Source organism: Amphiura filiformis, chromosome 6, assembly GCF_039555335.1.
Source record: "Amphiura filiformis chromosome 6, Afil_fr2py, whole genome shotgun sequence".
NCBI classification, from domain to species: Eukaryota; Metazoa; Echinodermata; class Ophiuroidea; order Amphilepidida; family Amphiuridae; genus Amphiura; species Amphiura filiformis.
Window position 1 is genome coordinate 13,214,901 of NC_092633.1, and position 57,790 is coordinate 13,272,690.

General features: G+C 36.0%; 1 protein-coding gene across 1 annotated transcript; it reads left to right on the top strand.

The window, feature by feature from the left end:
* The first annotated feature begins 4,698 nt into the window (after positions 1–4,698).
* On the top strand, positions 4,699–19,942 carry LOC140154996 (uncharacterized). The gene is made up of 3 exons (XM_072177665.1): positions 4,699–4,863; positions 16,198–16,335; positions 16,779–19,942. The coding sequence occupies exons 1-3, from the start codon at positions 4,812–4,814 to the stop codon at positions 16,961–16,963; spliced, it is 375 nt and encodes a 124-aa protein (XP_072033766.1). The 5' UTR covers positions 4,699–4,811; the 3' UTR covers positions 16,964–19,942.
* Positions 19,943–57,790: the final 37,848 nt, after the last annotated feature.

Below are 57,790 nucleotides of genomic sequence, written 5' to 3' on the forward strand. Positions count from 1 at the left end.
GGAGCAAAAAAAAATTTCAAGTTTAATTTTACAGGTGTTACACCCCCCTAATACCCACACAGTTTAGAGCTGTCGCCCTGTTGACAGTCAAAAAAGGTATAGGGCCTACTTTTATTAATTTTCAATAATTTTTCGCCCTTTTACCTTCATAATTATTCTTGCCGCCCCTTAAGGCCCGCCCTTTTTTCTTTTTTTACTCTTTTTGCCGCCCCTTTATCTTCCGCCGCCCCTTCTTTTTTGCCGCCCCCTACTTTTACCCCGGGGGGGCTGGCGCCCCCAAAGCCCCCCCAAATACTCGCATGAGCTTGTTGATCTAGCCATGTTAATTTGGCCCGGGTTTACAAATCAGACTGTTGCTGTTGTGTAGCGTGTTTATTGGTGGCACGGCAACTTGTGTTTACTGTTACCTGTTGTTATGACACGTGAGACAGCCTGCTTGCCAGACCAAAAGCTTGTTTTTGGTTAACATGTGAGATGGCTATTACTTTTTGGAGATAAAGTATAATTTGGGAACCCGTAGTATGTTATATAGATAAGACAAGTGCCATGAATAAATCAGTAATAATTGTAATAAATAAGTAAAAACAAGGTATCACTGCAGTGTGGTCCATCACAGACTCCTCCAGTGCGTGGCCGGATTCCAACTCTGGCAAACCCACCTATAAAACCACTTGCTACTAAATACCTAGCCGCTTGGTCCCGTCACAAGTGGTGGCAGCGGTGGGATTTGTGTTGAGATTAGGAGGAGCGGTGAGTTTAGATGGAGCCAGGAACTGCGGTAGTATGAACGGAGATTAACAAGTCGAGGAAGTTGAGCAAGTAGTAAACCCGAAGTCTTGGAAGACCGTGAATGAGTTGAGAGAGCAAGGTGAAGTAACAATAGAGGATCAGTGAGAGTATTGAGAAATGTCGGGAAGTGATATAGAAATAGATGGAGGTAGCCCTGGATGGAAAGAGAAGTGGGAAGGGGCTCAGCCCAGTGATAGTAATGTGTTGGAGTTATAAAGTCAACAGAGGGCAAGGTTGAATCAGAGCAACGGGAGGAGGCTAATGAAAGTGATTTTGAGAGTGAGTCCGGAAGTGGTTCAGGCGCTGTTAGTGACTCAGATATCTGGCATGAACCTGCTGAAAGATGGCGAAAGGCTGCACTTTCTAAGAATATGATTCGGAAACGAAGGGATAGTACTTTTGAGGAGGAGAAACAGACTCAGAAGAAGAGAGAAGTAGAGCGGTTGCAAAGGAGAGGTAAAAGAAGGACTCGAAAGGTGTCAGAGGAAGAAGAACCTGTGAGGAGTAAAGGGTCAGACCAAAGGTATGGGGAAATGCTTCAACGCCACCAAGCGAATATAGCAGAGTGTGAAGGGCTGGAAGAGGTCATGCGGGAGGAGGAGAAGGAACTCGCGGATTGGCGATGGGGGTTGAAAGTGAAGCGAAGAAGTATTGAGGATGAAAAAAGGGCTTTTGAGGAAGCAGCTCGGGATGACCAAAACCTGGAGATTGCACGCAGGGAAAGGGAAATGGAGGAAAATGCACGGGCAGAACGTAAAATGCAGAAATTTGAGGCTGAAGCTCAAAAGAGGAGACAGGAAATGCAATTTGGAGAGGAGAGAGGAAATGCAAAAGGAGGACCAGGAAATGAAAAGGGAGGAACAGGGGATGTATAGGAGGAAAGAGAAAAGAAAACAGGAGTTACAGATGATGGATCAAGAAGTGCGGTTGATGGAACAAGAAGTGCAAGAGAGAGAGAGAGGAAACCGAGCTCAGGAGAGTCTTAGAGAGCAAAAGAGCATGAGAGAGTGGAACGTGAAATGGCGAGAAAACGCGAACAAACTGCACAAGCACAACGTGATTTTTAATAACATTATGTTAGAAAAAATGTTTTCATTATGCAGTTACTGTCCGTTTTTCCTATTCAGTGCACACACAGCGCTCCAATTGATGATTGACCTTTAGCTCACTCACTGTACTTTAGGTATAAGCAATAGACTAGTTAGTGGGCTGGAGGGAAAACCCTTCACCCAATAATAGCCATAGAGGCTCACATGTGAATTATAATGTTCATCCTTAAGGGGTACTACACCCTCGATAAATTTGTGTCTATTTTTGCATTTTTCTCAAAAACTAATAACACAGTGGTAACAAAAGTTATGTATATTATAGGGGCAAGGAATCCAATTACTACACTGAAATTACAGTGACTCAAGACAAGCGGTTTGTTATTTATGATCAGAAATAAGGTACCGCTAGGATGTACCTCGTTTCCTATCATATATACTGAACTGCTTGTCTTGAGTCACTGAAATTTCAGTGTAGTAATTGGATTCCTTGCCCTAATAATATACATAACTTTTGTTACCAGTGTGTAATTAATTTTTGAGAAAAATGCAAAAATAGTCACAAATTTACCACATGGGTGTAGTACCCCCTTAACATACTACAATTTGAAGTAAAAAATGTCACGGGAAAGCTGTTGTCGAGCTGTTTTTCCGAAGAGAGTCTTCCAAAATTTCATAACAGTCGGACGTGTAATTTTAATGGCAAATTGTGCTCAACAGCTGACTCGAGATAGCTCCAACTTCGAGCGAGCACCATCGTGTGATCGGTTTGATCAATTTTCGCCATAGAAGCTGTAAAAAACTTCAATTCTTTCCCTTTATGGTCATCTAAAAATGATTAAAATGCGATTTTGGGAAGATTGTTGTCGAGCCCTCCCAAATATGGAGTTCTGACTGCCCGATAGGGAGCTAAAAAATGGAAAAACTTTTTCCAAACCGTGTTAAGTCTAAAACGACATGTTTCTCATTTACTTGTGTGATACGATCACAATAAATGTGCACAAGTTTGACATGAGTTGTACCATCAACATGGCTGGATAACAATATGCAGACTTTTGTTCTCATTTCGGAAACAAAGGCCACGCTCAGTATTGTAAATGTGCGTTTGCTTTGTAATGGTGCATCCAACTGAAATTATAATACATTACATTACATTACATTACATTACATTACATTACATTACATTACATACAAGGCATTTATAGGGCGCCATTTCATAAAGATCACGGCGCCAAGATGGAACACAAAATATTTGAAAGGCAAAATAAAACAGCAAAACTGAAACAAAGCCACCAGATTATTGTGGGAACAGGAAGGTTTTAAGACCTTTTTTGAATCTTGGCAGAGAAACAGCAGTACGGAGTTCAGATGGAAGTGAGTTCCAGAGTGCAGGTGCGGTGAGAGAAAACTCTTGTCGAAAGCTGATTGCAGGCCTTTAGGGTTGAATTTTGGTACAGAGAGACGTGTAGTGTCTGTTGCAGAACGCAAGCCGAGACGAGTTTGGTTGTACAATGAAATTGATTCAATGAGATAATTTGGTCCATATCCATGCAGACATTTGAACACATAGAGCATGATCTTATATAAAATTCTCTGCTTCACAGGGAGCCAATGAAGTTCTTGCAAATACTGGCTGGCATGGTCATACTTAGAAGCAGAGAAAATTAATTTTGCACTCCAGTTCTGCAAGCGTTGTAATTTCATGATGTAAGTTGCATTAGTTCCTGCTAATAGTACATTCCCATAGTCTAGACGTGACAGCACAAGAGATCGAACAACATGGGGTGCATGTTTCATTATCAAGAAAACGACGGATCCGAGTAATATTGCGTATAAAGTGATATGTGATGTTCTTTGACAGTGAAGTTATCTGCGGCAACATACTCATAACATCATCAAAGATAACGCCCAGGTTTCTGACACTAGTGGAGGGGTCAATGTGAAGGCATATATCAGGCATCTGGCGTTTGAAGTGAGGTGATGATATAACCAAGAATTCCGTTTTGTCGTTGTTTAATTTCAAGAAATTAAATGTCATCCATGTTCTGATTTCTTTGATACAAGATGTTATTGATGACAAAGCGGTTTCAATTGATGATGGGTTAGATGGCTCAAAACTACAGAAAATCTGTATATCGTCCGCGTACATGTGGTATGAAAGCGAGTGGTTTTTGATGATCCTGCCTATTGGAATTGTTACACTGTGAAACCTCGGGGGCCCAAAATTGAGCCCTGAGGTAGTCCATAGTCCATGGTCTTTGCCATTGAGTAGACACCATCAATCACAACAGTTGTTGTTCTACCAGTAAAATAGGACCTCAACCAGTCCAGAGCAATCCCAGTCACCTGAAATAATACCTATTTCACCACAGCACATTGCGATATCGCACAGGAAATCAGAAACATATGTTTATGGATTTAACCAGGGATATGAGACACATCCCTGATTTAACATACTTGAGCTGTTTTGAATGAGGGTTATCTTGGTGTAATGGGGTTTAAGTCCTGCAAAGGTCGTGGTGAATTCTGCTGTAGACATGACTGCATAATGTCTGGATGTTATTATTAAAGACGTTTTCTGTAAAACTTTTTGTGTTTGCTGGCGCACTTTTTTCACAATGTCTGGGTTTTTTGAGTGGGTGGAAAGGGTGGGTGTTACAAATTTGTAAAGTTTCCCCCACTTGAAACCCAATTAATGTCCTCCCCAAGTTCGAGTTTTTAGCGCTAGCAGGGAAAAGCATGGTAAGTGCGGCTAGTGCCACCTACGTCAGTCGTACTTCGAACCCTGACATTTGGGCGCTCTGTGCATGCGAATTGGACCAGAATTAGACCATGTAGACGGTGCCGTGCATATTACAAGACTGAGTCACCTACATGCAAGAGTTTGATCTACTTCACTGCATCTATCATTGCCGGTATCGGTATAATATCATCATCATCGCTCGTCACTGGATGTATTAGACTGATGGGAACAAGATGAAGACATTCTACATATCATGCCTTTTCCTGTGTGCTCTTGTCTCTTTTGGTAAGATGATTTTATATGTTAGCAAAATGTTACCAGGAAACGAATATAAGCTATAATATATAATTAATATACCCACCTTTTGTTTTGTGCACTGAGCTAGCTGAGCTGATTGCATGATCATCATCATCATTTCATCATGCTTTAATATACGGAAATCTTGCAAAGCTTCAGTCCGTCCCGAATAGAAAAGGGAATTTTGCGATGAAAATATGCTAAAGGAAATTGAAATTACTATGAATCGAGTAGGCTACTTTTTGGTGACAGAATAAGTTTATGCATGGTAAACTACACAACGCGGGAAGCTATAGTGAAATATGGTCCAAAGGTGAAATAATCGGATCTATGTCTATGATTTTAACTCAGTATAGGATGGAAATTTCGGAATACGGGGCAAATGATAGCACATAGAGTGTAGCCTAAATGATCGAAAAGGATAAAAGTAACGGTACCCGGGATTTTTTAGTAATTCTCGACGGTGAAACTTTTTTCACGATATCTTGAAAGTAATGGTCACGCATTTAATATGATGTATTGTATACTATAACCATATAGAACATATTATTACTTTTAAGTGGCCTCCCTGGGGATGGAAATCAGGTAGACTTACAAGAATCGTCTGAAATTACATTATCATTGTAAGGGTACCTAGGGTACAACGTACTTGACTTTTACCGCGCCATATAATACGGTGACTGTAAAAGTGTTTAAAATCTATATATAACCCCCCAGCAAACACAAAAACGTTTTAAAAACGTTTTAAATAAGTTATATTTTGGCTTTTGGTTTCGGTAAAAAACGTTTTAATAACATTAAAATGTCGGGTTATATAAAGGTCATGAAAACGTTTTAAAACGTTTGATATGAAAACACACTACAACAATATTTTTAAAATGTTTTCAAAATGTTATTGTAAACTATTTTTGCAAACAATTTTTCCAAATGTTCTTAAAATTTATTTTTCAAAACGTTTTAATAACATTTAAATGTCGGGTTATATAAAGGTCATGAAAACGTTTTTAAAACGTTATTGCAAATATTTTGGGCAAACATTTTTGCAAAATATTTTGTCTACCCCAAAATAACATTTTGTTTAGAATGTTTTGTATCAAGTTTTCAAAAATGTTTTTGGAACGTTATAAAAACGTTTTATACCCTTTATATAACCCGACATTTAAACGTTTTCTATAAAACATTTTGTGTTTGCTGAGCAGTTGATTATCAAGAAATGTTTTTTAATGTTATGAAAACGTTTTATACCCTTAATATACCCTTTATATAACCCGACATTGAAACGTTTTCTAACAACCTTTTATAACCTTTTGCAAATGATGTTGAAAACGTTTTGTGTTTGCTGGGCCAGCCTATATTATTAACAAACCAAAAGTCCGATTACGCCCTAACCACTCCCCGATCCAAACGTAAGTGTGAAATGTTGTAAATTCCAACCCAAAATATCAACGTTGATTGACCAATAGAAAAACAGACGTGGAAAATTATCATAGCCTGTACTGATACAAGTAGTCCTACTCATGCAGGGCATATTGGATGGCCTCGGTGAAAGTTATTTGCCCATTATTTGCAAGACCAGACTATCCTTCCCTCAGGGTGTTTTTCTGGATGATTTTCAATGGGAGGCTTTTATACTAGACTGTGCCACAGTCGATTTTTGCTGAACCATGAAATGGTATCAGCCTACATGGATATTAGTGTATGTTACTTAATACTAACTTATACTTACTGAGCAACCTTTTGGTCTGAATTGGACATATCTCAAAATGTCACGAAGGTATGACCACCTGAGCGGTGTCAAATGAAAGAGGAAAAAAGTAAAGAATATAATAAAAAATGTTTCCCCACCCGGGGTGACACTCATCATAAGACCCGGGTCAATATTCATATGGTCCTTTTCATATCTCGAAATAACAAACAGAGGAAGAACGGTGACTTAAAAGATCAGATGTGAAAATCAATCAATTTGTACACAAATTAATACAAATCACAGTTTTATGCTTATAGTAGGCCCTATGGATAATGCACAAGTGGACTACGGAGTCTATAGTTTTATCATGTTATACTATAGTTTTTACCAACCTAAATCATTGTCGAAAAGGAATATAGCGACTCCATCGAACTTTTGTTATGTTTCTCGTCGATCAGAGATCAGGAAAGTGTAAAGTGAGTGTCACTTCACTGATCAGATCGAGAAAAGTTTTTATATTAATTTGCATCGGGCAAGTGAGAAAAATAGTGTAAATAGAATAAATTAAAATGCAAGCAACTCCTGTTTTTTCAGAACCATGAACAAAGGATTTTTGATTCATATTTTCGGACTGTTTCAATTTTATCATGTTATGTGCATGTGGTTTTACGTGTCGTTAGGTATTTATATCGATTTTATGAGTAATAGTAGATTTTTGTTCGCCGTGGATTGCTGTATTACTAGTATATTAATTAAATTGCGTGATATCCCGCAGACAGGGTGATCATGCAATACCAGGTGCAATACCGTATTATGCTTGAATATTCAAATTCTTACAAACAAACAAAATTGAGCATATTTAATTAAAAAGTGTAAAGTGGTCCCACAAGTTCGCCCTACTATAGGGCCGTTTAAAGGCCCTTTCAGTGATTTCACAGGAACATTTAAAAAATGGAAATTTGTCAGAGTTGCTTAGAAATAAAGAATAAGTCTACAGAATTTCATTAAACCACTTTTCCCTGAATACATCGACAAATTAGTCAAAAACAGAAGTTTTAGAGAGGTTTTCTACTTCAACTCAGATCGACTCGAGAAAATCGAGATTTTCGTACAGTGCGCCACCAATCGACTGGAAAAACTTCCTAGTCCAGTGTTTCTAACACGGGGGAAGTAGAGTCTAAATTGATTTAAAACAGACGCTTAAAGTTTGTAGTAGAAAACAAAATAAGCAATTAAAGGTCACCGAGGCAAACTAACGGTCAATTCAAATATGAAAAACAGTTAAAATTGTGTATTTTGTTTAAAATAGTAGCTACTGATGTAATAAGTAGTAGAAACAATACGCAACGCGTGTTGGTACGTGGAGAGTGACTTTTTGTACTGTCAGTATCAAAAGTCCAGAATCATGCAAATGCTTTATTTTGTCTAAAATACACGGCTTTCGACCGAACCACTAGCAGGCTATGTTAGCACATCTATGCCAATTACAAAGGTACCAAAATCTGAATTTTGATGATTTTTACGATCGTCCGGATGAGCAAATCACTGAATGGGCCGCTAAAACCCACTAACCGCTCCGCCCGAATAGCAGTCACAGAGTAGCAGTTCTCTGGATATAGCCAGGTTTTATGATATAGCATGGTTTTGGATTCACCACAGTCAAAAGGCCCTATACTAGTATAGGGCTACTTCAAATAAAGGATTCTTTACTTGCTATAATTTAATAAATTTTCAGAAATTTAATTTTTATTGAAATAATATAATTCGCACGAAGAACTTTCAACATTGATCTCAACTTTCCTGCATGAGTGTATATTGGCAAACATGGAATGGGACAACTAGAAGTGTTACATCATGGGCTAGCATCCTCTTTTTATTACATTTGTCAGTAGATATTCATGAAAAAAGCTTATTCCCAACATTTCAGTTGATTCCGATTTTGCGTTTGCGAGTTATTCATGATTATAGGCTAATCATGCTCATAGGCCGCTGTTGTAATTTCGTTCTGGTATACCAGAACAAAATTCAAATTTGACGATATTTTTGCTAAACGAATTAATCTGCAAGACATTTTTGGTACATAAACATTGCGTAGCCAGAGGTTTCCAATGGTATAAAAATCTCAACTTTTTTTTAGAAAAGTTGGGGATGAGGCTGTGGATCACGAAATGCCCTTTTAAGGATCCAATGAGAAATTCACACAAGTTGGTATAGACAAATAAAATGGGCACACCATTTCTGTAAGCACATTATTGTATTTCCTTTTTTTATATGAGGCCTATATTTTGAAAATTGTGGTACAGCCCCAATCTGTCATTTTATTGGAATACCCTGTTTAACCTCTTCACAATCATTGAAATTATTTGCTGGGTATGTGACCGCACCCATCAATAACTATGTAACCATAGAAATGCATGTGTTTGCATGCAGGTGTACCAGATGCCCCCAGACCAGAGGTGAAATGTCAAATCGCCCCCTCCCCTATTTTGAGCAGAGAGGTCAGTAACCGAGATGAACGACCTGTAAATGAAAGTCCGACTTCATGATGTTCATCACAAATGTTTTAAATTTTTTTACTCATAGACTCTTTTTCGAATAGAGTGCTCAATCCCAATAAAGGGAGAGCATATAAAAATTCAAAGAGCAGACCTTCCAGAATAGACACGTCGTCGACTGACAATTGCCTTTTTAGGCATGAAATTTATTTATTTATTTATTTATTTATTTATTTATTTATTTATTTATTTATTTATTTATTTATTTATTTATTTATTTATTTATTTATTTATTTATTTATTTATTTATTTATTTATTTATTTATTTATTTATTTATTTATTTTATTTATAAAGAAAATTTGCAAAACCATGAGAAGGGTGAAAGGCTAAACTGGTCTTAAATCGTGTGTGTAAATCGTTCCCGCCTATAAAGCATAATATCATTAAGGAATCGGATAGCAACGTTTGCACAGTATTTTTTGTTCTGGTAAATTTCAAAAATATCAATTTGTCGTGACTGGTAAATTTCAAAAATATCATTTGCCATAAAATGTATATTATATCGCGAATTTAAAAAAAAATCACAATTAGGCTATATGATATCAGAAGGACATTCTTCGTATTCAAAATGCAATTCGATATGTCTGATGTGCTCTCAGATCCCACAAAAATACGTGAAAACGCTGCTATCCGAGCCCTTATTCAGCTGTTAAAACATACCCAAGTATCTTGAGCACGGTAAAACTTATGCTTGATCAGTTTATAAACCCTGCACACGCGCATAATATGCATTGAGGGGTCGAATAGGGCGAATATGTGATTATATTCAGGTATTTAAGATGCTCTTTATTCACCCCAAAATTTTTCAGATCTATCAGACTTGTTTATGTTTATGACTAGCCTGCCAACATGTACATTTGAAATTGACATGAAATGCATAGAGCATCTTCATGTATCATGTATGTAGCCTATTTATATAGCGTCCATTTTTGGAGTTCAACTTCACTTCAGTATCAATCCCCAAATCATATTATAGCCACTGCTGACGAATGCCCAAAATAATAGCCGTTGGCTACAATAAATATGGATAAATAAAAATAGAAGTAATTTAATTTTACAGTGGATTTAAAGGTCTAGGAAAAAATAATACTTATTAATTTCCCACATTTATTTGCTTACTTCATATTCAAGTACAGGTTCAAGTATCTCCCTGCTCGAAAAGTACGACACATCGTCATTACCATAAATGCATGAATGGATGAGTCACGCATTAAACATGTTAAAGGGGGAAGGCATGAAAGCATGCTGTAATTTGAAATAAAGCGAATCTAAAAGGACAGAATTATGCCCCCTATTTTGTATAATTCTAATGATGATAACATATCAATTTGTAAGCGCTCTTTATAAGCAAAGTCATTGTTCATTGAATGACAAAACAGGCGAAACTAGTAACTTTTCGCACAGGATTGGCAATTTAAAGAGAATTGGTCATTGCTCATTGAAATGAAGCTAGTATATGGACAATATAAGTGTGCACCTTCATTGAATGACGTAAAATCTGAAAAATATTGTAAGGATCACTTTGGGGTATGAACGTTTGGACAGTATTTATTGTGGGACATTTAGAGCACATCATACATATCGAATTGCATTCTGAATACGAAGAATATCTTTCTGATATCAAATAATTTTGATTTTTTGAAATTTGCAATGTATACATGATGTAATACACATTTTAAGGCAAATGATTAAAAATTGATATTTTTGAAATTTTTTCCCAAAAAACACACACAAAATTAGGTCTTTTGGGAAAAAATCAATATCTTCAATATGAAAGGTCAAAATTTTCAATTGATCGTCGGCTTTTCCTCCCAGCTACATACACTTTAAGAATATTTCATTCGATTTATAAAATTTACTTTGAGGACTGTTATATATCAAAGATGTGAAAAATATCAAATTTTAATAATTTGTCATAAAATTTGTATTATAGCGTGTATTTCACAAAATGAAAATTATTTGATATCAGAAAGACATTCTTCGTATTCAGAATGCAATTCGACATGTCTGATGTGCTCTCATGTCCCACAAAAATACTGTCGAAACGCTCAAAACGCTCATTCCAGATAGCAAAGTCATTGTTCATTGAATTTACAATCGTATGACAAAACAGGCGAAATTAGTAACAAAATTTGCATTTTAGAGAATTGGTCATTGCTCATTGAAATGAAGCTAGTATATGGACAATATAAGTGTGCTCCTTCATTGAATGACATAAAATCTGAAAAATATTGTAAGGATCACTTGAGGTTTTGACTTTTAAAACCTACATTTTCATTTGACCAAATCGTGCCTGAATAGGTCGTTATCAACAGATTTACCACATTCGCCTTGCTATAAACTTTGATTGCGTTATCTGTTGACGTAATAAAAAAACGTTTTGGGGAAGTGTTAGCTTTCGTTCGATATAAAAAAAATTCTGATTGGATGAAGGGTATCACTTAAGGTTTTGACAAAAACCAATCGCAGATGCCTATTTTCCACTAGTCACCGGCTAGAAGCTCACACAGCTCTTATGATGCTATGCACTCAATCGTGTAGTGTAAACAAAGACTGTGTAAAGACAATTCGCTGCTTGCTTGGAAGCTCTTGGACGAAATTGTGTACTCAGGTGTATGATCATGAAGATCGAGGTGGAAACTGTGCATATGCGTTTATAGTAGAATCGTTTTGTAGCCAACCCTTTCCATAATAATAATATTTATATGTTTCAGAAATTTGACCAGCGAAGTGAAAAGGGAGCGATGAATTTAATTGGTTTTTTTTATCACGGTTTTCAGCTTCTGTTACCCAGTTTTATCAGTGGGTCAGCCTGTGAGTAGTTTATCAGGTTCAAAAAGATGTCCATTGACTGTCACATGACGCATACTTTCATATAGTAGTGCTCCTCCCCTCCGAGCTATTTACTGAACGACTCGACTATCTATAGCTTTTACTTTTTAGATGGATTTATGAGCTTTTATGTTATGTTGCTACCATCTTAAAACGATCAATTCCTGCATTAATTTTACGTAAATTGAAAACATCAAACCATCAAGCATCCACGCACAGTAATAATATTTCAGATGAATATGTCCAAGGAAACCAATCATTGGTATGTTTATGGCATGAAGATGGTTTACTAGTATGCCATTGGCATAAATTATTCAATATCGCATTTCTACGTGACATATTAAAATTGTTGGTCAGAGATTGAAAATTGGACATTCGTTAAATTACTATATTAGACCGGGTATTAGACCGAATTTCGTGTCTGCATCGATCACGTTGCATGGAGTAACTGGACACAATTTTTTGACATTAAAACATTTGAATGTCCAAAACTGTGTCAAATTACTCCAGGACACGTAATCGATGCAAAACTTTTTTTTTATAGATCGAAATTCCGTTAAATTCGGCGTAGATAACGAATGTCCAAAAATTTGATGTTTTTTAGTCAATTAGAAAAAAATGTTTTTATAGATCGAAATTGTGCACGTGCCCCCCGCCCCCGTGCCCTTATGACGCTACGCCACTGAGGGAAAGTTGAGATCAAGGTTGAAAGTTCTTCGTGCGAATTATATTATTGCAATAAAATTGCAAAGTCGTGCGAATGATTGCAATAAAATGAAATTCTGAAAATTTATTAAATTATAGCAAGTAAAGAAACCTTTACTTGAGTTGTAGGAGCAGCTTACACTTTTTAATTAAATATGCTCAATTTTGTTTGCAAGAATTTGAATATACAAGCATACTAAATACGGTATTGCACCTGATATTGCATGATCACCATGTCTGCAGGATATCATCATGTTAACAAATCACGCAATTAAATTAATATAATACAGCAATCCACGGCGAACAATCTATAAATTTACTACTCATTAAATTGATATAAATCGATAAATACCTAACGACACGTAAAACCACTTAACATGATACAATTTTCATCGCAAAATATGCTAATTAAGTATATCTAATTTTGCATAATTTACGCGTAACAAGCAAAATACCATTTTCTCGGAGGCTAGGGTCGCACGTTCCCAAACTTGGTGGGTGGGTTTATCTTGACCCCAGACAGAACAAGTTTGTATTGGTTAGTGGGTCAAGGTCACCCTAGGTCATCCAGGGGTCCTCTGAGCAAAAACTGCCGCATGGGCATGAAACTGGGTGGGTACAGTCAACATTTTGACCCAAATTTTGGAAGGTAATTTTTGGGTCATCCAGGGTCACCCAGGGGTCATCTGAGGTCAAATGACTAAAAACTGTCGTATGGGCATGAAACTTGCTGGGTACAGTCAACATTTAGAGCCAAAATTTTGGAAGGTCTTTTCAATTCAATTCAATTCAATTTTATTAAAAAATAACCTCGTGGTCCTAAGGCCAAATTACGTATTTTTTTTACATGGTATAAAAGGTACAAAATCAATACATGCTTTTAAAATCAAAATACAACAGGAATAGAAAAAACATTTAATAATAAAGTAAATATTTAAAACAAATATTGCACAAGAATCAAGCACTGATATTGCCACAACACACCAAACTTATTTAAAATTATTCATGCCGCAAAAAACTCAAATTAGAAATCCTCACTCACTCATTTATATAACTCAAGCACTTACTACTTACAGGCAAAGAGCAACATACAAAATTACTCTCACAATCATTGAAGCAACAATACATGGGCACTCCTAAAATACACACACCCCAACATACTCACATGCACAGAAACATTACACTCACTTCCCATCAGCCTCTCTGGAACATGAATATATATTGCACTTTAAAAACTGCTAAACACTTAGAAATACACATTAAATACAAGGAAAAAAATATATATCCTGAAAACAAACTTAAAAGGAAAAATTTTAAATAAAACCAAAATTATTACTCAAAAGCCAAGGAAACAGGAGCAATTTAAGTGAAAGCGGCCAAAAAAAAGCACCTTTTAGTTAGCATTCAAAAGATTCACAAAATAAGGCACAGGGCTTTGCTGAAAACGGTTTGTTTTTGAAGCCAATTGAGAAATATTTTTGCTATTTCTCAAGTTTCTACCATGGATGGCAAATCTGGTGGGCGGCAATAAATGATTTGTTCTTTCATTGTCACCAAGGCTTTTGGCAAATTTAAGGCAGTGATCATCCCTTCTTTCTTGCAAAGGTCTTTCATTTTGAGGTCATCTGGAGTCACCCAGGGGTCCTCTGAGGTCAAATTACTAAAAACTGTCGTATGGGCATGGAACTTATTGGGTACAGTCAACATTTATAGAGACAAATTTTTAGAAGGTAATTTCGGGGTCACCAAGGTCACACAGGGGTCAACTGAGGTCAAATTACAAAAACTGTCTTATGGGGATGAAACTTAGTGGGTAAAGTCATCATTTAAAGCCAAATTTTTGAAAGGTCATTTTGGGGTCATCCGAGGTCATCCAGGGGTCAGCTGAGGTCAAATTACTAAAAACTATCGTATGGGCATGAAACTTGGTGGGTACAGTCACCATCAGCCAGGTAATCGTGCCTAGCCGAGAACCGCAAATTCATTTGCTTCTACCAAAAGTAATCGCAAAAGCAGGCGGTCGCGAAAGCAGGCGAGACTCGTGGTTCGAGAACCGCCTTTTTGGATATGTTGTTCAGGAGTTCTTATGGTGCTATGCACTTAACCCGTGTGTGTAAACACTAGACTGTGTAGAGACAATGCACTCACTTGCTTGGACGAAATTGTGTGCTCAGGTGTATCGAGGTGGAAACTGCTATGCATATAGATGCGTTTATAAGAGCATCGTTTTGTAGCCAAACCCAGAGTCAAACCTTTCCATATGGATCTTTCTCTGGAGGTGCAAACGCCTGAACTACAGAACCGCAAGATCCATGGAAGTATATGCGATTACCGCAGTAATAGAGACGTTGCGATTTCCAAACGTAGACATCGGACGTATGTTGATCTATCCACTCTCCTGTATCGAAGCGAGGTCACGTATTTAGCTGTTTTTGAATATATTCCACGTGCGAAATCAACGTAGATACATCGTTGAAAATGCACAAAATTTGTCCATTTCACAATATGTTAAAGACAGTCAAAGATAATGAACATACGATGTGTTAAAAATGAACTAAATTTAAACGCAATATTCATACGCAGTCTCTTTGAGGTATAGGACTTTTTATTTTTTCGGAGGAGAGCAGGTATGGCAACTACTTGATAATATTTCTACATGTTCATACTACATACTCTGAAAATTTTAGAAAATTCCCACGAGTCCGTTTTTTTAAATCACATTTTGTTCCTAAAATGGGGTTATAGCGCCCTCAACGGCACTCTCTCCATAGGGCTACATGTAAAGACCAGTTATAGACAAATAGCCCTAAAATAAAACGGACTCGTGCGAATTTCCTCAAATTTTGCATATGATGTAGATTTAACATCTGGAATGTAATGCAAGTGATGCCGTTGCTGCTCTTCTAAATTCATTTTTAAAATGTCCGCCCCAGACCAAGGTGATTGCCCATTGAAATGTGTGTGATACTTTGCGTACAAAAAATGACATTGCGATTTCCCGGTTTGGATTCCAACGTATAGAATAAAACGCAGATGCTACGTTGAAATATGCTGATTTTACCTCATGTCTAAGTCCATGCAACTCTCCCAATTTTCAGGACGAAAAAGTCTCATTTTGAAAGTAAAGTCATGATGTATGGATGTAGTGATCTTTAATCTACTAAAATATATGTTTTTGGGCAACTATAATATTTGGGGAGCACAAAAAAACAACTAAGTTTAATCAGCATGTTAAGTCAAAATTTTAGTCAAAATCAAAAGCGGCCTGTTTGAATTAGGCAGAGACTCAGCTTACTGTTATTTTTCAATCACTATGCCCTCTATCGACCTAGATTAGATTAGATCAAATATTATAGTCTTTATTCTAGCTGACTCGTTCTTCGTGACGAATGAGCACAATCCAGTTTGGAACCGAGACTAGCAATATTTAACACCGTATTAACGTACGTAAAAACGTACGTTCCACGTGCTGCGTTTGGAACATCGCAATTTCTCTAATATGTATTAATGCATGATGTTCTCTTTTTTCTTTTCTTTATCAGTTTACTCACTGGAGTGCTACCGATGTAAGGACTGTATACCCGGGGCGATTTCATTCCTAAACGACGTTGACAAGTGTTCTGATAAATTCTTTGGTGCTGATAAGGCCAAGTGCTACAAGAGCGTCCAAGAGAATGGAAGTATGTTAATTCAATGACAAATCATGTGAATCAGCCCTAGAAACACAAGAAACTATAATGAGAAATAGATAAATCCATTAAACATTTTCAAATGAATTCTTAGTTATTACAGATTTTTTTCACATGGTGTTTTTTTTTTCCTTTTATTGACGCCCATCACCATAACAATTTGATTCAGAGGATTCCTTTTGGCTCTCACCCAAAGATCCAAAAATCGTACATTCGTACTCTCAGCCAGTGTGACTCCATAATTATGTTTTATATTTTGCTCTCATTTTGCTCTACATGCACCTCTCCATTAGGCCTATATATTGAAATGAGCCCCTGGAGTTAATATAACGGTAAAAAGAAGCAGTGCTCACAAAACTTCATTGCATCTGTAATCTGTATAACAACTATTTCTGGTGTTTTCTCCTTTTTTTTCCCCAACTCAAAATCTATAGATGTCAACCGTGGATGCACAACCAGTTCCAATTGTCTAATCCAAGAAATAGACAAGTGTTCTAACCCAGAGGAAACGGGGTGTTACATCTGCTGCGGGAAAGATAAATGCAACTCTGGTTCGGCTGTCACATCTGGCATTGCCATCTGCATTGCAAGCCTTTTCTTCTTCCTTGTTCTCATGTAAAGAGAGAGAGATGAGCAATATCATTACTGTGCCAAGCAATTCGGATGCAAACAGGGATGTTATTACATGAAGTTTTTTTTACGTCTAACTTTTACCTATAATAATAATACAGACTGCAGTGATACATGATGTTAAAATCCATACATGCGGCCTTCTCATGACATATTCAAATATGTTCAAAACTGGGATCAGGCGATAATTTGATGAGTTTTGTTACAAGCAGAATTTTGTTGAAAACATTTCTTTTCTTTATGGGAAAGTGCATCCGAATGTTTTTCCCTATAAGGATCGAATCAGGGGAAAACGAAGCGTTTTATTGCGAAGGCTTGATTTAAAGGACACTTTTAATTTTGTGAGAAATAACTTGACGGGTCCAAATGAAAATGATTTGGAACAAAACTCGTTAAAAAAATGAACTGAACCCATCAAAGCTTTTTTGTTCGATGTTCTTCCAAGTGTTTTGTAAATTCTTTAAGTGTTCACAAATTTGTTGTACAATATGCTGTATAGAAATGATACAAATTGTTTCAACCCCTGTAAAAAGGCAGTAGATATTAAATTTTAACTCTAATTTTGTTTGATAACTAAAAAAACAAGTTTGTTTCCTGTAACCCATGTAAGCCGTGCATGCGCATTTCGGTTTTGGGAGTAATTTAACCGCACTTCGGTTTTTTGTGGCATTGTTTAATTACAAGCAATATTAAACCACTATGAAAATCAATCTATAATTTACCTTAAACTATATAAATTTACTATGCACTGGTTTGACAATAAATATAAGTAATCTCCTGAGGAAGGATTGAGGTGAATGTTAACCACATATCCTATTCCTTCCTGTCTGTAAAAATACATGAGTTGTCAGATCACCTATAAGAAACAAATTAATTATTGTCATCTCATCAAAAACAAAACGTTTTTAAAATGTTTTGAACGGTTTGGGTTTTGGCTTTTGGCTTTGGTAAAAAACTTTTAATAACATTAAATGTCAGGTTATATGAAGGTGATAAAAACAATTTTTAAACGGTCTGTATGAAAACACACTATAACAACATTTTTACAATGTTGTTAAAATGTTATTGTAAAATATTTTTTGCAAACATTTCGTCAACACTTAAATAATATTATATAAGAATATTTTGCAGTAAGTTTCAAAAATGGTTTTTTGAGTGTTATATAAAAACTTTTTATACCTTTTATATATACCCTATTACATAAGCCCGACATTTAATGGTTTTTGACAACCTTTTCTACCCTTTTGTGAATAACGTCAAAAAAGTTTCGTGTTTGCTGGGAAGGTTGCTGTTTTTATTCCTAAACATTATAATCAATTAATTAGAATTTTGTATCGTTATGCGCAAGTTTGGTTAAAATTCAAATGATTTTGTGTATGGGCATATCGCTGTATAAACGCTTTTTCCATTTCAAATGTTGTTTGACTATTGACTTGAAATCCATTGTTATTGTTTTCCTAAATATGTTGTACAAAATGTTGAGTAATGGGTAAACCTACAAACATTATATAGGCCTATATGAGCAATCAGAAGTTTGTTTTCCATGTTTTAATTTGAACCATTAAACTAAAGAAATCATGTAGAGCAGTTAAAATGATCCGATGGTCAATGGTATAATTGCACGTGTAGGACTACTTGCGTCGTTGTTAAAAAATGATTAAAAGTTGCTCGTCGAGGTGAATTTACCATGTAAACATGCTATGGGACTTGCCAACCAAAAATCGAAAGTAAGACACTGGATGTATGCAATACGAAAAACTTGTATTGGACGACATATCTACGACGTTTTTGTCGCTATTTGTTTTCAAGAATGCAAAGCAACCGAAACTTTTAAACCGGATCAATTAATAACATTCCATTTCATTTATTTTTTCTAAATTCGTATAGACTTAAATAGTGCCAACTAATATAGTTGTTATGCCCCTACTATACTAGTTATATTTTTAATGTAAACTCCATGACCACGTAATTGACGACCAATTCTTTTATATAGCAGAAAACGTTTCAGAATATAGCTAAAAGTGATAAGGAAATCAATCGTATTAAGTTAGATCCTTTTACAGACGTAGGTCCGATTTCTGGAAGCTGGGCTAGTCGTGAGTCTTCCTATAAGCCTGCAAACTAACCCTACCAATGTATTTTTTGTGGGACCTGAGAGCACATCAAGCACAACAAATTGCATTCTTAATACGAGGAACAGTGCCGCCGCGCCGAGAGCCATTACGGGCCCGGGGGATAAAATGAACGCCCGTTGCCCCATATTTTCGGGCTCCCTGAGGTTCTTTTTTCTTTGCTTTTATGGGCCCATTAAAGTATGTATCTTTATTTTTACGGGCCCCTAGGATCCCGGGCCCGGGGGCAACGCACCCCCTTAATCCCCTTGTCGGCGGCACTGAGGAATGTCCTTCTGATATCAAATAATTTTGATTCCTTGAAATTCGCGATATAATACATATTTTATGGCAAAATTTAATTCTTTGAAATTTTGACATTTAACAGCCCTCGAAGTTAACTAATGATGTATACTTAAAGTGTATGTAGCTGGGAGGAAATGCCGACCACTTGATTTGAAATTTTGGACCTTTTGTATTGAAGATATACATTTTCCCCAAAAAAACCTAAAAAACATCAATTATTTATATTTTTCCATGAAATTTGTATTTATATTGCGAATTTCAAAAAATCAAAATTATTTGATATCAGATGGATATTCCGCTTATTCAGAATGTAATTTGGTGTGTCTGATATGCTCTCAGGTCCCACAAAATATTGTGCAAACGCTGCTATTCATCCCCTTAAGTTCCAGTTATGTCAAGGGACCTATATGCGCCATTAGGCGAATCTTTTCTGTATATCCATGTGTATAATGTAGCCTAGATATAAATTTAATAAACATGTGTATTTCATAAGTATAACAAATTAGGTTTCGTATTTATTTGATTTACAATAAAGTGTTTGTTTGACACAATTGTCTTTATTTTTCATTTTTAATTAGTCTATGGAAGAAAAGTTCTTGCGTTATACTGAACATGCTGAATCATTGTTTTTTGTTTTGTTTTGTTTATGTTCTTGATACAAGAGCCGTTTTAAATTATTGTCAGCTTCTTCATTTTAACATTTCTTTACAGCTTTAATGCATTCTTCTATTGGCTAATATTTTACTAAGCGCGTAGCCAATTATAGCCGTTTTGCTCCGGGATTTTGCGTACTGAATCCTCAGATTTTGCGTACTGAATCATCATCTAAACTCATCCCAAAAAGAAAGTATCCAGTTTGATTTTATTCCATAAGTCACAGATGTGGCCATAAATCAAAACCTACTAAAAGTATGTTACAGATAAATTTATTCCGCACAGTTTGATACCTCATGTGTTCAAATCAACGCAGAATTGATGACACAGTGACCATTTGAATGCAATCACCTCCATTTAAAAAGTTGCAGTAATTCCTATTGATTTGGTCCTGCTACTCAATTATGGGCAGCGATAGATCAAGGGCGCATCAGACGTCTCACTGAGAGCATGCTCCGCAGCTGTCTGGCAGTCATTGATGCAGCAGGAGAAGATGTAAAGAGTGAAGGGCAAAACATTAAGGAAGGAGTAAAAGAGTATCTGTATTCAATAAAACACATGAAGTGAAGTCAAACAGTCTTCATTCGTCTCTGTTATTGGGTACCTTTGTGACTAATCTTGAGAAGCAGGAAAACCACACCAATAGGAATTACTGCAACTTTTAAAATTGAGGTCGTTGCGTTTAAAAGGTCGCTGTGTAATCAATTCCGCATCGATTTGGACAAATGAGGTATCAAACTGTGTGGAATAAATTTATCTGTAACATACTTTTGGTAGGTCTTGATTTAAGACCCCATCTTTGACTTATGAGCCAAAATCAAACTGGATACTTTCTTTTTGGGATGAGTTTATATAGAACGCGTTTAGATAATGTTTTTTGGAACATTATTATTTGCATGTTTTTTACTCTGCTTGCTATCTTCTGTAGATAGCATTTAGGGCCTACAAAGAAAATAATTAATACCTCTATTTTTTCTTTATGTTTAGTGATTTTTTTAATGATTATTATTTTGACTGTCTACCGAAGATAGCAATTACGGCTGGTTTAAATAAGACAAAAAGTAATTTCTTGCGTACTGAATCATCATTGTTTTTTGTTTTGTTTTTATTTCTTATTTTTTCCTTCATGTTCTTGATAAGCTCTTCTATACAAGAGCCGTTTTAAATTTTGGTCAGTTTCTTCATTTTAATATTTCTTTATAGCTTTGCATTCGGCCTATTGGCTGTTTTTTCCAAGCGCGCAGCCAATTATAGTCGTTTTGCCCCGGGATTTTGCGCACTGAATCCTCAGATTTTGCGTCATCATCTAGAACGCGTGTTAGGCAATGTTTTTTGGAACATTATTATTTTGCATGTTTTTTACTCTGCTTGCTATCTTCTGTAGATAGCATTTAGGGCCTACAAAGAAAATAATTAATACCTCTATTTTTTTCTTCGTACTAAATCATCATTGTTTTTTTGTATTGTTTTGTTTTTGTTTGTTATTTTATTTCCTTCATGTTCTTGATAATCTCTAGATCTCTTCTATAGGCCTACAAGAGCCGTTTAAAATTGTGGTCGGCTTCTTCATTTTAACATTTCTTTATAGCTTTGCATTCGGCCTATTGGGTTTTTTTTTCTAAGGGGCGGCATATTATAGCCGTTTTGCCCCGGGATTTTGCGTACGGAATCCTCAGATTTTGCGTACTGAATCATCATCATCTAGAACGCGTGTTAGGCAATGTTTTTGGAACATTATTATTTTGCATGTTTTTTGCTCTGCTTGCTATCTTCTGTAGATAGCAAATAGGGCCTACAAAGAAAATAATTAATACCTCTATTTTTTTTCTTTATGTTCTTGATAATCTCTTCTATACAAGAGCCGTTTAAAATTGTGGTCGGCTTCTTCATTTTAACATTTCTTTATAGCTTTGCATTCGGCCTATTGGGTTTTTTTTCTAGGCGAGCGGCCAATTATAGCCGGTTTGCCCCGGGATTTTGCGCACTGAATCCTCAGATTTTGCGTACTGAATTTTTCACTGTTTTTTGTTTTGTTTTGTTTTGTTTTTGTTTGTTTGTTTGTTTGTTTGCTTCATGTTCCAGATTATCTCTGCTATATAAGTACCGTTTTAAATTATGGTCAGCTTCTTCATTTTAACATTTCTTTATAGCTTTGCATTCGGGCTATTGGCTTTTTTTTCTTCTTAGCTCGCGGCCAATTATAGCCGTTTTGCCCCGGGATTATGCGCACTGAATCATCACCATCTTGAACGCGTGTTAGGCGATGTTTTTTAGAACATTATTATTTTGCATGTTTTTTGCTCTGCTTGCTATCTTCTGTAGATATCATTTAGGGCCTACAAAGAAAATAATTAATACCTCTATTTTTTCTTTATGTTTAGTGATTTTTAATGATTATTATTTTGACTATCTACGGAAGATAGCAATTACGGCGGGTTTAAATAAGACAAAAAATAATTTCTTTCGTACTAAATCATCTTCTATACAATTTAGATTATGGTCAGCTTCTTCATTTTCCAATTATAGCCGGTTTGGCCCGGGATTTTGCGTACTGAAAGCCTTAGATTTTGCGTGCTGAATCATCATCATCTCGCGTGTTAGGCAATGTTTTTTGGAACATTATTATTTTACATGCTTTTTGCTTTGCTTGCTATCTTCTGTAGATAGCATTTAGAGCCTACAAAGAAAATAATTTTAACATTTCTTTATAGCTTTGCATTCGGGCTATTGGCTTTTTTTTTCTTAGCGCGCGGCCAATTATAGCCGTTTTGCCCCGGGATTTTGCGCACTGAATCCTCAGATTTTGCGTACTGAATCATCCTCTATAGAACGCGTGTTAGACAATGTTTTTGGAACATTTTTATTTTGCATGTTTTTTTTTTTTGCTTTGCTTGGCTTGCTATCTTCTGTAGATAGAATTTAGGGCCTACAAAGAAAATAATTAATGCCTCTATTTTTTTTCTTTATGTTTAATGACTTTTTTTAATGATTATTATTTTGACTATCTACCGGAGGTTTAAATAAGACAGAAAGTAACTTCTTGCGTGCTGAATCATCAATGTTTTTTGTTTTGTTTTGTTTTTTTGTTTGTTTGTTTTGTTTTTCTTATTTTTTTCCTTCATGTTCCTGATTATCTCTGACTATATAAATGCCGTTTTAAATTTTGGTCAGCTTCTTCATTTTAGCATTTCTTTATAGCTTTGCATTCGGGCTATTGGCTATTTTTTTCTTAGCGCTTGGCCAATTATAGCCGTTTTGCCCCGGGATTTTGCGTACTGAATCCTCAGATTTTGCGTACTGAATCATCGTCTAGAACGCGTTTAGACAATGGTTTTTGGAACATTATTATTTTGCATGTTTTCTGCTTTGCTTGCTATCTTCTGCAGACATGGTAGATAGCATTTAGGGCCTATACTTTTCTTTCTTATTTTTTCCTTCATGTTCCTGGTAATCTCTGCTATATAAGTGTCGTTTTAAATTTTGGTCAGCTTCTTCATTTTAGCATTTCTTTATAGCTTTGCATTCGGGCTATTGGCTATTTTTTTTCTTTGCGCGCGGCCAATTATAGCCGTTTTGCCCCGGGATTTTGCGTACTGAATCCTCAGATTTTGCGTACTGAATCATCATCTAGAACGCGTGTTAGACAATGTTTTTCGGAACATTCTTATTTTGCATGTTTTGTTTTTTGTTTTGTTTTTGCTTTGCTTGCTATATCTACTGTAGATAGCATTTAGGGCCTATAAAGAAAATAATAAATAACTCTATTTTTTTCTTTATGTTTAGTGATTTTTTTAATGATTATTATTTTGACTATCTACCAAAGATAGCAATTACGGTGGGTTTAAATAAAACAAAAATTGTCACAGCGCATCTTTTGATACCAATTTCAAGGTTGTCACTCACTCCCATCAGGTGCAATCGTTTTAGATTATGGTCAGCTTCTTCATGATTGTTGGCGCCCTCTACGGAGGCGCCAAAATATAGGCATGACTTTGTGAAAAGCTTCTAATTTCACTCTTGCTAGATTGACTTCGCAATTGTTTTGCTAAAATTATGCCCAGCTCAGAAATAAAACCACAATTTGCTTGGATTTTATTTTATTATTGTTTTCTGATATGCACAGGATAAAATGGTGAGCGTATATTCTTTGTTTAAAATACAAAATTAGGATTTATAAAAACACCAAATAAATCCTGACCTTTGTATGGGTTCAACCAGTTTACCGTGTGCCTTAGAACCCGATAGATGGTGACATTGACCATACACTAGGATCCACAACATGCTCATCTATCATGGGAACAGTTCTTAAGCCCTACCCTAATACATTTGTACTGCCATCATTTGAAAATTTGGGTACACAAACTCATACTCTGCAACTTGAGGTCAAATTTTGCACTATGATTATGTAATTGAGGTTATTGGACTATGCCATTGGGATGAGACTCTTGTGGTCCATAGTGATAAGATCAATTAACGAGGCTTCTTAAACTGATGGCTTTTGTTTGCTAATTACCATAGAATCTATATAGCGGTTATTGCCAAAGTTGCAATATGGTGGCACAATTGGGCGGCAAACTGTATGCAAACAACACAGCATATTAATTATACATGTTCTACATTGTTGTATTTTAAAACACTGAATACCAAAATTGACGTTATTGCCATGATTGGATCATGGAGGTAGTATAGTACTACAACTCTGCCGGAAATTCGTTGCCACACCAGGGCCACACCAGCACGTTCTGGTGTTAAAAGCACGCAATCGAAGCTAAATATGTGATAGTTCCGTATATTATTTTGTATAATAGTTGCAAATGCACATTCAGATTACACTCGCCCCTTCCCCACCCCCCATTTTCCAATGTTGGGAGACTGTAATGTAGAAATGATGACGATTTTGTCCAAATCAACATTGTAATAGGGGAGCGGGGAAGGATGTAGGCCAATTAACGCTCAGGTGTGGCAACATTTTTCGCCAAGGTTGTAGCTACTACCTCCATGATTGGATTAAGTAAATAACTAAATCCTGTTATCTACCCAGCAATGTTTGCTTATCTTAATAATTGTAACAAACTGTAGTGTACCGGTACTAAATAAGACAGAAAAGGCAAACAGACAGAAATTTAGAGTGTTAAATTAGAGAGTTGACAGGAAGTTGTAAGAGCTTAAGAGTTAAATTGTTATGGATAATTATGATTGGTGCAAGGGCGAAAATGTTGAATGTCAGATCAAAGTCATCCGAGGTGAATTAAGTGATCAATCACAAATTGTTACAGGTCATTTGAGGTGGACTAAGTTTATATTTGGATTGTCAGAACACCTTCCCCAATCAGACACATTTCTCTTGCATTTGATCATCTTCTACTCTTCCCTAGAAAAATCATTATAATACCAAATGTACACACCATGGTTTGGTATATGGCTTTCCTTCCCGTACCCAGAGCCCCGTCTGTTTCCTTGGACCCCGTCTGTTTCCTTGGACCATGGAATTCACCATATCACGTCCAAGTTCAGATTGGGCGCCACATTCCTTTTTTAAAAGAATTTTTATTTATTAAGGAACACAGTTGTCACGATTAAGTTCTTGTTTATCTATTTCATGTTTTCATATATGAAGAGTTTTGTTTCCAAAAGGCGCTAAATCCAATAGCTGCTTTGTGTCATATTTTTATGGTACATTTTAACATTTTAAAAGTTTAAATGACATTTAACGATTGGAATGGATATGATTGTAACTCTAAAACTATTTTCAAACTATTTTCAAAATCATTTTGTCCCCTAAAAATTCTCCAATGCAAAGTTTTAAAATGGCTGCCATTGGATTTAGCTCCTTTTGGAACAAAAATAATTATTTTCTTTTATATTTATTGTTTTCGTCTTCGCACGTGGGAGGTTAAAGAGATTTGCAATTATTTTTTAAAAGATAACCAAAGAATTGTTATAACTATTCTAGTGGTCCAATGTTATTAGATTGGCTACTCTTAGGAATATCTGCAATAGAATTTTACATAAAGCAGCGTTTGGATTTAGCGCCTTTTGGAAACAAACTCTTCATTATGTTGTTGTTTGGTTTCATAGTTCATTGCTCGAACTCTTCTTGTGCTTATTTTTTTTTTGCGGATTTGTGCGCATTACAAATTCATTATTATTATTATTTAGTATTAGTACAATATATGCTTCAGATAGTCTTACATATTTTAAAACCTGGCTGTATTATAGCAATCCCGAGTCTGGTCTTAGTAGAATCCCAAAACAAAATACAAAATACCAAATTATATTATATATGGGCTTAACAATAAGCTTCCATTACTTATTTAATTATTTATACCAATACTTTAAGATTCGTTGTATAATCGATACAGTATAATTTAGTTATAGGTGCAGAATATCAAGCAAAACAAGTTATATACATATACCATACATGCAGTTAAATACAATGTGCTCATCATTTCAATTGTCATCATGCCATGATTGGATTGAAGCCCTTGGCAGGTGCAAATGAATAAATGTAACCAAAATTTTGGACCAGATACCAGAAGGACTCACTGGACTCAAAGTTTTGGGAGGCATTTATTGCCCGCAGAAATCCTTAAACTGTTGATGAAACTTCGTTCTCTATTGGAGGAGGTTTTTGTTTTAAACTGATATGACAAAGCGATTGAATATCTTTAAAGTCATTAGATAAATGCCATACATATGCCGAACATGCCAAACTTGATGCTATATACAGAGAAGAGCGGTACGTATCATTGGCATCTCAGAAGCAGATGGAAAGAACCATCAAATACAGCACCTGAGACATAGAAGAGCAGTGGGAGCCATCACTCTATTTCATCGGATGTTCTATGGCGAAGCTCCAGAACTCCTTCAACATCTGTTACCAGATCGTACGATTATTGATCCTCGTCTGCGGCGTTCTGTCAGATCCCACGACCAAGCTGTCAAAATCCCAAGATCCAACCTGGTCAGCCACCAGAGGTCATTCCTTCCATCCTCAGCTCACCTTTGGAATGCTCTACCTGGTCCAATTATCTCTAACCAGAATCGGCTGAGCTTCAAACAGGAGGTTAACAACTATCTTGGCGCCAACCCCGGCATCAGCGCTATCATACCGATAGCAGCTGTTAATGCCTTGCATAGTTTAGACATAAAAAAATTTAAAAAAATAAAAATATATATAAATTGCAATGTACTTTTAATATAGTAATACATTGATCTAGGAAATGAGTCAAGGATACGGTATTATAATTCCATGGGTCTTGCGGTTCTTGAGTCAAAACGAATCATGCATATGTGGCAGTAATGACATCCCTTATATCAAGGCATGTGATCTCTAGTATGGAACCCATACCCATTACCATTCCTCTTGTGTGTCAGCTTTATTTGTCTCACTGTTTAAGTGCAAACACCGCTAGGCCGTGCTCCCGTCCGAATCCCCGTGCATAAGTTGATACCCTGCAAGATACGTCATGTTTTGGTGGTTATTTTTCGTCTTTACTTTTTGCCGACGTTTTCTTTTGCCGTGTAAGTCTTCAAGGATTCTTACCAGCGTATAAAGAAACGGATTCAGAGCTGAGTTTATGGGTAGTATTAAACCCACCGTCCAAGCGTACATTTCTGGTCCCACGGTAAACGCGCCACACTGAACAAGCAAACACACGAACGCCAATGGAACCCAGCATAAGAAATCTGTAAAAACTACAGCAGACATCTTGATCGCCATCCGCATCTCCGTCTTCTTTGCTGTACTTTGAACAGAGCGAGAAGACGCTCGCGCTGTTTGAAAAATGCGAATGTAAAATACAGCTATTGCACTGAAGCATATTAAATTAATTCCAATGAAAATGATAATTGACATAAAGCTTGCCAGACGATAGCCTGAAACTTGCCCATATGCGTAAGAAGTGTCAACAGTAACATTTTCACTCTTAAAATGCCAGGTAAACTGGTTTATAACTTGAAAAGCTTCGGAAAGTGAATAGTAATAACTATATGAAACAATTGATAAATCTGAATATAGGTAATATCGAAGTTCTGTATTTGTGGTATTACCATTTTCTATTGAAAGTAGTTCTCTCTTTACAATAGGTAACCCAACACATACTTCGGACACAGGGTACAACCCAGGAAAGTAAATATCTAACACAATAGGTCCGACGGAAATCAGAATAGAAAATAACCAACAGAGAGACACGCAGATTTTCATTCGTGTTTTACCCAAACCTTTGTGAACACCTAATGGATATCTTACTCCAAGATACCTGTCCAAGCCAATCAGCGTAACCAATCCTACCGATACCTCGCTTGATAGTGTGGATAAAATAGCAGCAATTTTGCATACAAGACCCGTGACCCATCTTGTCGCATAATTTGGAAAGTAGTCAGAGTAATACCAATCTGCTGATGATAAAATCAGCATGTCAATACCCATCAGAAAATCAGAAATTGCAAGATTGAATATAAGTGTATTCTGTACTTTATTATCCAAATCCATTACTAATCGACTGATCATTACCCCAGAATTGAATAAAACTGCAGCTATACCAACGATCCAAACGGTTATTCGCATCACTACATTACGAAACATCCGACCACATGTTAAATATGATGGCCTAGCTCGGGATGGAAGACAGGTGATATTTGCGTTCACAGAAGAACAACATGTAGCAAATTCATCAACCAAGAAAGTTGCATTGTTAAACGCAGAGAAAGACTGTGAATTTAACAACTGAAATGGATTACCTCTAACATTGTAAGTAACGCCATGGTTAAGACGTTTTTCACTTACATTAAGCTTTTGTATATCATTATGTGACAAATCAAGAGAATTCAAAACTACAAAATGTTGCAGCAGTTCATTCCCAAAGTGACTAAGTTTGTTATTGTCCAATTCCAGAGAAAAAAGACTTCTCAATCCCATAAAAGCGTCATTAGCAATGTATGAAATGCTATTATTGAACAAGCTTAATATTGTGAGACTTTGCATGTTTTGAAACAAATGGCTTTCAATATGAGTTATATTATTAGAATTTAAGTCTAGAAAATGTAAGCTACCAAGAGCATCAAATGCATTTTGTGGGATACGAGTAAGTTCGTTATTCCCTAACGTTAATGTTTTCAAATTTACAAGACCACCAAAACTATCAACACTAAATTCTGTTAACATATTATCATTTATCTCAAGATAGACAAGATTTGAACAAGAAGACAGAGATGGCACACGAGTTAACATATTCTCTGCTAGATTTAAATATTCCAGAAACAGTACAGATATGAAAATGTTATTCGGCAAACTGATGAGACCATTGCACCTCAAATCAAGATTGGTTAGATTCAACGTTAAGTCAAACAGTAATTCTTCAGCGATATATGAAATTTCATTTTTTTCCATTACCAAGGATTTTAATTCACCCAAGGAGTCAAACAACCCTTCCGGAATTTCTTTTAAGACGTTTCTACCGATGGATAAAACTTTGAGTTGAACAAGTGGTTCAAATATTCCTGAATCCAACATGGACAGTTTATTGCGAGAGAGTCCAAGAAATCGCAGCTTAGTGTTTGAAGTAAAAAGACCGGAAGGCAAAATGGCCAAATCATTTCGGTTTAGCCACAGTTCTTCTAAGTACGACATCGTTTGAAATGTGGTACTGTGTATTGTCATCAATTTGTTGACGTCAAGACGAAGTTCCAAAAGATTCGTCAAAGGATAAAAAATACCTTCAGGTAGTTCTGACAACTTGTTATAGCCTAAGTCTAGAATAATCAAGTAATTCAGAAATCTAAACTCAATATTCTGGAACTTTGCAATGTTATTATACGTTAAGAACAGATCACGAATATTAGAGTTGTGATGGTAGAGATCACTGGGTAAGGCAGATATGTTAGTACTTTCGATATTTAAAAACATCAAATTGTTTCCAAAAGAACCATTTTGAAAGTCAGTAAAGGGGTTGTCTTCAAGTGCTAATTCGGTCAGATGAATCAAAGATGAAAGGTCTGGAAGAGATGCCATACTATTATATCTTACGAACAGGACTTCTAACATTACGAGTGACGAAAAAATAAATTTGGGTAACTCCTCCAGTTTATTGTTTGTCAAATCTAAAAAAATTAAGTTCACGAGGTCATCAAAAATACCCACTGGTAGCGAAGCCAAAATATTATTTCGTAAATATAAATATCTCAACTCTTCTAACGACGCAAATACATTATATGGCAAAACAACAAGCTGATTATTGGACATTTCCAAGTCGTCCAGTTTCAAAGTCGAATTGAATGTTTCATTACCCAAAAACGTGACGTTATTGTGATTAAACTCAAGCCAAGTCATTGCAAACAGAGGGGTTAACATCTGAACATTAAGTGATGATTCTGTTAATTGATTTCGATTCAGGTTCAAATATTCAAGATGATGAAGCTCAGCAAATATATCATGGGGTAATTTCTTGATATAATTCGCATTTAAGTAAAGATCTATGAGATTAATAAGGGCGTGGAACACCATGCTAGGAAGCAAAACCAACTCATTATTTCTTAAATTCAAATGTTGAAGATTTTCAGTTGTAGAAAAAATATCACCTGGTAGGTTCTTGATTTTGTTTTTATATAACATTAAATTTTGTAACATTCCTTGTGATTGAAAGAAATTGCTCGGTAATGTTACCAATTTATTGTAACTAAGATCCAGCTCTGTCAAATTGCTCAATCCATAGATAAGGTTTTCAGGCAGTTTGGACAATACGTTGTGTCTTAAATATAAACTCTCAACTATGGAAATGTTAGAAAACACACCCAAAGGTAGGACCTTAAAGTCATTTTCAGCTAATAACAAGTGCCTTAGTTTTGACTGTCTATTAAAAATTCCTACAGGTAATACCGATAACAGGTTATTAAGCAAATTCAGGTATCTTAACTCCTTTAACTCACTAAATACACCCACTGGTAGTACTTCAAGTCTATTTGATTGCAATAACAGTTTCCGCAAAGATTTGTAACACACAAATGCATCCGATTCGATTTTGTTAATACCTTTATCAAAGAAAGATAAACCAGCTATAACTGGATCACAAAAAATTAGTGTTTCATTCAATTCATTGACTTTTTCACCCGAGCATTCTGTAGTCCACCTGTTATAGGCTAAGGTACAAATACATTCATTTGGGCAAACTAAAGAATACTCATAAACAAGAATGTCGTAAGGTTCCGTCATGTACGAGAATTGTAAGGTATATATATATATGCAGGCTCCAAGGCAGCAACATTTTCGTATAAGTTTGCATTACAACTTCGGTTTTCTGCGCTATTTCTGACACTACGGATGCCGGTATGGATATTAAAATCAACCGAAATCATCCAAAGATGAACAATTAAGAATTTCCCTACCACACCCAATGTGCAATTATTTGTTAACTGTAGTGATACGTATTTGCTCTCAACGCTTTCGTGAATCAGATTCGCTTGTATCAGAATATGAGAGTAGTTGTCATTGCCATCTACTTGAAAGACATCGAACATAAAATATGAAATTCCTTTTGAACCTGTTACTAAGTTGAAATAGCAATAATGCGTAGTCGATGCATACACATGCACTTGCCCTCTATCTGGTATTTCGTAATAACCGTTATCAGGACTAAGGAGGCTTGCTTCACGCGCACATACATTATCGCCGCCAGGATCATTGTCACTGCTTTGATCCATAAACTCTGCTTTTCCCCAAAATGAGCTAGCATCATGATTCCTATGTTTAAACCTATAAAAATAACTTTCAAAGTAACTTTCTTTAAAGTCATAACTACTCAAACCCGGTAATGTTCCGCCTGTAGTACATCCGTGTGCAACAGCAAAGGAGAACAACATTGACAACAGTTGAATATTGGAAGCACCCAATGCTTTGGATTTTACCTTTGGAGATGTATTCATGTTGACTTGATCACGATGATGTCATTTTTGAGACGAACGAGTTGTTGTACAACATGAACCGAATCTTGTTCCAAAAGGTTGCTAACTTGTGGTGAGCTTGCAATTCACAGGAATTGCACTGGTAGGTATCTGTAAAAATGGTAGAAGCAACTGATGTGTTAGTGACAATGATAGTAGTGTAACGTACGTGATACACCCAGGCGCGAATAGGGGGGGGGGGGGGCTGGCGGGCCCGCCCCTCAGAACATCATCCCCAGACACCTCTGCGTATGGATAAACATCCCTTCACTGTAAAAAAAGGGCCGTAAATTATCAGACGCCCGTATTTCGAAATTAATTTTCCGTAATTTTACTGGAGCTAGCCGTAAGCAAAACACATTTTTGTGATCAGAACCACCTACCTACCTCCACACCCACCCCACACCTACATGTAATACTACAAACCCTAACCCCCTCTTAATCCTGCTTAAACACACTGAAACATATCAATTTGTAAGCGGTCTTTAGCAAAGTCATAGTTCATTGAATTTACAACCGTATGACAAAACAGGCGAAAATAGTAACTTTTTGCTCAAGATTTGCAATTTAAACAGAAATGGCCATTGCTCATTCTAGTGACGCTATATGGACAATATAAGTGTGCTTTTTCATTTAATGACATTAAATTTGAAAATATAGCAAGGAACACTTGAGGTTTTGACTTTTAAATCCTACATTTTGGTCAAAAATGTGCTTGGATAGGTAGTTTTCAACAGATTTTCCACATTCGCCTTGTTATAACACTGAATTGCGTTATCTGTTGACCTAGTGACGAACAGTGTTTTTAGGGGAATTTTACGCTTTCGTTTGATATATAAAAAATCTGATTGGATGAAGGGAATACTTGAGGTTTCGACAAAAAACAATCAAAGAGGCCCGTTTTTCAGCTAGAAGCTCCACAACTCTTGCATTGTTATGCACTCAACCGTGTGGTGTAATCAAAGAATGTGCGGAGATAATTCACTGCTTACTTGAGAGCTCTTGGACGAAAATGTGTGCTCAGGTGTATCGAGGTGGAAACTGTGCGCAAGATGGTTTATAAGAGAATCGTTTTTGTATAGAAACCTTTCCATATGGTAAAATTAGAATTCCGTAATTTTACTGGTGCCCGTAAAATCAAGGGAAACTCCTGGCAGCAAATTTTCCGGTTATCCCGTAATTACAACAAATTACGGGATAACCTGTAATAACAACAATCGGCCGTATATCACATACTGACGTATTCGACATTTTTAACATGTTTGAGAAAATTGGCATGTTAGTTTGATATGTTATACTCTATATATTCACCAAAAATCATGCCTCCAAGTGGCTTATAATTATTAAGATATTAATTAATTTAAGGATGCACACAGGATCACTAAAGTGTTACATGGCCAAAATTGAGTTTTCATCACTAATGTCTTCTTCAAACCGTATTTTATCTTGTCATTAATAGATTTTAAAGAAATCTTAAAATTTGAACCATAAGAAAAGCTATTTTAAAGACCCTTTTTCATTAAAAATTCGTCAAAATGCAAAATCAAATAAATCATTGTTTTCCCGCAATAGATCGCGTTCTCGTAACGCGTACTGCGTACAGCTAGCAAAGACACGCATATATGGTAAACTGGATGGGCGAGGTGATTACTGATTGAGGCGCTGGAGTCGCCAATCGCGATCACTACCGTATTTTATCTTATTGATCTCTTCCAAGGTAGGTAAAGCTTGCACCATTGCATTGCGAAACTGCGGGCCGACAGACCACCACCGTCCCCGTCCCAGAATCAGTAGGCCTACTCGATACATTTCGCCAAAAAAGTGCTGATATCTAGTGGTATAAATTATAGGTTTTTTTTTATATGAACATAAATAGTGAATTTTTTGTTTGTTTTTGTTTTGTTTTTCAAGTTTCATTCTGAACTTGAAAAGATGAAATTTATCTGTAAGAAGTAGTTACCCGTAAGAAGCCCTGTAATGATGACGCAATCTGGTAGATACGATAGAAAACGTAGGCCCTAAATATTTTGCTAGTAGGCTAGACTTAGCCCGTAAAGTACATCATTAGGCTTATTATTTTATGTTTAAAAATTTGTTTTATTTCATTCATTCATTCATTCATTCATTTCATTGTTATTATTTGATTTACCAAGTTGGTGTAGTTGGACAAGAATATAGGCCTATTATATTAGCTTATTATTTTATGCAGTCCCAGCCTTGGTTCGGGAGCCTCTGCGGTCCTTCAATCTCGTCTTCATTTTGAAGACAATAAAAAATAGGCAAGCAGTTACTACCGGTAGGCCTATATTAGATACCTAAGGCCCTGAATAATGTTTGAAAGTGTTATTAAAACACGGATTTAAGATTCGTTTTCAAACGTTCTCTACTCCTGATTGACCGCAATGTCAAAAACGTTGACATGTCAATACATCATATCGACCATCTAAGCCTACAACTCTAAGTCAAAAATGTCGATATTTGAAATCGGCATAGCGAGCACGCGTTTATGAAAGCATTTTCATGAATGTTTTAATGCTAAATAATAATTTCAAACGAGAAATATAATCGAAAACGCAAATTCGTGTTTTTTTCATAACCCATTTTAACTACATTTCCATTAGTAGGCCTATTAGGTCTACCATATACCATGATTGCGATAAAAGCTTTTGCAACACTTTTTGCGAATATTTTGGCCGAATGCCTTTTTATTTGCAATGTTTGTCTGGCTTTCAACTTTCACGTTTATAATGTTTTCTGCATACTTTAAAAGGTAAACTGCTTTAAAGCATTTTTTCGTGAATGTTTTCATGCAGTGTTTTAAAACGCTCTTTATAGCATGATGCGTATTATACGGTAGCTGCATAAACCACAATCTAATTTAAAGCCATAAGTGTTCCGTTTTCTACTTTTGAAATTCGGTTTTGTTAGGATATGTAAATGTCCGTGTTTTTCAGTTTTCTTGTGACCTCTCCGTGTTTTGCCCGTTTAACATATACATAGGCCTACTTTTAGTCCGTTTTACAAGAAGTTTATTCAAGACATACCGTAAACGTTCGCCTAATGGCGCTATGGAGTTCATGGAAATGAGAGAGCGCCATCCCTGTAAAAGCCGACTATTATCACTGATCATTAAGGGTACGTGTAGTTAAAGGGTGAAACCTATCGACACATACAATTATGAACAAGATTGAACAAACTTGTTCATGATAATGCAGTAATCATTCACCTGATACGTTGTGGTCCAGTGAGCAGAGCGTTAGACTATAGTGCGGGGATAAAGAGAACTTGTGGAGAAGATTGATGGTTCGAATCTCATGCAGTAATTTCTGACAGATTATGATGTCTGTCAATGTTTTTTTTCTGATTTGAGGAAATTTTATTCTCTATTTTCTTGATTTTATCTTTAGTCTAGCCGAGCGGCGGCTAGACTCCTGTTTCCCAGTAGTTTCTTTCTTCTTCTTCTTCTTAGTCTAGCCGAGCGGCGGCTAGACTCCTGTTTCTGGGCGATTTCTTTCTTCTTCTTCTTCTTCTTCTTCTTCTTCTTCTGTCAACATTTAACATAATTTGCTCTAGCTCCTTTATTATTTGACCGATTATGACCAAAGTTGGGCACAAGCTCCACTACCCCAGCCTTTACATTTGACATGACCCATTTGGGGTCAAACGTCATGCATGAGTAATTTTGGCTAAAAATGTGATTTTTACCAAAAATGCTTCTTCTCCTACAGATTACATGGTAGAGTTTCGAGATTTGGACATTTACCTTGGCTATAGCCGGGGCCTATGGGGTCCTCACAGATTTGGGGTCAAAGGTCATTAAGGGGGTATTTCCGGCACATAACCAAATACCTTCAAAATGCTTCTTTTCCTACAGATTCTATGGTACAGAGATGCGACTGATACATATGCATTGACATTAGTTGGTGTCTATGGGGTCCTCACAGATTTTGAGTTCAAGGTCAAACAGGGGACAAAAATGGTTGATTACTGAAAATCACTTTAAAATTCAATATTTTCTGCATATTACGTGCTGTGATCATCAGAATAATGCCAAAAGGGCTCTAGCATTATGTTCATATACGATTGTAATCAGATTTGGCTTAAACATGGAGGAGGGGTCTGTTTTGGGGTCAAAAGGGGTAAAATTCTAAAGTTTGTCCAATTTAAATGAAAATTAGTATATGTGATCTTGATATGATTCAAAATATATTGGAGGTCATTTCAAGGTCACCAGAGGTCAACGAAAGGTCAAAAGGGGTCAAATTCTAATATTTGTCCAATTTCGATGAAAATTAGTATATGTGATCTTGATATGATTCAAAATATATTGGAGGTCATTTCAAGGTCACCAGAGGTCAACTAAAGGTCAAAAGGGGTCAAATTACAAAGTTTATTCAATTTGAATGAAAATTAGTATATGTTATGTGGATATGATGCAAAATGTGGTGAAGGTCATTTCAAGGTCATCAGATGTCATTTCAAGGTCACGGCTAGACTTCGCAGCCTTACTAAGGATGCAATATATCTAGTTCTTGCACAGCCGCCATCGGCGCTGTGCATTCTTTTACCGCGTTCTTCTTCTTAGTCTAGCCGAGCGGCGGCTAGACTCCTGTTTCTGGGCGATTTCTTAGTCTAGCCGAGCGGCGGCTAGACTCCTGTTTCCCAGTAGTTTCTTTCTTCTTCTTCTTCTTCTTCTTCTTCTTCTTCTTTCTGTCAACATTTAACATAATTTGCTCTAGCTCTTTTATTATTTGACCGATTATGACCAAACTTGGGCACAAGCTCCACTACCCCAGCCTTTACATTTGACCAGACCCCTTTGGGGTCAAACGTCATGCATGAGTAATTTGGGCTAAAAATGTGATTTTTACCAAAAATGCTTCTTCTCCTACAGATTACATGGTACAGTAATGAGATTTATACATTGACCTTGGCTATAGCCGGTGCCTATGGGGTCCTCACAGATTTGGGGTCAAAGGTCATTAAGGTGGTAATTCCGGCACATAACCAAATACCTTCAAAATGCTTCTTTTCCTACAGATTCTATGGTACAGAGATGCGACTGACACATATGCATTGACATTAGTTGGTGTCTATGGGGTCCTCACAGATTTTGAGTTCAAGGTCATACAGGGGACAAAAATGGTTGATCACTGAAAATCACTTTAAAATTCAATATTGTCTGCATATTACGTGCTGTGATCATCCGAATAATGCCAAAAGGGCTCTAGCATTATGTTCATATACGATTGTAATCAGATTTGGCTTAAACATGGAGGAGGGGTCTGTTTTGGGGTCAAAAGGGGTAAAATTCTAAAGTTTGTCCGATTGAAATGAAAATTAGTATATGTGATCTTGATATGATTCAAAATATATTGGAGGTCATGTCAAGGTCAGCAGAGGTCAACCAAAGGTCAAAAGGGGTCAAGTTCTAAAGTTTGTCCAAGTTAAATGAAAATTAGTGTATGTGATCTTGATATGATTCAAAATATAATGGATGTCATTTCAAGGTCACCAGAGGTCAACCAAAGGTCAAAAGGGGTCAAGTTTGTTCAATTTGCATGGAAATTAGTATACGTTATGTGGATATGATGCAAAATATGTGGTGAAGGTCATTTCCAGGTCATCAGAGGTCATTTCAAGGTCACGGCTAGACTTCGCAGCCTTACTAAGGATGCAATATATCTAGTTACACAGCCGTGACGTTAGTCACGGCTGTGTCTTTTTTCTTACAGGTTCTTTCTTCTTTCTTACAAGCCGACGACGAACGTCGGCTTGTACTGTCTTCTTGGCGTTCTTCTTTCTTTACCTAGCCGGGACACCGGCTAGGTCTTGTGATGCTATCGGATCTTTCTTCTTTCTTCTTCTTTCTTCTTCTTCTGGCAACAAATTTCAAAATGCTTCTTCTCTTACATGTTACATCCTACAATGACGTCACTTGCACATATGCATCGGCTATATCCAGTGTCTATAGGGTGTTCACAAATTAGAGGTCAAAAGGTCATTAAGGGGTCATTTCCGGTATAAAACCAAATATGTTCAAAATGCTTCTTCTTCCACAAATTACATGTGATGGTAACATGCTTAGGACATGTGACTTGACTTTGAACGGTGTCTATAGGGTGTTCACAGATATGGTGTCAAAGGTCATTAAAGGGGCCATTTCCGGTCTGAAAGCTAAAAATATTCAAAAAATCACTGTTTTTACAAAATACATAGCAGAGTGTTGTCATTAGCACACATGCATTGCTACTAACCAGGGTCTTTGGGGTGTCTACAGTTTTGGGGTCAAAGGTCATTAAGGGGTCACTTCCGGTCAAAAACCAAAAATCGTCAAATATGTTCTTTTTTTTTATCTCAAAACGTAACCAGACCAGAGTGACATAAACTTCATATATGCATTAGTGTTACTCGATGTATGCACGGTATTTTTATTATTTTGGTCAAAGGTCATTTAGACGTCATTTCCGGTTTGAAGCTAAATAACTTCAAGAATTTTTATCTCCATAACTAAGCATAGTAGATTTTTTTATTTAAACTGTAACAATGCATTTTCTCGGTGTATATGAGGTTTTTTTTATATTGGGGTCAAAGGTCATTAAGAAGGTCAAAACATCAAATTTGCAAAAAATGTTTAAAATTACGGAAAAGTAGCTGTATCTCAGCCTATGGAAGACGGATAAAGCCCCTACATGCTACAGTGATGCACCATTAATGGTGTGAGATGTCCTAATATCAATCACTGACATCAAATAATAGCCGGTCAAAGGTCAAACTTTAAGACTGGCATTTCCGGCCCCGGCTAGGTCCAGATCTGTAGCCAGATCTAGTTCTTTCTTTCTTCCTTCTGTCGACCACATTCGTACGTATAACTCAGTCACGGGTTGACGTATTTTAACTAAACGTTGTCAGAAGGACCGTTGGCATTGCCCGCACATGTCATATGACTTTGAACTACGTGTGACCTTTGACCTAGATAAAGAGGTCAACAATGTGATTTTTCTTCAAAATGTATCTTCTCCTACAAACAACAAGCGATGATAACACGGTTTGGTCACATGACTCGTCTATGGTCGGTGTATATAGGGTGTTCATTGATAAGGGGTCAAAGGTCATTAAGGGGTCATTTCCGGTTACAGTCTGAAAAACTTGCAAATAATATTCAAAAATCACTGTCTTTACAAATTACATAGCAGAGTGTCGCCATTAGCACACATGCATTGCTACTAGACAGGGTCTTTAGGGTGCCTACAGTTTTGGGGTCAAAGGTCATTAAGAGGTCACTACCGGTCAAAAAGCAAAATTATCAAAAATGTTCACAAATTTTTATCTCAAAATGTAAACAGACCAGGGTAACATAACCATCACACATGAATCAGTGTTATCTGGTGTATGCATGATATTTTTATTTTGGGGGTCAAAGGTCATTAAGGGGTCACTTCCTGTTTTTGGCTAAATAACTTCAGAAATTTTTATTTCCAGAACTAAACATAGTAGAATTTTTTATTTAAAATGGGAACAATGCATTTTGTCGGTGTACATGAGGTTTTTTTCTCATCGAGGTCAAAGGTCATTAAGGGGGTCAAAAGGTCAATAAAAAATTATAAAATTTCAAAATCCATATACAAGTTCCGATTGAGCTGAAATTCACCAGAAATATTCCTTATGACATCCTAAGCACAATGCAAGTGCAGATGACCCCATCCATGACCCAGGGGTTCAGTTATAGGGGTCAAAGTTCACACCTAAATAACTTCAGGAATTTTTATCTCAACAACTAAACATAGTATGATTTTTTATTTAAAATGGGAACAATGAATTTTGTCAGTGTACATAAGGTTTTTTTTCGTCGAGGTCAAAGGTCATTAAAGGGGTCAAAAGGTCAATCAAAAATTTAAAAAAATTCAAAATCCATGTACAAGTTCAGATTAAGCTCAAATTCACCAGGAATGTTCTCCTATGTTGACAGCAGACATGTAAGATCCTACAACATTGATTGAGGGACCTAAAATGATGGCCATATTTTGTAAAATTATTGTCAGCCGGTTTCTTTCACACGAAATAAACCGGAAACCTAAACCAACACAGTAGCCTATGGGAACCTAAACTTATACAGAAAATGCTCACAACATGGAAATGGAGTGTTGGAATCAACTGGAAGTTTCAGCATAAGTTTTAATATTTTGTGGTTAACAGTAGAACTAAGAGTTAACAAAATGTTATGATCACAACCAATCTGGAAAAATCCCTTTAATTTAAATTCAGTTGTATTTATTTGTTGTTATTTAGGTCTGATAAATATAAACTAAAATTTACGTATCTAAAATAGGTATTGGCCATACTCATAAATTCATATTATTGGGATACCATTAGGGCCTATATCGTAGGCCTATGGCAACTTGATCTACATTTACATATAACAGGTTTGTTTCTCGTAGCAGGCCCAAATTGCATAATGCGGTGTTTACTTTTAGTCAGATTTTTCCTGAAGAATGTCTCAAAGGCAAACAGAGTCAAGTCAGTAGCAAATCATGTTTTATTGTATAATTATTTGTATAAAATATTTTCTACTTCTGAAGTAGGCCTACCTATTTTGTCTGGACTTTATTTTTTTAATTTGACCTTATTTATATATTTTAGCATTAGGCCTACATGATATCTTAACTTTGCAACTACCTTCTAATGTATTAGGACTGATTAATAAAACGATAATTCTAACAATAGGCCATATTCAACCATACGTTTACCACATTTAGCGTTTTATCATGCTCACTACTGTAACGGGCGCGGGCCTTTCCCCCAAAGTATTGTAATATTTAAGTGTATACTTATTTTTTGAACACCTTGTAAAATAATTCTCAAGCTCTCATTAAGCAATTAGCATTTACGTCATTTTAAACCAATAAGCAATCGCCAAATAGCCATGTGACCAATCAATTAGGGTAATTAGGGAAATTCGACTAATCAGCAAATAGCCCAAACAACTCGTCTTGGTCTGCGCTGCCGGCCAGAGTATCTTTACTTTTCGTTCATCGACATTTGTAGGTGAGAAATTTATATGTCGTAGCAAAAATATCATTTTAGCATCAAATGGGCCATTAAACTCATGATTTTTATAAGCAATCGTAAGTTTGTAACTTTTTGAATGTTCGCATGACTTGCTGATTGCAGTAGATAAATATTTATACGTGAATTTCGAGGTAAAACCTGACGACTCGTTGTGACTTTTAACTGTGTGTAGCTAGGCATTCGCGCTCATTTGTATGATTTTATGCCGCAAATGTTGGTCTCAAATTTCACTTTCTGATTTTAATCAGATTTTATTTCTAACTCGAATTTATCCAGGTACTGTCAGGAAGTTCAGGACGTCTTTACTGGCCAATTTTGATCTATGTGTACAGTGTGAGGGTGAAATTCTAAAGTTTAACGCTAATGAAAATGTTGTAAAAAGCTGTTTTAATGAGTTTCTATGCTTCTTGTATGTACAGTGCATACGGACATGTTTTTGACGTTGTAGCTGTACCAGTGCGTGCGTGTTTCATGTCAGAGTACAATGCGTAGAGGTCATGTTATTTTAATCTGTAATTAAAAATATGTGTCACGTATTCGGATATTTATGCTTTTTTAAAAAAAATAATAAGCTGCAAAATTTATTATAATTATTTTAGTTTTTTTGGTGATTCACCCTCACACATTTCAAAATATTTTTTAATGTTTTAATTATACATACTCATGTCATAGGCCTATCACTGCCACCCTAACCCATGCGGGACCCCATGACAGACTGTGACATTCTCTCATTTATTTATTCGTTTACTATTTAAATATGTGTGCTTTATATTATGTTTAGCTATGACTCGCCTCTCATGTTCATCGTCATCACGTATAGCTGTAACGTAATTTTTAAGTCTACAGACACGGTTGACCCTAATAAAGTTAAACGTTTCTCTCTTTGAAGGTGTATAATTCGATCCGCTGCCTCACCCCCCTACTTTTTCCCATCAAAATTGAGATTTTGATATCAGAAGAAAGCTCATATTTTTCTTGGATGTTTCGTTTAGATGTTATAAGCAAAAAAAAGTAGTGATTATCTAAACATTTAGTATACCAATTTCAAGTTTTGTGTTTTGTCTAGTCTCGTTTAGATGTTATAAGCAAAAAAGTAGTGATTATCTAAACATTTAGTATACCTATTTCAAGTTGTGTGTTTTGTCTAGTCTCGTAGGGCATATAGGCGAATGTGATGTAGTGTTTTGCTTCTAACATTAGAACCATTAAGGTATTCAACTCAAATTTTGGATTATGATTTTGTTTATAACCTGAGATGCATGTAGTTTTCGTTTGGAAATATCAGATCAAAAAGATTATTTTTTTATTAACTCCCTATAGTGTAGGCTATAATAGTTGTTGTTGGGACCCATTTGAATAACAGTTATATTATGGACTCTTTAGACTTTTTATCAGAATCATAGTAAAATTAAATTAATTTATTATCATACTTTACAGGCAAGCACTCAGCAGTTGATCTGAATTTAATATAGGTTCGTGCAAGTCGACGATCCCAGAACCAATCACAAGAAAAGGATATCACAGTTTTACCACTTTGACTTTACCACACCCGCACAGTTGCATCACTTTCATATTGGATAAGGTAAGTATTTCAAAGAAAACACTTCAGTTTACTAAAAAAGGGTTATGGTACATGAAATCGTTTGAAATAAACTAAAATGGTCATATAAATATCGTTTTCATGACATATCGTATGTACCATCTTCTATTATCCAAGTTGCCCGCTTTAGACACATTCACATCCGGAGAGGACCTCCTAAATATGACATATTTACATGCAACACATCACATTTAGCGGAGCATGAATAGTACGCATAGCATAAAAGGTGCCGTATTTTATTGTCATAAATCTTAGAAATCCACATTTTTATGATATTTTAATTACAACCTTTACATAAGGAGAGGTCCATTTAAAAATGTCTCAACTAGATTTGATCGACAGTTGTAAAATTTTGTATTTATGATTTTGCCAATTTTTACATCACACTTTTGGTGTCAGGAATGATACGGAAGTGAAGCACATCCTTTACCTTTTCAGAACAGATATGAGACAAATATGACAGTAGTTTTAACTTACAAGCTCATGAATTGTGATCGAAATTAAGCAAATACCGGTATTTTACCGCTGATCTTTAAAGTGGATTTTGTGTTACTCAATTTTGTAACAGAGTGATGTTTCAGTACGATGTAGGAAACATCAACATCAGGTTTTTATGAATGGAAGTTAGGCCTACATTGTATACAGGCCCTGATGATGCCTTTCAGGGACAATATCCAAAAATCCTATGCAACGGCCCCTGTATATCTGCTAGTGCTAGCTGATTTTGCTTTGGTGTCAAACCTGTCACCGCGTCTTTTGTCACTGGTTTGGAAACATACTTTGTTTCAGATAAAGTTTGTGGTTAGTAAAAATCATGTAAGAAAGTTAGCAATATCTTTATAATTGATACTATTGGATACGTATAAGCCCACTCCACCTTTACCACGATAATTTCTATTTGTATATTCTAAGTTATACCCAGATACATTTTAATATTTGTTTGTATATCCTTTCAAATGAGTTTCTGGTAAACCAATTACAGTAAAATGGTGATACACTTTAAACATTATTTTTCTCAGACTTCTGATATTAAGATTCAAAATAGATAATTGAGTATTTTTTAGTAAAATATTATCTTTAAGTTGGTTTGGTGTCGTATATTTACATTGTAGTGTTTGATGAACATCATCTTCCTCGCTACTATTATTATTAATTTCATTTAGTGGATTAAACACCATAGTATCATATTTTTATAATCACAAGTATTTGCCTTGTTCATTTGTCGGTACATGATTTACATTTCCATTAATTTGTTGACTCAGGTTACATTTGAGTATGACCTAAGGTATGACAACTATTCAAATGTTTGATACATGAAAGAACAAATCAAAACACTTATAACTGGCAATATGAAACAAGGTATAAAGGTAAGAAAATCAAACCAGAAACATGTTATTGAAATGTCATGAGACTTCTTAACATTAAATGACATAATGACATTTATAACTGTTAGATTAATTATTTACCTTGGATGGAAATGTATTTAAGGCCAGAGATCATTTCATGGTGTGTTTGTTTCTTGTTATTTTTGAAGAAATTTGGTATGCGTCTGTTTTGATCTCGGATATTATAATATAAACTCAATTTGAACCTTTTTCATTAAACAGATACAGCGAATTGTGAAATGTAAATATACAAAGATGAAACAAAAACAGATTCAGTTGATTCCGTTTAACAATGGAAACTTTTGTTGGGCATTTTCAAAATTTCAAGGGTTTTTGAACAAAATGTTTGACTTTTTTCAAAACTAAAACAAAACAAAACAAACAAAACCCCTTTCTGTTAGACTTAGAATAATAATAATTTAATATATAATTAAAACAAAAAACAGTCACCCTACATGTATGTCTTAAATAAGATAATGCTTATTTTACATTTTGAAAGTTCATTCAATGTTTCCATCCAAGTTATTGTTTCCTGCAAAGGGTCATTCCGTGTTAAAATGGAATTTTTGAAGAAAAAAAAATCATCTCTACAATTAACAATGATTGATAAAAAATTTGTAAAATGTACCCTTCAAAGTTTATAAAAATGAAATTTTTAACCAATTACCTGCTCACATATTTCTTTTACCACTGTTTTAAAGGATGGATTAAAATTACCAACATTTTTGTAGCAGCTGAAACTCCCGGTCAGTTTCCTGCATTCTTCCCCAAAACTCAAATAGGAAAACATTAATATTGTTGGTATGTGGAAGTCAGATGGGTACCTTAATATTTTTGTCAAAAGAATGAGGATGCTGGGACTTTTATAGCCAGCAAGGCACTTCCAGTAATTATACGTTTTCACCATGTAACGTGAGTCACATAAATAACAACTTTTTACTGTTGTAAGAAATACAATGCTTTTTAAATATTCTCCTTCATTTTCTTCTGGTTTAGCTCATACCTGATATTTATTTCATAAACTTTTTTGAACACTGCCTCTATGCTTACAGGAGACTGAAATTTGTAACGCAAGTCACAGTGTAACGTGGGTCACAACAATGTAACACAAGACACTCTAATATCCACACAATACAGCTCTGCACACTGTTCTGTATTAGTGCTAATATTGCCCTGCTTGCCTGCAGGCCCCTGTGCATATAATTCTGCAGGCCTCTTGTTTTATTTTTTAAGATTACACAGAGCAGATCTCTATTTTATGTGACTCGCGTTACATTTTGACAAAATATTAGAAATTTAATGACATGTAGTACAGTTATACAAAGAATTTATTTGTCCATGTTATCTACATAAGTACTTAGAGTCCCATTGTATCGAATAACATAAAAATTATTTCATTGGATATGACAATATATTATTTATTAAGAAAAATATTAATGTGGCTCGTGTTACAGCAAAAAGAAATGCTACATTTAGGCCACTTGTCCATGAATTCTCTTAAAAAAGCAAAATTAGTGACTTGCAGCTAATATTTTCTTTCCTAGTATACATAGTTATCACCTGGTACGTACTAATTCTTCACAAATAATTCTTAAAAAAATGTTTGAGGAGAATATCGGTTCACTGAAAACCAAACTTGCAGGGGTCAAGGAAGATTATTTTAATCGGCACTAGTTTATAAAACACATCAACATTTATGTATAAATGTAAATTAGGATTGCTCACAGTTGTGAAACAACTTTTAAGTTAATTCACAGCATCAAAAGTTAGGGCAAGTGTCTAGTCATTGTATACAGTGCCCAAAAGTGTTACGCATGAGTCACATACTTGATGTAACGCGAGTCACACACTATTTTGTCCATTTTAAATACTTTTTGAATGACTTGTTGCTATTATTTACTTTTATAATATAGCTATTATGTGATGCTGTTACCTGATAATATAAGCACCTGTACCAAACTAGTTGCTTTGACTTAATTTAAAGAGAAATTATGGACAAGTGGAAGCTTAAATGGAGTTTTACACGGCAGATGTATTTACTTGGCAGTATAAAATAAATCACTCCTAAATCCCAATTTAATGGTTGGTCATGACTGATTAAAGTGTTGTTGCAATTTTCAGCTAAATTTAGAGGAACATAAGTTCAGCCAAGTGATCTAGAAATGTAATTTCAAGCAGTGGACAAATATGTAACGCGAGTCACTTTTGACGTAACGCGAGTCGCACACAAAATTGGCCATTTCAAAAAAATGTTAATGAATTATATTTCAGTTTTACTGTTAGAGTATAGCTATAGTATAATGTTATCATGTAAAAATAAAAACATGTTTGCCAAGCTCCTTGTTTGAGGAGAAATGATGGGCAAATTAAGGCTTAATTTGAGATTGTCTTTTTGCTGTAATGCGAGCCACAGTGTTATTTTTGCTTATAAATAATACATTGTCATATCAATTTAATTTTGTTTATGTGAGTACATACATTGGGACTGTAAGTACTTATGAAGAGAACATGGATAGATAAACTCTTTGTATAATTGTACCACAGGTCATTGAATGTCTCAATTTTTGTCAAAATGTAACGCGAGTAAGACGGAATTACCTTAAAGTAGACTAACAAACTTTTCAGAAACCCCTTTTTTGCGTCGTATATTAAATTGTATATATTTTTCCTTCTATCTCCTGATTTTGTATGAAAGCCCATTTTTATGCCTGATTAAGAAACCATTTCTTCAATGAAAAATGACATAAAATTAATTTCTTTCAATAAAAGTTTTGGACACTGTTGCATATTTGGTGTACAAAATACTATACAGCTGTAATTAGTCAGCATGTACCGGTAAACAAAAAGTCTGTAACATGTTAATCTTATCACTACCCATTCTCATCTTTGTTGGTGATAAACAGTTAATGATTTAATATATTTCAGAGAAACAATGAATACAACAGATTGTTTTTAGCATGTTTCTTGAATATAGTTGATTATGTCCTGTCCATACCCCATGATTTATTCAAAGAGCAAAATCTAGTAAATCCTTTGAGTCAAATATTGCAGAGACAGGGTAGATTGAAAATATAATGAAATCGTGCAGGTAGAGAAAACTTGATTTTTGGGTGAAATGCAATCGGCCTTCTACCCTGGTTGTGAGACTAATGCGATAGACTACCTCACTTTGGTCGACCATCTACAACCAAAATGTACGATTTATATTAATGCAAACTACCTATAATACATATGTTCGCTTTAATATTACAATATTCAAAAAAGTACACAAAATAGAAGTAACGTATGACTCTCAGGTACATGTAATTTTTACTCATTGTTTTGTCATTCACAGGTATCCAAAGTCTTGTCACAACATTTGTGATCCATTTGTAAACCACCCAAACTATCTACTACAGAAAAAAAATATTCTGCAAGACACCAAGAAGGCATTCTAGTGGCCAATCCTGCATATATTCGCAGCCCAAATAGTACCGGGTATACACACTTCATCCTCACTTACAAATTGGTTCAGTAGGCAACTACTGAACCTACTCAGAAAACGGGTTTTATTAGATTTATCTAGTGAACCCACACACACTTAAGAGGTTCTGTAGGCAACTACTGAACCCACCCACAAAAGAGGTTCTGCTAGATTTATCTAGTGAACCCACACACACTTAAGAGGTTCTGTAGACAACTACTGAACCCACCCACAAAAGAGGTTCTGCTAGATTTATCTAGTGAACCCACACACACTTAAGAGGTTCTGTAGCCAACTACTGAACCCACCCACAAAAGAGGTTCTGCTAGATTTATCTAGTGAACCCAACCACACTTAAGATAACAAACCAACATAACAAAGAAGCACTTAATATAACAAACAAAGAAGCACTTAATATAACAAACAAAGAAGCACTTAATATAACAAACAAATAATTACTTAAACAAACAAAGAAGCACTTAATATAACAAACAAAGAAGTACTTAAACAAACAAAGAAGCACTTAATATAACAAACCAAGCAGCACTTAAGATAAAAATCCAAGAAACGTATTCAAGAAACAACTTCAGATAACATAGACATGATAAAATCCAGAAACATTTGATATTCAAAAAAATTAAAGAAATATCTGAAACATTTTTAAATAGTAAAGCTATTAATCTCAGTCTTGGTACCATTTATATGTTTTCCTAGATTTATATGATTATAACTTATCCATACAGTTGTTTAAAAGTTGAGTGTTCTTTAATTTTAGCTTTATTATATTTATGTTTTCACATCGTTATAAGAGTTTAAGTTCTGTTTTGTATTATGCAATATAGTTGACTTTTAAAATAGTTCCATGTACACGAGTGTTTTACCTTTTTTAAAATATACGTTGTAGTTGAAATATTCTATTCAGTGTTTTATCAAAAGTTATTTTATTCTAGTTCTTAACTTACAAGTTACTCGTTTGAAAGTTATCTAGTTCATTTGTTTCTATTATTCATTGTTACATAGATTTCCATTCAGAAGCCTTTCACAATTCTTGGCATTTATCAATATTAAAACTTATCACTGTTTTTATACCAGTACCTACGAAGATGCCTTTAAGATCAAAGAAGGCGCGTGCCAAATTGGCTGCAAATAAGAATAAACAAAAAGTAGAATCTGACAAAAATGAATGTAAAAACGTTCCTATAATAATAGATGATAATAATCAGCCTAAATTGGAAAAGAGTAATCCTGCATACACCAAATTAGAAAATACAAAATCACGAAAATCTGATACAATTATCAACAATGACATTGATGAAGTAATTATTATCGACGATGATGAAGGTAATAATGTAGACATTACATACGCCAATCATATATCTGGCCATTTCAATCAAGGTGATTTTCGATTCAGTGAACAATCTAGAGGAAGACAATGCTCATGTAATGCTTTGGTAATGTTGTGTCGAATGCCCACAATTGTACACGAATTAAATCCCGAACATTTGGATCAGATTTTGACAGACGCAGACTCCTTATACAAATCTCTTATTCAAGAATTGCATACATCGAATGAATTACCTGAAAATGATTACTTGGCTCATGATCAGTTACCCCCTGTATTCTCATTATCAGACAATTCGACATATACAATTGACTACGAGCCTATAAGATATTGTATATGCGAATACGATGAAACTAACGACTTGCAGTCACTTGATATCGAACTTCAAGCAGCAGCGTTTACTGTATCAAATTCAAATATACTCGTGTTGGGCTCGTACATGATGGCAGTGTATAAGGATACTTCAACTGGCTGTTACATATACTTTGATTCTCACTCGCGAACTGAATATGGGTTTGTGTCAGATGAAGGCAATTCTGTGGCATTAGTTTTCTCAGACTTTGTACATTTAATTACTTATCTTAAATTGTTGTGTCGGCAATTGAATATACCAACATGTGAAGACACATGGCGTTCAGTTATTGGTATTCAACCAATTCAAGTAACACTGATAAGAGAAACATCTCCTACAGTGAGTGAAAGTGAAGCAGCTCCTCTCACGGAATTTCCAAATCAACAAGGATGTTCCTCATGGTATATTGATGAATCCAAACACAAAGATAACATTCAAAATGCAAAAGGAAAAAAACGAAGTCACTCTACACCATCTCCGAAGTCTTCCAAGCTTTCAAAACAGCAAAAGTGGTACCAAAAATTACCTATCTCTCGTCAAACTGAAATCCTTGCAAAAAAACGAAAGAGATCGAAAGAACAATATCAAAATCCTGAAAAGGCAGAACAAAAACGTGCGCAAGCACGTGAGCAATCTAAGAAATCGTACAAAGATCCTGAAAAGGCAGAACGAAAACGCGAGCAATCTAAGGAATTGTACAAAGATCCTGAAAAGGCAGAACAAAAACGTGAGCAAGCACGTGAGCAATCTAAGAAATCCTACAAAGATCCTGAAAAGGCAGAACAAAAACGTGAGCAAGCACGTGAGCAATCTAAGGAATTGTACAAAGATCCTGAAACGGCAGAACGAAAACGCGAGCAAGCACGTGAGCAATCTAAGAAATCGTACAAAGATCCTGAAACGGCAGAACGAAAACGCGAGCAAGCACGTGAGCAATCTAAGGAATTGTACAAAGATCCTGAAAAGGCAGAACGAAAACGTGAGCAATCTAAGGAATCGTATGAAAACCCTGAATATGCAAAAAAGAAACGACAACAAAGTCAGTTCAATAAGTATCAGAAAAAATCAGATATTGATATAGTTATTACCAACTTTCAGAAAGCCTGCAAGGATGAACACCGATTGATATATATTTGTCAGGTGTGTCAACGTATCTTTTCAAAAGACAAGTTGTAGCACTATACACGAGCAGATATAATGAAAGTATCTTGCTTGAAAGTTTACACAGTAATGTAGAAATTCAGTCACTACCAATAAACAAAGGTCAAGATCAAAGTCACGGAGAAAAGTGGATTTGCAATACATGTCATAGTGATTTACTTGCAAATCGTGTTCCCAGATTGGCAACTGTAAACAAATTGGCATTAGTAGAACAGCCACATGTACTATCAGAATTGAATATGCTAGAACGACATTTAATTTCCCCTGCAATTCTATTTATGAAAATGATATCACTTATCAAGGGTGCACAAAAGGGTATTAGTGGACAAGTTGTGTGCGTAAAATCTAATGTTAATAACACCGCTGCATGTTTACCAAGACTACCAACGGAACAAAGTCTTATCCGGATCAAGTTAAAACGTCGCCTCATTTACAAAGGACATCATATGTGTCAGGACGTTAATCCAGAAAACGTTAGACAAGCACTTAAATGGTTGAAAGCCAACAATCCGGTATTTGAAGATATCGATATCAACTTTGATCAGTTTGATTCTGTGTTAGACGACCAACTAATTTCCAGCGAACACGATCAAGAAAATGACATCATCGCAGAACCCCATTCTCCAAATGAGAGTGAACTCGCGACTGAGTCTATAGCTAGTGACAGCACAGAATTGTACGAATACATCGATATTGATGAAGAGCAAGACATGCACGACCAAGATGAGGATAGCAGTGATAACATAGAAATGTACGATGAAGGACAAGACTTGGACAACCATGATAATGATGATGATGATGCTACTAATAATGATAATGACGATGATTGTAGTAATGCTGACGATGATGATGATGATCATGACATTACGAACACATCTGCTCCTCTGTATTCCTTTTTGCACCCGGTTGATTTTTCTCAATATCTTGCAGATAAGCATGACGAATCAATCCTCTGTATAGCTCCAGGTGAAGGCAATAGGCCACAAAAGGTTTTGGAAATGGAAGCGCAATCTTTTCCCGCCGAATTTCCGGATGGTTCAAATACTTTCAATGACGACAGAGAAGATAAATTATCACCATCTCGCTATTTCAATGCACGCATATTTTCAGCAGACAACAGGTTTGCCAGAAACCCAGAATATATCTTTTTTGCGTTGTATGCAACAGAGGTACAACAGATTTGTGACAATATTCAAATTGCACTTCGTAGAGGTAGTACCAAGACTGCAGATGGAAGAAAGATAACAGCTTCAATGTTAAGAAACCATGAAGAAGTGAAGGGTCTGATTCGAAGAGATGAAGGGTACAGATTTCTAGCCAAGATACGAGGAACGCCCGCTTACTGGGAAAAATCAAAGAGAGATGTTTTCGCAATGATACGGCAACTAGGAATTCCTACCTTTTTATCACCTTTAGTGCTGCTGATAGACGTTGGATTGACATAGACAATGGTATCCTAATATCACAAGGAAAACAGCCAATGACTGCAGAACAGCATAAGAACATGACCTGGGAAGATCATTGTAAGATCATCATGTCAAATCCAGCAGCAGCAGCCAGAATGTTTCAGCAAAGAGTCCATACGTTAATCAATGACGTCATTCTTTCTCCAGCCAATCCTATTGGAAAAGTCGAAGACTATTATTACAGAACCGAGTTCCAACAGAGAGGTTGGCCACATATTCACATGATAGCATGGGTGAAAGATGCGCCAGAATTCGATACAGATCCAGACGAGGAAATCGCTGAATTCATTGACAAATATGTGTCATGTGAACTTCCTCCAGAGGAAGACGTCGAATTGCATGAAATAGTATCAAAAGTACAGATGCATACTAAATCCCATACAAGGTCATGTAGAAAAACTGGACAGGTATGCCGATTTAACTATCCTAGGCCACCATCGAACGAAACCTTCATTTGCAGACGTCCAGAATCCATAGACGATCTAGATCTTAATGAACTGGAAGCGGAAGTGGAGCGTACAGATAGAAAAGAAAGGGAAGAGAATGCAAAGGAGACTATTAAGAAAATGTGGAAAGAAATTGAATCAGCCACCGATGACACAGATTTTGATGAAATCCTCCAGAAAATACAAATAACACACAGTCAATTTGAAACATGCTTAAGCACACTTGCCAAACGAAACACTGTCTATCTGAAACGACGTCTCAAAGATCAATGGGTAAACAACTACAATCCTCACTTGATAAGATGTTGGAATGGAAACATGGACATACAGTACATATTAGATCCATTTGCGGCTACAATATACATGCTCTCGTACCTGACGAAGTGTGAAAGAGAAATGGGTGACTTGCTCAGAAACGCACAAAGAGAAGCTAGAGAAGGAATGCCGATGTTCTTACCGAACTTAGAAAAGTTGGTAACGTATACTTGCAACACAGAGAAATCAGTGTAATGGGTGCTATTTACATGGTTTGCAGTATGCCTTTGAAACAAAGCTCACGTAATGTTGTGTTTGTTCAAACTGATGTTGATGGACACAGGATATCGTTGCCACTCCAACAACTTCAAGAGAATGCTGGGAATTCTGAAGAAGTTTGGCAAACTTCTCAAATTGAGAAATACATCGGTCGACCCAAGGTAGCAAAATATGAAAACATGTGCATGGCAAAGTTCTTCTCTAGTCATTATCAAGTGTCTAGCAAAGAAAGTACACAGACAGAAAACGAAACTGATGATCAGACAGAAGATGACCAAAGTGATTATGAAGATGGAAGTGCACCGAAAGAAGGAATTAAGAGATGTCGACCAAAGCAAAAGGCTATCGCATTGTCGGGATGCTCAGCGAAAATGAAACAACGAACCACCGGAAAACCAGCTGTCATTCGTTATCCTCGAGTATCAATTCATAGGGATAAAGAGCGTTACCATATGAACATGCTACGCCTATATCTGCCACACAGAAGAAAGCAAATCAAACCTGAATCATATGAAACGTATGAAAGTTATCACTTACAAGGTCGCGTAACCATTAATGGGGAAATCGTTTCAGTTCAAGAAATAGTGCAACACAACATGAAAGAATTCGAACCAGATAACGGTACCCTAGATAATGCATGGGATGCACTCCAAGAAATACCCGACCTTCAAGATGCATGGAATGCTTTAAATCCACAAGGAGAACAACAACAGCAGGATGATAGATTGGAGCGTAATTTGTACGAGGATTCAGATGACGAGCTTGCTGAAATCGAAATTCCTGAATTACAGCAGCCGCAACAACAACGTCAAGATTTAGCGAGGTGTGCAATAGAAACATGCCTTCCTGAAATTACAGAAGAACAAGCAGAATCTATGATGCGACAGTTGAACAACAAACAACGTCAACTATTTAACTATGTTACCAAGTGGTGCAATGACAAGGCCAGTGACCATACCATATCACCATTCCACATTTTTCTTACTGGAGGAGCTGGAACTGGAAAATCACATCTGATCAAGTGCATAACATATTATGCTCGAAAAACCTTTCTTCCAATGACAGAAAATGTTGAGGAAGTGACTGTTCTACTACTTGCCCACATGGGAACTGCCGCCTTTAATATATATGGCCAAACAATCTGTACTGGGTTAAAGATACCTCCCAAAGGATCACATCATTACACGCCTCTTGCAGAAGAATCTGTAAACACGTTGCGAATGAAGTATCGACACCTACAACTTGTCATTATTGATGAAATATCTATGGTGAGTGTACCACAGTTTGACTATATACATGGTCGATTGCAACAGATCAAAGGTTCTTCAGACACCACTTACTTTGGCAATGTGTCAATTCTTGCAGTTGGAGATTTTTATCAATTACCGCCTATTTCTCCAAGAACACCATTGTGTCTTCCCCGTGATGATATATTAATGGACCTCTGGGACCTATTGTTCAATGTTGTTGAACTGACAGAAATTATGCGTCAAAAAGATGATGTCGTCTTTGCTCAAATGCTCAACAGACTTCGCACAAGGAAACGAAATGAACAAATAAGCGATATTGATATGAAGTTACTTCAGTCACGTACAGTTTCAGATAGCCATGATAACGGACTCTCCGCTCCCAATGACGCAATGCATCTATTTTATCGCAACAATGATGTCGATGAACATAATGAGAAAATGCTAGCTACCCTGAGTACACATATACATACGATACAAGCCATTGACATTGATCAAACAGGTGGCCGTATCATAAGAATAAATGAGCAACCACATAAGACAAAACGTAAAGATCGCAACACAAATTTGGCAGATGAACTAAAATTAGCAGTAGGTGCCCGAGTTATGCTGATCTCGAACGTTGATGTGACTGACGGTCTGTGCAATGGAGTTTCTGGTGTATTTAAAGGTATCGAATTCTGCAACTCGACAAATATGCCAACTGTCGTATATGTCAAATTTGATAGTTCTCGTATTGGTGCCAAGGCAAGAATAACAGAATTCATTCCACCACACTATCAAGAATGTACTCCCATAAAGCCACGCAAGGAATCGTTTCAGTTGAAAGGAAAGACGTTTACCACAACCAGAGAACAGATACCGTTAAAACTTTCCTGGGCTGTCACCATTCACAAGATCCAAGGACAAACTACGGACCAAGCAGTAATATCAATGAAATACTTGCAGACAGCAATGGCATACGTAGCACTAAGTCGAGTCACTCATCTTGATGGAATGTATCTGATGAATTTTGATGCCAGGAGAATCTATTGTGACGAAACTATTGCACCCAATATTGCCAAGATGACACAATGTAATCTTTCAGTGGCTAACCCTTTATTAGAAATAGATCACAACAACTATTTCATTATTGCACATCATAACATTCAGAGCTTAAATCGACATTTTGAAGATATGAAAAACAATAGCGAGTTCAGAAAAGCTCACGTCATTTGCTTATCTGAAACCTGGTTGACAAGTAGCAATAACCCTGAAACAATTGCAATTGATGGTTATTCATTGGAATCAATCAATTCTGGTAGTGGAAGAGGGGTTGCCATCTATGTTCAAAACAGTGTGAAATACAATGTATTACCATTGATAACTGAGCACTCCGACGTATTAGCGATAAGAACATCAGGAAGAAGCAACTTGCTGATTGCAGCTATATACAAACCTGTTGCAACAAGCTCAAGAGTATTCAATGATGAAATGAATGAGATAACAGCCCAGATTGAAAATCTAGAAACAGATTTTAAAGTTCTTGTGGGAGACTTTAATCGTAACTTGATGAAAGAGCAAGTCCTTCCTGCATTCAGACAATACAATCAAGTGATTGAAGACCCAACTACTACCAAAGGAACTCTTCTGGATCATATATATATCAAACCAACACCGCAGAACTACAGTGCTTCAGTATTGACTTCCTACTACAGTTACCATCATCCAACATTTGTTGCCATAAAGTATTAGGAACTTCACAGTCTTGATATTGAAGGATACACATTGACTTCAGTCAACTCTAGTAACGGTAAATGAATAATTGAAATGATCATTTAGTGACACTCCAAAGTGTGTTATTTGCAATTCTATAGAAGACAATGAACACGTTCTTGTGGTACAAAAATAATCATTTTAGTTTAAATTCTCCAATTATATGTATCAATTCCTGAAGACGCTATTAATTTTGATGTATCACTGAATACAATTATTTTTGGATGGAATATCAAAGATAAATGAAGTACAATTAAACGGGTGTCAGACATGTTCGAATGTTATGTAATATAGAAAGTGTAACTCCATCGTGGCTATATATGATGGTATTGTTTAAAACTGAAAGTGTTTGTTACAATATATTTGATTTTATATTTGACCATTGTAATCAAAAACACTGAAAAGAGAAAAAATAATTTACAATAATTAATGTGCAATATACTGTATGCTAGTAATAATCAATATCTACATGTGCAATAATAGTGTAATGAACTACACCACAAATCTTGTATACGAAATATAATCGACAGTAATGTATAACATGATAAAATGTGACGTATTTTCATCTACAATTTTAATCAAATATTCCTGTCCAATTTGTTATTTGTATTGAAATATTTTGCAATTATAAATTTGCCATCTTTTAATTATTATAGAGCTCAAAATAGGCTCGTCTGGTCCAGGAGAGCAGGTTTCACTGCTCTTACCGAAACGAGTCCTAAAACTACAGATCCTCAAAAAATTGAGAATCTGTGGTTAAAACCAGAATGCGGCAATCTGGATCACTGACGAGGAGCCACATTCGCATTCCCTGATTTGTAAACTTTTAAATTGCTCAAACTTGACCCATTAACAGGTCGGCTTGTGTGTCATGTCTCGCATGACTTTCTATATAGCTCTTGTTACACAGCCGTGACGTTAGTCACGGCTGTGTCTTTTTTCTTACAGGTTCTTTCTTCTTTCTTTCTTTCTTCTGCCGACCACTACATTTGCTCTAGCACTTACATGCTTACACCGATTTTGACCTAACTTGGTCACAACCATCATTGACCATGCCCCTACATGTCATATGAAACTCGTAGGGTCAAAGGTCACGCAGGGGTCATAGGGTTCAAAAACGTTATTTCAACTCAAAATGCTTCTTCTCTCACAGATTACGTAGGACAGTGACACCACTTGCACACATGTATTGTTATTATCCAGTGTCTATGGGGTCCTCACAGATTTGGGGTCAAAGGTCATTAAGGGGTCACTTCCGGTATAAAACGAAAAACCTTCAAAATTTTTTATTTGCTAAGAAAAACATAGGACAGTAACGGTATGTTCACACATAAATTGTAGTTACCCTGTGTATATGTGGTATTTTTTATTTAGGGTCAAAGGTCATTAAGGGCCACTTCCGGTATAAAACGAAATACCTTTAAAATGCTTCTTCTCCCACAAATTACGTAGGACAGTGACACCACTTGCACACATGCATTGTTATTACCCAGTGTCTATGGGGTCCTCACAGATTTGGGGTCAAAGGTCATTAAGGGGTCACTTCAGGTATAAAACGAAAAACCTTCAAAAATTTTTATTTGCTAAGAAAAACATAGGACAGTAACGGTATGTTCACACATGAATTGTAGTTACCCAATTCATATGTGGTATTTTTTTTTATTTGGGGTCAAAGGTCACTTCCGGTCTGAGACGAAAAACCTTCAATATGCCCCTTCTGCCACAAATAACATTGCAAAGTGGTGCCACGTGCACCCATACATTGACATTAGCCACTGTCTATGGGCGTTTTTATATATTTTGGGGTCAAAGGTCATTAAGGGGTCACAACACGGCTGTGTTCGTGGTCTTAGACCACAGCTAAGTCTAGTTTCTTCTTTCTTCTTCTTTCTGCCGACCACTACATTTGCTCTAGCACTTACATGCTTACGCCGATTTTGACCTAACTTGGTCACAAATATCATTGACCATGCCCCTACATGTCATAT

Coding starts and splice junctions, on each gene's coding strand:
- LOC140154996 (XM_072177665.1), top strand. CDS start 4,812: ATGAAGACATTCTACATATCATGCCTTTTCCTGTGTGCTCTTGTCTCT. Junction 4,864..16,197: donor GTGTGCTCTTGTCTCTTTTG/GTAAGATGATTT, acceptor TTTCTTTATCAG/TTTACTCACTGGAGTGCTAC. Junction 16,336..16,778: donor GAGCGTCCAAGAGAATGGAA/GTATGTTAATTC, acceptor CAAAATCTATAG/ATGTCAACCGTGGATGCACA.